A 70,807-nucleotide genomic window follows, 5' to 3' on the forward strand; every position below is an offset into this window, starting at 1 on the left:
AAAAATAAAAATGAAAAGCGTAAGCGTACGTACAGACCCCAGGATAGAGACCATTTCTATGAACGAAGCACTGGTGCCTCTCCGCAGAGGGATTCAGAGTTTTTCGTTTCTGGAAAGAACCGCGAATCACAAGACCATGAGCCCACAGTTCAGGGTCAAGTAAGTTCACATCTACAGGTGGGTTGATCAGGTCAAGGCGATACGATTCGTAGCTGTCGAAGCGTGTCGGCAGCTTTTTGCCGTCACCGATTCCGCACCTGACTGCTGTTGGAGTAAGAGGTGACGGAATCCACGCCTGTGCCGGTGGCAGCCGAGACATAAACATGGAAGAAAGCGCCTAACGCTGCCACGGCCTTTATCGGTCCTGCCTTCTTTGCCCGATCACAGCAGGAGACTTACCAGGAAGGGAGGTCTTCACACTAGCCGTCACCTCAGGACCAGCGACGGCACACCTGTAGCGCCACCTGCTGGAGCAGAAGGCTGCGGTTTCCGAGCTGGGGGAGTACCTCTTTTCGAACGGTTCGCAACTGTCCATTCACCCCCCTGAGGGCGAGAGGCTGCACCTTGAGCGACTTCGGCATACGTCTTGTCACTCAACACGTGCGAAGAGTGCTCAGCCAGATCGCGAGCCTGTCCAGGAGAAGCAGATGCATGCATTGCAACCTCTTCAACGCGCTTAGACGTATCCGCTGTAGCTTTCAGTACATCTTGGATCATCTCTTTCATTGAAGACAGTTCGACCTCCATCAGCTGCTGTTTCCGCATCAGCGAGCTTACGTCGATGCAGTCCACAGCAATCGGAGGAAGCTTTGACAGATCCATGGCGACGAACTTGGGAAGACTAGCTCTGTCACATTCGAGCAGCATTTTAGCAATCCCATCAATGTACATCTTCTTCTTATTTTGTCCACGACGAATACCAATTCTCAGTCCTTCATCGACATGATCGCATAGTAGGCATTTAGCGGCCTCGACTTCGTCATCAGTAAAGCTGTCACTCACCAGCTTAGAGATCACATCCAGAGGTAATTAGATCGAGTAGGACTTTCATTGGGCTGTGGCACATCGATGTCCTCTGATTTTGTGTCTACCAAGGCATTCTGTAAGAAACGGGGATTATTTACCTTCATTTAGTGGAATAAAAAACGTGGATTTTCATGTCTAAGTCAATTAAAAAATCCATCATGACGGGGCATGGAAGACGATGATGTAGGCCGAGGATAGCGTTCAATGATTTAGGAAGTGACGTTTTATGACGTTTTATTACGTCATACTACAGCGTGAGTAGCTACGTAGCCCACTCCCAGCTGAAGAAAAGTTGTTACACGAGTTTGCATTATAAATTGGTGAAGTGTCTTCACTTGTTATTTATTACACTATGGTAAAGCTTCATTTGGGCTAGGTATGCCAATACGTGCCAGTCAGTCATCGCTATCCCCACCTCTCACCGCTGAATGTTTTCCGACTGCGCCTGAAGCTAGTTTCCCGTCTTTCTTGGTGAATCTGAGCGAACTGTCATTCCCACAACTGTCACAGTCGCACACAAACACCCACCAGCAAGCTGGCCTAGACCTGTCAGCGGACCGTTGTCACGCTGGTGTCGGTGTCCCGGTCCCCCCCCCCCCGCTGCACAGTTGGTCGGCCGCCCGGTCACCCCCGAGGCGGTGGTCGCTGGCAGTGTGTGTCGGGCGGCGGCCGGTGGGACACGCCACCGGGACTACGGGACGGGGCGCCATGCCGCTGCGCCAGCTGCTCGTGACCGGCGCGGTGCCCGTGAGCGACGAGCTGGAGGGAGACGCGCTGCGCTGGCCGTTCGTCCACCAGCTACTCCGCTGGGACAACATTGTCAGCACCGTGTTCGGACACCTGCGGACGGCGGCTGATGATGCCACCGACAGCAGGACCGGCGGCAAGGCTGGCGGTGAGTGGTGGACAGCGCCAGCCCGCGTTCAACGATCGGCTGATTTTGTGTTCATTCCTGGTTCAGGATGAGTTGAACGTTACATATCCGGAGTTTTGATTTTCAAGACCGGAGATAAATCAGGACATTTTTGCCTCTTCCTTACATCAAGGAACAAAATCAACTGCCTCATTTAAACGAATGAGGCATTTTTTTAATGATAGGTATCGAATTTACTGCATCGGTGTGGAAGTGTATTTAAACGTTTTTTGCCCGTATACGAGATACGAGGCAAAGTTTTACTTTTTATAATTGCGAAAATTATGTGTGTGATGACCTATGTTGACCCAGATGTGACCTATAGTGACCTGACCTAGACGGAGGGATAAAAACGTGCTGTAGGTATCTCGATTGGTTATACGATTAAACGGCCACCACAGCTTTGGATAAATCCATTTGATTAAAATAGTCGCTTTAAAGCCAAATTTGATAGCTTTTATGTTTTGAAAGAACTTGTGCTTTAGTAAAACAGTAACAATAATTGACAGTGACTATGTTAAACAGTATAAAACAGTGACCATATTAAAGGTAAACCATTCAAATTGAGGCAATCGTTTCCATTGCTCAATGTGTCGCCTAAGGCATGTAACAATTTGAATCTGCAATCAACATCACCACACACACACAGACTTCTCAAGCCTCAATACAAATAGAGAAATATCTGCCTTTTTTAGCGAAGTGTGTGCCTCACGATTCACATTACGGTTCTATTTTCAGATCCCGCCGTGAAGATTTCGGAGGATGCTCCCCGACCGATGTCGCGTCCCGTCAGGAAGTTCTCCGAGCCCCCGATCCTCCGGGCTCAGAACAGCAGTACTGACACCGAGGACGGGAAGCTGGGGTCCGTCTCCGCACACCCAGCGCTGTTCTCCAGTCTGCAGCTGCGTCTTAGTTACCTCCAGCACGTGAGGCGGCTGAGCCGGAGGGAGAACAGGGCGGCGGCGAGCGCTCCTCCGCCGGCGCCGGTGCCGAGCCGGCGGGTCAGCGCCCCGTGCCGGCCCAGCGCGCTGGCAGCCCGCCTCAGGAAGATATCCGTGACCGACACGCTGCGCCAGGTCGGCAAGGACCTGCGCCGCATCGCAGACCACCTCCAGCTCAGCAAACTTGTGGTGAGTTGCACCGCAAACTGGCGCTGGCCTGCCGAAATGTTACCCTCATACATCCTGGGTCTATGTTCAGTAGTTTTGACTGCGAAATTATATCAAATATATTTTGTTCAGTTTACATTAGACTTCTGTGGCGATGTCATTTTTGTATTTCCGCACGATCCAATTGACCAAAACACCGTTTTGGTCGAAATCTGTGTTGCCGCACTGCAAAAAGTCAGCCCGCGAGCCAATCATTTTCACACAGTGTCGATGCCAATAGCGAGCTTTATGTGTCATCGGGACAACAGGCGACCTTGTTCCTCGCCCTGTCCCGTCCCCATGCTCCTTGGTGCCAACCAACGTGACAGCACGGGTCGCCCAGTAAAAACGCCACCGACAGCTCGGTCACAGGGCCACGCGGCTCTCGTGACGACGCTGTGTTCTGGTTCATGCACTTGTCCTCGGGGGTGCTGGGGAGGGGCAGCGGACGGGCGAATCGATGGATTACGATCGAAATTCCCTGTTACGTGTGTTATGCAAAGCATCAAGCTTGTCATTGTCTCATTCAAGATACAAAAATAATACTTTAACCTAATGATATGTTGACCAGACGTTTCCTACACTGTACTTAATACCTACACTGTACTTAATGAACCACTCGTCTGACACGTAATTATCTGTGACGGCAGGGCGGACGGTCCGTGTCCGGGGCGAGCCGTGACATCAGCTGGATGTATCCTGTCGTCACCATGGGCTGTGTCCTCGTCTGTGGCATCACAGCCGTGCTGGGACGCGCCTGCCGCCACTGAGGATCTTCTCGGTGGATCGAGTGGGAAGACTTGGCTGAGCGGGACTTCTTCGACGCATCGCAGTGTCGCGAATCGTGATTTTGGCTACGCTGTGTCGCTCCCAAGACCGGTACTCGTTCAGTTACAGGGTCGTGGGAAGGTATCGCTGAAATGAAGAGGCAATGTTGGTCAGCAGGTATATGATCCACGGGCCCACGGTTTTGGTGTGGGCGATTTAGTGACTCGGGTTCGATGCCCGGTACAGTTGTGAATAACTTGTGATGGTAAAGTAGAATTCCTATTTTGTCTATATTTCCATTGAAAACATTTTTTTTTGTGCTGTAACATAACTCCACGATGTCGATGTCTGGTAAGTGGTACTGGAATATCTACTACATCCTAAGCGACTACTGCATGTGCCGGGCGACAAGCTCGCACATTCTGTTCGCATTTGTAAACGGCGCGAATATACATACATGAATACTTTCACTGATAACTCGTTTTGCATGAAATCGATAGCACAGGTCTGTTGTCCGATAAATATTCCGATGCTGAATACAGCGATTGAAGCGTTCAGTTCAATGGTCACCAGCCAGAAAAGATCTAGTGACCAATGTGCGAGCGCGCCCATCCATGCATCACCGCGTCGATGCTAAATCTAAAATCATTTCTGCTACAGGTCTCAGTTAACCCGCGCCCCGCTGGGCTATTCAGCCATACGCGCCCTGCTGGGGGGGGGGGGGGCAGATTCTGCCCCCCCCTGTCTAACTTCCGAACCGATGGTCGTAGAAAGACGGGGAAAACGGCAATCGAAAGCTCTCAACAAGGCGGATCTTAAGAGCCCAAATTTTTTTGCTTAAGTAGGTCAGAGGTCAGGTCAAGGTCAGGTCAAGGGTACAAAATGCAAGTTTCTACAGTATCGGCCTTGCACCGTAGTTGCCGAAGAATGGACTGAGACTGATTGCCCAAAACGTGTTCTTAGACTACCAAGACAATATTCGTTGCACACAATGTCATTCAAAGGTCAAGGTCAGGTCAGGTCAGGTCAGGTCACCAAAAACAAAATATAGAAAAGGGCATGTGCGACACATGTTTTATGGGTCATTTTACTCATGGAATTCAATAGGCACACTCAATAAGTGATATGGACCACCTCTGGATGAATTTCAGGTCGAGGTCAGGTCAAGGTCAGGTCAAGTGAGGTCAAATTTTGAAATTGGTTGTTAAGGCCTAAAAAGGTGTCTATCCGATGCAGTTTTTCACGGCGAATCGAATGGTGCTATTTTTGTTTCTGTACGAGGTCTAGAACGTCCAAAAAAATCATTTTTCAAATTTTTTGTGTGTCGTGACGTCATAAAATTTTGAATAACTTCCACATTTTTGAACCGATTCTTCTAAAAATTGGTATGTAGGTGCACATACACCACTTCTTTGACATATATTCCGGTTTTTTCGATAAACTCAAAATTTTGGATTTTATAAATATTTTCCCAAAAAAGTCATTTTTTTGGAAAAATTTTGGCCAAAATCCAAAATTTTCAAAAAACTGAGATAGCCATTTGATAGACAAAGTAGAATCACGTATAACCTTTTTTGTTACGTCTTGATTCCTTTAAAAATGAAGATGTTAGCGGCGTTTGAAATTTTGCCGTTTTTGAGGCGAAAATGGCGAACATGACGTCACTAAAACGTCAATTTCTCAAAAAAATTTCCGACGGATTTCGCTCAAATTTTCAGGGAACGTGTCAAATTGATGTATGATAAGGTACTGAAAGTTTGACGTCGCTGGCGTAACGCGTTTAGAAGTTATTGGCGAAAAACGGGAGGGGGGGCAGATTCTGCCCCCCCCCCCAGCGGGGCGCGGGTTAATTGTCCAGCCCACTGGTGTCGTTTCATACAGACCTGGGGCCATATTCACGTCGACTTCGTAAGAGGATTTTCTTTCGAAGCATAATATGATATTCACGTCGACACTTTGTAAGTTTTTGTCGACGAAGTTCACGTGTTAAAAAAATCTTAAGAAATAGGTCATGCGTAAGAAAATTCTCACTAAAATGATCGACGTGAATACGGCCCCTGGTGGGCCCAAACCCGACCAATAATTTTGAAAGCTCAATATCAGCACAAGGACGTTGCGTGGCAAAATAATTGGGAGTCTTTCTGCGTTTTTTAGTCAACAGAGGCCACATTAAATCGGTCTTTTCCGAATATGATCACCTGATTTTTTTTTTTAGATTCATGCACATGTGATAAATGGTATACTCAGTGCCATAGTGGTTTTTGTTTCACTTTTCAAATTATGTGCACTGCTAACAAACATGCCTGCAATATGTGTAAAAAGGCTATATAACTCCTTATATAAAACACCGTAGAGGCTATGGAACTATAGGCTACATAAGTTCATGTAACAACACGGATAAGGAGTATCAACAATGTATAAGTGAGGTCAGACTGGTATTCGCGCGGCCGATAGGTAAGTATCTCGTTAACCAGCCGGACACCAGTCCGCTCCCGGTCCGGAACTAGCGCGAGCTGGACGCTGCTGTGACCGGACATGTCGCCGGGGTCACCGCACGACCCAGACCCGACCATCAGATCCAGGCCAGCGCTACTGATCCCGCTCCCATCCGGCACCGGTATCGGTCGATACACCGGCGAAGGACGCCCAACCCATCAGCGGCAGCCGCGCCGCCGAAACAGGTGCTTTTTGCCGTCATCCACTACCGGTAAGTCTTAGAATGACGGAAACGGTGTCAGTGGCAAAACAACTCGGCGGGGTTTTTGTGTCTTCGTCCAAAGCTGTTCCAGCCTTAGTTTGCCGTAGAACGACCCGCGAGAGAACACTGCTCTATGTTGACCTGCAGTCTGCAAGAAGCGTGTTCGAAATACCAATAATCGTTTATTACCTGCTGTAGCCTACCTATACATCATCATGTACATACCAAAAAAGGACGGGCACCCCCTTCCCCCTTGGCCCAAGGCCCTTTACCCTCGGAATGGACCCTCGGCCGAGGGGATTAAATATAATCAAATATCGTGCGCATTTTCGTCACTTTCCCGAACTTGTTGAGCATAAATATTTTGGTTAGGACCGTCATCGTTAAAGTGACCTTCAAAAATAAAAATAAAAATAATAATAATGATGATGAAAATAATAATAATAATAATAATAATAATAATAATAATAATAATGATAATAATAATGAATTGGCATAAAAGCGATGTCTTGTGGTTCAGAAAGATCCAAAATGAATATCTACCAAATTTCACTGAAAAAATATTCACTTATTTTCAAGATATTTTAATTTGAGTTTTACTTTTATTCGCTTTTGGGACCTCCGCTGTTCCTGCGACGTCATTTGAAAGCAATAAATTGGCATCCTAAAAGTGCGGCAGACGTTGCACGCAAAGCAGTATAAACCACGTTTTAACGATGGTTAAAAAGATTTAAAAATCATTAGATTTCCGCTGGCGTCACAAATTCTAAAGGGGCACTCAAATGCATTAGCCCCTTACAATCTGAAAACTGCAAGTTTGAAATTAAATATCTCCGAATTAAAGCAATTATCGATGTTGTCGAGCGCCCAAACTGGTAAGTGCAAGCCAGGGACCCAAATTTGGCTATCTCAACTCAAAACTATTGTTAAGGTCACTTTAATTTTTAAAGTGACCATCCCACCTTAACATTAGTTTTGAGCTGAGATAGCCAGATTGGTGGCCATGACCTGAATATACCGGTTTGGGCACTCACAACTTCGAAAAATGCTTTAATTCGAAGTTATGGAATTTCAAACTTGCAGTTTTCGGATTCTAAGGGGCTAATGCATTGGAATGGAATGCCCCCTTAGAATTTGTGACGTCTGCGGAGATCTAACTATTTTTAAATCTTTTACTAAAACGTTTGGTAGCACGCGGTGGTAGGTGCTATATGCTGCTTTGCGCGCAACAAATGCCGCACTTTCAAATAAAGTCGCTAGGAACAGCGGAGATCCCAAAAAGTAAACAAAAGTGAAAGTCTAATAGTAATATCTTGAAAACCGGTGAATATTTTTCGATGAAATTTGGCAGATATTCGTTTTCGCTCTTTCCGAACCGAGCGACATCACTTTCATGCCAATTCATTAACTTTTTTGAAGGTGGGAGGGTCCCTTTAACAACATCGCCTTTCACAGGTGAGAGTCTCGGATACTAATTATAGATATCTCACTTTTTTCTTGGGAGTGACCTACCTGGGTATAGGTATACAGGATGTCGCCTTGCCGGTAGCTATAAAAAATACAATATCAAAATAACGTGTCACGAGCACGATCACTGCATAACGTGTACCTGCTATCATAGTTTTAACCCGCGCCCCGTGGGGGGGGGGGGCGAAACGGCTCCCCCTGTCCTTTTCCGTAGATGTCTTCTAAACCACTGCAGATATCGTCACCAAACTTTCAGGACCTTCCCGGTATCGACTTTACACATTATGATCAACATTTTCCAAAGCTTATGATAGGTTGGCTGCTAATGACGCCAGAATGACGTCATGCTCTGTCATTTTCAACCTATTAAGAAAGGTTTCGCGGGAAGAAGTGTCAGGCCTGCAGCTTTAAAGATACAGAAAAAAATGTTTGAAACATAATAGCTGTGGATTTACCAGGGCTAGAAAACTACTATCTCGATTTTTTTAATATTTGGTATTCGCCCCAAAAATCCGAGTTTCAGAAAATTGGATATGTGTATTAGTCCTCACCGTTTTCCATCGGCATACCAAATTTGAGATCGATACCTACCTCTTTTTTGGCTAAGTTATGGCGAAAAAAACTCCAAAATTGATTACGTCAAACCTGATGAGCTACGAACGTGAAACTTGGCATAGCTTCAAATGAATACCTAGGCAAAGTTTGAGGAAAGTTTGGTGGTTGTAGCACTAAATTAAGATGACGTCACAGTGCGTTATAAAGTTTTGTCGTTTTCCGATATCGATCGTTCCTGATGTCGCTGAGCATGTAACTCAACTGTAAATGAACAGGAACTAGACACTAGACAGCACCTGCTGTAAGCCTAAAACATCTAAGTATACTTCCAGTTAGAGTCTGACCAACAACCGGTCCTTTATATTCGGTCTCATATCGGATATCAATCGTGAGGAAACTGAGTCTCAAATCTATAATTTGACTTCTGACGTCACTGTCATAGGCGGCGGAACGGGGAGGGCACCGGGGCACCGCGCCCCCCCCCCTTTGCTTTTGGCATTTTAACATTAGCCCTATGGGCGTTGCATGGTCCCTGGAAAGAATGGTACCAAAAAAAGTCGGCATTGCCCCCCCCCCCTTAATTGAAGGTGTTCCGCCGCTACTGGTCACTGTGACGTCACGGTCATTTCAAATGAGATCGACACCAAATTTGGACACAACCTTGGTTAGGTATTCAGGAAGGCGTGTGCAAAGTTTCGCTTCTCTATCTCTTCGCGTTGCGACGATATCGTCGCTGAAGTAAGGGGGCAACTATATGCCCCGGCCCCCCCCCCCCCCCCCCCCCCCAGCGGCCGGCGGGTGGCGCGGAGGACCAGCGGCCACCGGGTTAGCTAAAGGTTTGCTGGTTCACGTTTATAACGTATATGCAGATTGCAATGCAGATACACCGCAACTGTTCAGCGTTCAGGATGACCCACTGCAGAGATGTGGAGATCGAGCGGCGCCGCATGGCCACCTAGCGGTAGTTCTGGCAGCTTTATTTCACAGTTGTGGTCATGGGTGTCGTCCTATGCGGGTCTGGTATGGCCTGAGCTCCATCAATAATTTTGACATCGGAGCCCCAACAATAATTTCGAAATTTTAACCCCCCCCCCCGTCAGCCGAGGGGGAGAACCGGTTTTTCGCGGTCGCTTAGAACGTACTGGTGATAAAAGCTGAATTTCGAAATTTTAGACCCCCCCCCCCGTCAGCCGAGGGGGAGAACCGGTTTTTCGCGGTCGCTCAGAACGCACTGGTGATAAAAGCTGAAGAAGGCAAACATTGCCTTTGATTCCAGCCCGTTGTTGACACCAATCTAATTTTCATGTCAGGTCGGGTCACTGACCTACGACGTTATAAGTGAATCTCTATACGGTTCCAGGGCTGCCTTATCCCTATCTCCGTAACGTGTCAAGTATACGTCTAGTGACGTCACCGCATTGCGGCGTGCAGCCGTGCTGATTGGACGGCGGTTCCGAAACGCCCGACTGGTGGTTCAGAATCGACAAGCGCTTATTCGTGCGCCGACTAGGGATTCGTAATGGCATCAATGACAGAAAAGTTAGCTAGTACGGTGCTCTGATTATACTTTAAGTGTTTAGGCCGTTAAAAATACCCAAACGTCAATAAAGTTCCATGTTTGGATTTCTTGAGACATTTAATTCATTGACGGATTTGGCAGCTAGGTATTTGGGAGAGCCCTTAACCCTATTCCTGGCGGGGGGGGGGGCCTCAGGAGCCTCCCCTGAGGTTTTTTGGTTATTTCTCCCAAACGCGTTGAGCTAGGAAGCTCAAATTTTCTGACTTTTCCTATAAGGCTTCTACGCAACATGTCTGAAAATTTTGAGTTGATCTGACCTCAGGTCAGGTCACCAGAGGCGGTTTGGTGACCCTACCTCAGAAAAGTTTGCAATCACGCCAGAGCTAGAGTTTTTGACCGATCAATTTCTTCTCTTCCGGCTTTAGTTAGGGTACCAGTATGTGCAATTTGTATATCTCGGAATTTTGATATCGGTGACCTAAGGTCAGGTCAGTTTCGCGACCTCCCCATTATAAGTCAATGGGGGAAAAATCAACTCCCTGTTTTTACCACTAAAACAAGTCGGAATGGCCCCATATACCATACATGACTTCATATACGATCAACCTTCACTACCTTGAGGTCTGTTTTGCTGTTGGGCAGCTGTGAGGTCATGTGACGTCATCAAAGGTCACCAAAGGTTTTTGGCCAATAACTCCGTACAGGAACAAGATACAGACGCGTGGATGGTCTCATTGTGTTCAGCTCGTCAAGACGCATCGAATGATATACATGATGACCTCGAGGTCACGTGACCTGAGGTCAACCTTTGACCTTGACCTTTCGAGGTCAACATATATATCATTTGATGCGGATTGACGAGAGGATCACGATGATGCCCTTAGTTTGTTCCTATCTTGACTAATTCGAAAGTTATTCGAGAAAAACTCTCTCCATATCTAGCGCCGCCATTTTGACTTTTTTGACCCCTGTGACGTCATCTTTGACCTGACCTGAAAATGACCTTTGTAAAAATTGTAGACCTTGTCCATGCGTATCCGATGCCGTTTACCGCTTGTCGCTATCTTGCTTCGTTCTCGAGATCTCAGGGGGGGGCCGAATCGGCCCCCCCCCGCCAGTTTCTTGTCCCGGCGGAGCCCGCCAGGAATAGGGTTAAACTGGTCATTTTCCATAGGAATTAGGATTGCATTACAGCCGTCAGCAGGCCCTTCGTACTAGTAACTTTACGATAAACCCTGCTTGGGCCTAATGAGTATGCCTCCTTTGTAGAGCCTGGCGCGGTCCTAAAAAGTCGTAACTTCGCAACTCCCTCCGCTTGGCCCCGGTTCAAAAGGATCTTTTACTGGGAAATACAACTTACAGAATGAATGACATGAGAATTCTCATGTATGTTCAACCAATCTTGACGTGACCTAGAAACCTTACAATGTCGCGGATTTTTAGAAGCCCTACCAATAAAGTTCAGAAAATGACGGTCGTGGCGCGTCGCCCGTTCCAGCAGTGTAGCTTGCAGTAGGCCATGCATAGGTTGCATCCCGTCCGAGACATGCGAGACAGCAAATGAAAAAAAGCTTCTGAAAACAATGTAACAAGTGCCTGTTTAACGAGATCCCGCACCACACCTACGTTCAATGAACAGATAGTACCACAGCACGATACCATTCACCCTTGCCACTCCAAGCGTATAGATGCGTTTCCCTGCAGTCTGCAGTGACTCTGCAGTCTGCACACTGTGGCTGTGAAAGTGTCTACTCTTCGTTTCGCGACGACTATTGTTGCTTTGCTATTGCTCAAGTTTATCATCGTATGTGTGCGGAGCTAGGTATGGAACCAGCTCCGCGCAGACGTCCTCGACCCTGTCTCGATCCACGGTCATAGATACTAGTCTCGATCGAGGCTGTGGGACTGGGAGAGCGACCCCAGTTGGATAATTAACACGGAAGGCCGAATTCAAAAGTTTGTGGCCGTCCAGCTCGGATCGAAGGCAGCCGTTTTCGTGAGGACCTTGGAACCTCACCCGGTTCTCGCTCCACTCTGATATACTTCACTTCAATGTCGTCAGATAAGGGCGTTAACCGTCGTCTGCCAGGATTTTAAGGGCGTGTCGGCTCACTCCATCCTCCGTTGCCACCATGTTGACGCCTGGCTGCATCAGGATCGCTTTTGTGCCATATACTTATACATGGCCTCGCAAGTCGCAGCTGCGGTTATTGCTTCATAATAGTATGTTCTGTATATACCGTGGTTGTAACTATCATAGTCTTCGAATTTCTCAACCCGGCCAGCTCGAAGTTTTTTTTGGTTTTTTTATGTATGGCGCCCGCTGACATTGACATGTGGCCCGACTCTATAATAGGTTGATGGTCTGGGTGATGTACCGACTGTGTGGAGTCCTCAAAAGAATGGAGAGGACCAACCACTTATTTTGGCCGGCACAGTTGTCCAACCACATCACGTGACTGATGTCCCAGCACACCGACGTTAAGTACGGGTGCCTTGGAGATTCTCCAGTTTCGCTTGACCGGAAACGTCTGTCGTTTCAATTATCTCTCCAGGCCTGAGAGTGACAGACTTGACGGCTGAACAGCGAACAGCTCCCCACGTGGTCCACGTAGTTAGCTAAGCCCTCGACGTTGTTGGCGGCCTTCAGCCTCTTCTAAATTGTCTGATGGATTGAGTCGGTGCTCATGCCGGTATACCCGCGCGTCAGGTACGCGACAGTGGTGGTTTCAGCCGCCAAGGCGTCGCTGTTGGCTGCTCTCAGTAGAAATCTAAATAAAGTCCAGCACTTGTTCTGCGAGCTACAGTTGTCGGCGATGTCTGTTATTTTTTGTCATATTCCTGTTAACTGTAGAGTGTCCATAAGCCGACACGAAACCGAGCGCCTTTAGCTGGTGGTGTCGGGTCAGCGTCCGGTGCACCGTGACGGCGTGCTGTTCAACAGGACCCGGGATGCTGAGCTGATAATGAGCTGGTTGTTTGAAAGGTCATGCGAGCTCATGGGGCAAGTAATAAACTGTTGTTCAGTAGTTTTGGTAGTAAAAGTCAGCATCTCGCGGGGCTGATGTATTTGTCTCGCTGTGACGCATCGACTGATAAGGCAACGTGACCCTTTTGGGTCAGGTGATGATTCTGACGTGAAGTGAAGTCCGTGGAGTTTTGTATAAGGAGATAACAGATATCACGCGTTTTTGTTTAGATTTTGGAGTGAATGAGTACTGACGGATCGCCTTTCGTAAGGTATCACGCGTTTTTGTTTAGATTTTGGAGTGAATGAGTACTAAGTGATAGCCTTCGAGTAAAGTCCCGGATTCGTCGAACTGAGAATGACATCAGGCAGCTGGGCGAAGATTAAGTACTTGTGGGACTGGGTACGCTAAAAGGCGAGCGAGTCGCCGGTCGCGCTTCCAAGGAAGTTCAAGTAAAAAAGGGCGCTTCTCCATCCATGAATCTCATGGACCTCTTAACCTCCAACACCTTCGTCATTAACGTGAGAAGACGTGACTGAGTGCGATGTGGCCCATGTCCAGAGATCAAATGATTAAAGGTCACATCACAGGGCCCCGTGTCATCAATCCACTTCAAAGCTGAAGGCGTCCGGCATGCCCGAAAGGTCACGCCAGCTGACGATTCTCATCCAGTGTTGATAGACCCGCAGTGCACAAAATTGTTGCTCTTTGTACCAACAAATGCATCACTGTCACATCCAGCGGTATCCTTTCAACAGGTCTCTCCAGAAATCTACGCTGTTGAGATGGACTGTAAATGTACAGTATCGTGCTCTCCACTCTGCCTCAGAGTTGTACCAGAGAACCAGCCCGAACAACTGGAGGAGCTGATTAATGACTTGGAAGCAATGAAAGGGCGTTCCAGAAACGACGCGATAGGGGTGCAGCGCTAGAACCATTGTGTTACGGAGCTTAGACTGGTGCTTGATAATGCCCATGCCTAGTTTATCAAGATGGCTGGCGACTTCAGCGAACACTAGATCGATTACTGTTCTACCGTAACGTTTATTTCCCGTAGGAACACAAGATCGAAGATCGCCATTTTCTCGGGTGTCAGTGGGATGAGGCGGTTACCTTGACCTGACTGCCTACGTCTGGGCGCCGCCGGCCGGCCCGTGAGATCAATAGATGACACTGTTGCTGGATCGGGCGGCCGACGGCGCGGCGGTCAGTACTGCGCTCCGCCCGCCACCGACCAGAGCGGACATCTCCGCCGGCCGCAGCGGACATCTCCGCCGGGGTACCGCAGCAGCGCGCTGCCGGTGCGGGCACCACTGCGGACTCCAGGGCGGAATTTCAGCCTGGCTGCCGAACTGATCCTGCATCTTGCCTCAGACTGCCGAGAAGTTTTGTCTCCAGCGAAAGAGACAACCCACTCTCCGTCTCTCCGGCCGGCTGCGGATCTATCGCGGGTCGAGACTGCTCCGCACCATCCGCTCGGCTGCCGCGGGCAATTTAGACAAGAGCCGGTGTCGCTGAGCTGGGATGGCGCCCGAAACGGACAAAATGAAGTCCTGCCAGTGTTTTACAGGTCAGTTATCCACTGCTCTATCTCAGCCGGGCCGTAAATGGAACTCCAAAAGAGCAGCGATTGGAGTTGAGCTGCCGTTTGGATAACACTATGATGAAAGGTATCTTGTATCCAGTGCTTCGTTTTCCGTTCGTGACATTTCAGTGATAGTGGTTCACTGCAGTGATGTGCTTGATTATATTTGAAAAACCTTATATGGGCTTCCGTAGCATGTGTCCTGTGGCAAGGGAAGGGGGGAGCGTAATTTATGCCCTTTCCTATATTGCTAGGATAACGCCATAACCGTGTCATAGCTTGTCATTGTCATGAGCTTTTGCATGCATTATGCCGCCTTATTTTAAAAATCGAGTAATTCGAACTTTAAAAAAAAAACTGACAACAATCTTCTAGTAACTTGGATCGTTGATGTTACCTTTATCGCATTTATTAAAAAGGCGCCTTGCTCAGGGCTTATGTTTGTCATCCATCCGTCTCTACGAGCATCTGTCAAAGTTTAACATGAGGAACATTATTTACCTCCTTCCCTTTTGAGGATCGCAAAGGGATGATCAATGTAAATTTTAACTACCTACATAGACGCTTTTTGGGGCAGGAAATAAGCAAGCGCGAGGGGAGCCCTGCACATGCGGAAATGCGAGGGGGTAGCGCCAACTAAATTGTGCACGGCACCCTACTAACCGGCCCTTACGTTCCAAAATTGAGCACAATCGGCTCAGCCGTTAAGATAAGGAAGAGACGTCCTGCACGTGCGCGCGAACAAACTGGGTCTCAACTGACTTTTGCCCGGCATTCTCATAACCAACCCCTATCATGTGCCAAATTTGAGCGCAATCGGCCCAGCCGTTCTCGAGATTTGGAGCTTGAAAGTGACCCATGCATGTGCACTTGCAGTTGCACCCTACCGGAGACACATGCAAATGCATTGCCTAATACACACAATAATTATGCTAAGTTCGGCGCAATCGACCCAGCGATTACCCAGTTACTGTAATTGTTACAAAACAGATGACTTCATTTTGAACGTTGCACGTGCAGTGGGGGTCACCCACATGCATTCCAAATAGTCTAGTATGGTACTTGGTAGAAAGGATGAAGCTACCTTATAAAAAGACCGCAAGCGAATCGGTCCAGAGCAGTGGTTGCTGGGATATACCTAAACGTGACATGATGAGTAAACTTCGGATAAAGCGTGACCACAGCTGACCCCGTATGCTCAGATTTTTTCGAAAGGCCAATTCGCCCGCTTACTCGAAATAAAATAAAATAAAATAAAATAAAATAAAATAAAATAAAATAAAATAAAAGTAAACATTTCGAAGCATTTTTAAGCTTTCTCGTTAACCCAACGTGACATCTGAATTTAAGTTATAATTTACGTTTCCACTTGAAGACGTTTTGCTGTTTTCTGTTATAATTTTGTCTTTTGTAATTTTCAAGTCGCAACGTTGGCTACAGCATCCAGGCCCTTTTGCGTCATGTAGTTCTACAACCTTGGTCATGCCTGCCAAAAAACAGACTAGGGGAGAGTGGGGCAAAGCGGCCACCCCACCTCAACCAGGTCGGGTCAGGTCAGGTCAGGTCAACCGGTAGGGGTCGTGACGGGTATTTGTAGTACCTGTCATCCGCCTCTGACAGCTTCGTAGCATGTAACGAAGGCACCAAAACTACTTCGTAAATGATCAAATGGTTGCTAAATTCGAATTCAGCTCCAAAAACTAGCCTAGAAACATGTAAAACTCGAAAAAGTGAACCGAGGTCACCAAAGGTCAATGACCTGACCTGACCTTCAGGTGACCTTGACACCCACCGTAATGCATGGGAGCAACATCAAATCACATGTTTGAACGTTTGAAACCACGAAAAGCTTGCAAACGCGCAGTGGCGGCGGAAGGTATTCTAGGATAGGGGTGCAAACGATATTGAAGCGCCCCTTCCCGCTGGGCGCCCCTTACCATATACACGGTTGTAGTATCACAAACAGTGAAGAGACGTTTGACAATGTGTTGTACCTGTTAGCACGTTCAGAATTACAGTTTTTATGTAACGAGAAATAGTTAGGTACATTCCATAGCGTAAACTTTAGTAAAAGACATAAAACCGCGTTCATGAGGTTGTGATCATTATTCAAGTCAGACCGGTTTCGTTCCACAGTGAGAACATCTTCAGTGACAATATAAACAGATATGTAAGTTACATGTTTTGATGGGATGATTACCCTGACACAATATCGAAATTATTTGCACACACATATGCACACATGCAAAACTCAGTAAGTACACTTCTTCCAGGTGGAGAATTGTTACGGAGCGAGCGAAGCGAGCGTAGTCTTTCCTTAGATTAACGGAAATTTCTGAGTATGAGCGGCCGGCCGGCCGGCCGGCCGGCCGTGGTCACGCTTTTGCGAGGCTTATATCTCAGCAACCACTTGACCGATTTACACGCGGTAATTTTTGTAGGGTAGCATCATTCCTTCTACCAAGTATTGGACTATTCCCGATGCATGTGGGTGACCCCTTATGCACGTGCCACGTGCAAAACGAAGAGGTGTCACTTTTGTAATTGTTGCAATATCTCGGTAACTACTTGGCCGATTGCGCTGAAAGTTGGCATGTAGGTAGGCACCCACTAGGCACTGCATATACATGTGCCAGAGTTGGGGTGCTGCTGCACGTGCGCACGTGCAGGGGTCGTTTCCAGATCTCGGGAACGGCTGGACCGATTGCGCTCAAATTTGGTACACCGTTGGGGACCGGTTAGTAGGGTGCCGTGCACAAGTCAGTTGGGACCCATTTTGCACGTGCGCACGTGCAGGGTGCCGCTTCCAGATCTCGAGAACGGCTGGGCCGATTGTGCCCAAATTTGGCACATCGCTAGAGACCAGTTAGTAGGGTGCCGTGCACAAGTCAGCTGGAGGTACCCCCTCGCAATTTCGCACGTGCAAGGCCTACCCTCTCGCTCGCTCCGTTAGTCGCCCCAAAAGGCGTTATACTGGTTCTACTTAATGATGACGACGCGCGACGGTGATACAAATGCACATTGCACATGAGAGCAGTTGCACACCATTGGGTACACACATCATAGAGCTAAGCGGTGACATTGAGAGGATATGCCGATGAAATGTCGTTTATTTTTGGTCGCAACCGAAAGATGTATAGTGATTCTAAAATTCTTAAATCAGGGAACGAGCTGTTCGTACCAAGAATTTCAAAATTATCAATCGTAAACGGAGCGTCACATGATAACACATGATCTCTAATGGACGAGACTGCTGGGGTTGATGACATCAGTCCGGTACGAGGAGATCTGCCTTGGTGTTGAGCCACTCTGGTGAATAAACGTTGATACGTGGAACCAACGTATGACGCCTGGCATGAGGCGCAACTAAATTTGTAAATGACACCAGAGCGACTCGGCTTGGGCAGTTTGTCCTTGTAACGGAAAAAATGTTCCAATCGTGAACTGGTTACGCAAAACTACTTTAGGGTTCAGATATGGATAATATTTCGTTAATAGGGACACGACTTCACGATGCATCTTAAGCGATTGATCACCATAGAAAGGTAATACAAAGTATTTTTCCAGCCTTTTAACTGAAGCTACGGTTGGGGCTGGACTGAACTGCTTCTGTAGGAAGTTCCGAACTGAAAAATCTACAAGTCGTTTTGGGAACCCATTATTGCAAAAGAATGACGTTAAAAACTTCACTTCTAAATCGAACAATCTGTAGGTCGAACTGATCCGAAAGGCACGAAATATGGCTGATTTCACAATTGCCCTCTTTATGAGCATTGGAATAGAGCTAAAGAAGCTAGTTCCAAGGCCAGTGAAAGTTTTCTTTCTGTAAACTGAGGTTTCAAAGCCACTAGCTGTTCGTTTTACATATACATCAAGAAAAGAGATCATGCTGTTAGTCTCCGTTTCTTTCGTAAATTTCATTCTTGGGTGCTGAATATTTAAGTAGTTGAGAAACTTGTCAACATGTGAATGATGCTCGAAAATCATAAAACAATCATCGACATATCTTCTAAAGTAGACGGGACGGTATTCTCGAGGACAGTTATCAAGCCAGTTCTTCTCATGATGACACAAGAATGCGTTAGCAAACGTAGGGCCTAACGGTAGACCCATTCCCACCCCATCAACCTGTTTGTATAACTTCTGGTCAAAAATAAAGTACGAATTTAGTACTGAAATCTCAAGCAAAGACCTAAAACAGTTCTTAGCTATCCCTGCTACCGTTGAGCAGTTCCGAAATAATGACTCTGTGCAGATATCTATGGTTTCTGTAACTGGTATGTTCGTGAATAAACTTTCAACGTCGAAACTAGCCATAAACATGCCCTCTTTAACCTCAAGTTGCTGAATGTCATTTACGAATTGGTAACTATTTTGCACAGTATACGCGTTCACGGTGAGGGGAGCCAAAATCGAAACCAAATATTTGGCAAGTTTAAACGTAGGCGTCCCACATGCTGAAAAAATGGGTCGCAATGGAACAAGCATCTTATGTACCTTAGGGAGCCCGTAGAGAACTCCTGGGACGGAGCCGGACGCGAATAAGTCGCTGTACAGTTCCTTCGAGATCATACCCAATTTCTTCATTTTACCCAACAGCCTATTAACTTTATCTTCAACCTGTAACATGATTTTGTGTATGGAGCCTGACTGAAGCGATGGCTTATCAACAGAGTCGCTTATCAAGCAAAATTTCGAGTCATCAGCTAAAACAGTGGACATCTTTTCAACGTACTCACTCCTATCGAGAATCACGACACCCCTACCTTTGTCCGGCTTGGTGACAACAATAGACGGATCGGAAGCCCACTCTCGAAGTGAGGCGACATCTTCTTTCGAGAAAATTGAAGAGAAGACTTTGGAAGACTTGAAGCCATGAAAGTGTTTATGACAAATATTTCGTATCTTGGTCTTGACATCTTGGAAGGTGAAACGTTGTGGAAGCGGTAGCTTGGATACGGACAGAACTAGCTTTTCGAAATGTAAAAAATAGTTATAGAAGTTCAACTTCCACTTCTACTTCAACTTCTATAACTATTTTTTACATTTCGAAAAGCTAGTTCTGTCCGTATCCAAGCTACCGCTTCCACAACGTTTCACCTTCCAAGATGTCAAGACCAAGATACGAAATATTTGTCATAAACACTTTCATGGCTTCAAGTCTTCCAAAGTCTTCTCTTCAATTTTCTCGAAAGAAGATGTCGCCTCACTTCGAGAGTGGGCTTCCGATCCGTCTATTGTTGTCACCAAGCCGGACAAAGGTAGGGGTGTCGTGATTCTCGATAGGAGTGAGTACGTTGAAAAGATGTCCACTGTTTTAGCTGATGACTCGAAATTTTGCTTGATAAGCGACTCTGTTGATAAGCCATCGCTTCAGTCAGGCTCCATACACAAAATCATGTTACAGGTTGAAGATAAAGTTAATAGGCTGTTGGGTAAAATGAAGAAATTGGGTATGATCTCGAAGGAACTGTACAGCGACTTATTCGCGTCCGGCTCCGTCCCAGGAGTTCTCTACGGGCTCCCTAAGGTACATAAGATGCTTGTTCCATTGCGACCCATTTTTTCAGCATGTGGGACGCCTACGTTTAAACTTGCCAAATATTTGGTTTCGATTTTGGCTCCCCTCACCGTGAACGCGTATACTGTGCAAAATAGTTACCAATTCGTAAATGACATTCAGCAACTTGAGGTTAAAGAGGGCATGTTTATGGCTAGTTTCGACGTTGAAAGTTTATTCACGAACATACCAGTTACAGAAACCATAGATATCTGCACAGAGTCATTATTTCGGAACTGCTCAACGGTAGCAGGGATAGCTAAGAACTGTTTTAGGTCTTTGCTTGAGATTTCAGTACTAAATTCGTACTTTATTTTTGACCAGAAGTTATACAAACAGGTTGATGGGGTGGGAATGGGTCTACCGTTAGGCCCTACGTTTGCTAACGCATTCTTGTGTCATCATGAGAAGAACTGGCTTGATAACTGTCCTCGAGAATACCGTCCCGTCTACTTTAGAAGATATGTCGATGATTGTTTTATGATTTTCGAGCATCATTCACATGTTGACAAGTTTCTCAACTACTTAAATATTCAGCACCCAAGAATGAAATTTACGAAAGAAACGGAGACTAACAGCATGATCTCTTTTCTTGATGTATATGTAAAACGAACAGCTAGTGGCTTTGAAACCTCAGTTTACAGAAAGAAAACTTTCACTGGCCTTGGAACTAGCTTCTTTAGCTCTATTCCAATGCTCATAAAGAGGGCAATTGTGAAATCAGCCATATTTCGTGCCTTTCGGATCAGTTCGACCTACAGATTGTTCGATTTAGAAGTGAAGTTTTTAACGTCATTCTTTTGCAATAATGGGTTCCCAAAACGACTTGTAGATTTTTCAGTTCGGAACTTCCTACAGAAGCAGTTCAGTCCAGCCCCAACCGTAGCTTCAGTTAAAAGGCTGGAAAAATACTTTGTATTACCTTTCTATGGTGATCAATCGCTTAAGATGCATCGTGAAGTCGTGTCCCTATTAACGAAATATTATCCATATCTGAACCCTAAAGTAGTTTTGTGTAACCAGTTCACGATTGGAACATTTTTCCGTTACAAGGACAAACTGCCCAAGCCGAGTCGCTCTGGTGTCATTTACAAATTTAGTTGCGCCTCATGCCAGGCGTCATACGTTGGTTCCACGTATCAACGTTTATTCACCAGAGTGGCTCAACACCAAGGCAGATCTCCTCGTACCGGACTGATGTCATCAACCCCAGCAGTCTCGTCCATTAGAGATCATGCGTTATCATGTGACGCTCCGTTTACGATTGATAATTTTGAAATTCTTGGTACGAACAGCTCGTTCCCTGATTTAAGAATTTTAGAATCACTATACATCTTTCGGTTGCGACCAAAAATAAACGACATTTCATCGGCATATCCTCTCAATGTCACCGCTTAGCTCTATGATGTGTGTACCCAATGGTGTGCAACTGCTCTCATGTGCAATGTGCATTTGTATCACCGTCGCGCGTCGTCATCATTAAGTAGAACAATTCTCCACCTGGAAGAAGTGTACTTACTGAGTTTTGCATGTGTGCATATGTGTGTGCAAATAATTTCGATATTGTGTCAGGGTAATCATCCCATCAAAACATGTAACTTACATATCTGTTTATATTGTCACTGAAGATGTTCTCACTGTGGAACGAAACCGGTCTGACTTGAATAATGATCACAACCTCATGAACGCGGTTTTATGTCTTTTACTAAAGTTTATTCTACTTCTAAAATCCATAGCGTAAATGTAACCTTCATAATGTTCGTTTAGAAACAACCTCATCACCATATCATAAGATTCTCCGAATAAGGCGTATCGAAAAGAGTTCCACGGTTCCAATACCTTCGTGTGGACTAATGAATAAGGCGCCGAATCCATAACACTAACTCGGTGACAGAGAATTGCAGGCCGGTAAGCAGCATGCCGCCTGGGCTGCACTGCACTATTGCATTCAGTGGTGTCATCAGTATCACGTCAGCCCTTCGGAACGGACATCCTGGCTCAATGTCATTCAAGCATTTGTAAAAAAAAATCCATTCCAACCAAACACTTCTGTTTGGTTCATTCATTTAACATTAGAGACGAAACAATTCCAACTTTGACCTCGTGAAAAGCACCGTTCCGAGATTCATACGGCGCACACTAGCGTGTACCCAAAAGTGTTTGCCATAAAATTCTAGGAAGAAAACCACCTCCTTCTTGGCTCGTTTTCCCGCCAATCGCGAATGAACCAAACACCGATAGGAGCCCGAAATGAATGAATACAGGCAATCAACGCTGGTAGATGTCCCAGCGAAATGAATGCATCTATTACCACCCAGAGGTGCCCCCATTTCAAACTAATACGACGGCGACGCCTCCACACCGATAGGGGCCCATCCCAGGGGAACGGAATAAATGCCGCCCCCTCATTGCCGGACGCCCCAGGAGAATGAATGATACACATCAACACCAATATGCTTCCCAGTGAAATTAATTATGAATGTCGCCTTTCGACGCCGGTAGGCGCCCCATACACCAGTGGATTTACTGCCGCCTTAACCCTCGCCCTGGCAGGGGGGTGTCGATGCGACCCCCCCTAAGGTTTTTCGTAGATAGCGTAAAAACGGCGGCGCGCAGCGCCGCCAAATTTGGCACAGCCTATGGGGCAACCTTTTTACATATGACCTGAAAATTTCAGGCCCGGTTGACCTTGGGTCAGGTCACCTGGTCAGAAAAACCGGTACAAGGTCATGGTCAAATTTCAATTTTCTTTTTGCACCTGTCCAACTCACAGTTTTTGACTGATTTCCTTCAAACTTTCAGGATGTGCTAAGTTCACCGAGTTGTGTAACATATAGTTCGGGTTTTTTGAGGTCACTGACCTGAGATCAGTTAGAGGTCATTACGTCGTAATGTTCAGTCTATGGGAAAATACTAAATTCGGAAAATACTGGAGATATCCGCTTCGTTCTATCACTTTTGTGCTTTGAAACCACAGTACTTAACAGCAGGTCACTTGGTGCTTCTTTGTTTGGTGTAGTTATCCATGGGTCAGGTCAAATGAGGTCAACTGAGGTCAAATGACGTTTTTGCCAATAATTTGGCACATAATGACGCTAGAGCTTAAAAAATGGTATCATTGTGTTCCTGGTGATCAGCCGAATCGAATGATATGCGATATGATGCAATTTGGTTAACTTGAACTTAATTTATTAATTTAAGTTTACTTAAAATTTAAGAAAAACTTTAAGTACACTTAAGCAAGCTAAAAAGTATATCATTCGACGCGCCTTGACGTGCTGAGTTCACTGGTGCCTTTCCTTTTGCTCTATCTTAATTAGATCAAAAGTTATAGCGAAAAACTTTTGACCTGTTTTTAGCGAAATTTTTACATTTATACCCCCCAAAACCCCCCTAAATATTGACCTAGAGCAGCCAAATTTGCACAGGGGCGAGAACTCCTGGGGGCCCACATACCTACCAAATTTGGTGTTTCTAGGTGCCATAGGAGCCAATCGCGAGGGGGGTCGCATCGACCCCCCCCCTCCCTGCCAGGCCGTGTTATGAAAAATGCCCTGCCAGGGCGAGGGTTAAAACACCGATAGGCACCTCAGTGAAGCGAATGCCGACCTATACCACCGATAAGCGCCCCGGATGAATAAATACCACCCGTCAACGCCGATAGGCGCCTCAGTGAAATTAATGCCGCCCCAATCTCCGATAGGCGCCCCAGGTGATACATGTCGCGCATCAACACCAACGGGCCATTTCAACACCATTGAAATGAATACCGCCCTTCAACACTGGCAGACGCCCCAGTGGAATGAATGCCGCCCCACAATGCCGATGGCCGTCCCTGCACTGGAAAATCAGTTTCGCCCCTATACAGGCGCCCATAGAAGTTTGCAGAGTGCTATTCCTGGTCATAATCATCTCCCCAGTAAAAAAAAAAAAAACGCAAAATACGCCCTAGCACTAGGGGTGTAACCGCCCATACGGACAGTGCAATTTTACAGGCCCCAATCTCGGACCTCCCTTAACATTCATATGTTGTAAACGGCAAACCGCCCCCGATAAATGTTACACAAACTAATTTCCTCTCGCATATCGGCCATCAGGCGCCCCTTTTTGTCGCATGGAGCCTGCAACGCTATAAGCCCTCATATGTTCGTGTTGGCGTTCGGAGGCTATCGCCTTCAAAGACGTCTCCATAAATGTTTCTTTTTCGTCCCACACACAAGCGCCCCTCTTTCGCATGCAGGCGCCCCTCTTCCGCATGGCGCGCTTCTCGAGTGGCTGCGCCCTCCAGGAGGGCGCAGCCATTCAACCTCCTATAGCCTTTATCGCCTGGCAAGATTATATTCGACAGGGTCGGCAGCATCTGGGGCATTCCACGATAGATCGTACCAGGCCCGTCACCCTCATCTCTCAGATTTTAATGAAAATCGGTCCTAGGGGTAATCATAGGCCCCAAAGACGCCTGGCAAAATATCAGACTTCTCAGATCAAAACTTTTTGAGTTATATTGCATTACATTTTTTTAACTTCGGTATGTAACGGTGAGTTTGATGGCCTATAACTCAAAAACGGGTTAAGCAACCAACAAAAAGTAAACAACACTAAGCTTGCGATGAATCAAAAATTAATACTACTATTTAAAAATTCCAAAGAAAAAATTTCATTGTTGAGCAAAAGCCTTAATCTTTTTCATTTGCCTCTAATGACTTTTGGGACCAAAATTTTTCACATTTTTATTTTTTTTAAATAATCTTCATGTCATTGCAAATCGACATGCAAAAAATTAGAAAGGTGTTCTTTCTATAAGTTCCTCATTTTTCCGCAAACAAAATGGGTTTCGGAGGGGTTGATACGACCCCAGCACGCCGTTTCGCTTCTAATAGAGCTAGAGCCTCGCGGAAAAAACGAGCGTGTGTGCCGTTACAAGTCACAGCGATTGGTACCCGATTTTAAGGTCTCAGGTTAACCGGTAGCATCTGAGGTCAGGTCACGTGACTGAAGTTACGGGTTCGGTTTTTAGTAAATAACTTCGCAAAAAATGGCCGCAGAGCCGCGATTTTGGCATCATTGTATTCGCCTAGCTCAGGTGCATTGAATGGTATACTTTTTGCTATGGTGAGGTCAACTTAAGTAGTTGACCTCGGGTCAAGGTCAGGTCAGAGCCCCTCAGGTCACGAAGCTGGGCAAGGGTATCATATGGCATATCATTCGATTCGGAAGGTCTTCCCGAGTCCATTGGTGGCTTTCCCGACTCTCTAGCTCGATTTGATCGGGAGTTATTGACGAAAAACTCGTACGACCCTAGTGACGTCATAAATGACGTCACGCAAGGTTAACAATGCAAAAGTAAAGCATTGGACTTTGCAAGGAGTGCATGAAATCACGATACCATGTACGTGGGATAGTTTTAGATCATTCTCGGCGCCAAAATAACAGTTTTTATATATTCCCCATTGATTTCTAACAGTGATGTCACGTGACCGACCTGACCTCATGTAACCTTGAAAAATTCCCAGATATACAAGTTGTGAGACCTCTGGAGGACACCATGTATGCGTCCTGTAACTTTCATCTCGGACAGCTATGGTCATTGTCGTCCAAAACAATGTCAGAACCAAACAGCCTTTTTCACCCTCGCGCTTATAGGAAAGAGGGTTGAATGAACCCTCTTTTCACTTTTTTTCAGATGACTCAGACTTGAATTGAAATTTCAGTAACCCGTGATGTCACTAGGCAGCTTTAGCACGCCATTTGTAAGCTCCCCTCCCGAAATCACTATTCGAAACCGTTATCGTGACGTAAAATAAATACATTTATAGAAAGAACACCTTCCTAATTTTTTGCATACTTCTTAACAATGAGCCAAATATTTTTTTTAAAGAAATAAAAATTCAAAAAAATTTGGTCCCAAAGTCCAAAAAATACAAATGAAAGAAAACTCGATATTTCATATATCAAAAATAGCGTATTTTTCGAAATTTTAAAAATACATATTAATCTCTGTTTCTTTGCAAGTTCAATGTTATATAACATTTGGCATATGAATAATCCGTCTTAGAGTTACAGCCCGCCAAACTTAGCGCTGCAAAGCAAGATCCAAAAAATGTTATACACCATAACTAAAAAAATACTTATCTGATAAGCCTGAAATTGTTACAGGTGGATTCAGAACCCCTGAGTACCCCTGAGACCAATTCTCGTCAAATTCCGAGAGATGAGGGTGTCAAATCGGAAAAAAGTGGTACGATCTATCGTGGAATGCCCCATCTGCCTTTGTTTCAGATAAGGATGCCCTCCACTCTTCAGCATATCAAAAGATACTTTTCCCACGTCATTGCCACCCTCTTCGTGTCACAAGTGCCTTTATCAGTTGCGGTGTCGCACTGCTCAGCTTTATGGCTGCTGCACCTCTTAACTTCCTGCCTCCTCTACAGATTTTCGAGGCGCCCCTTTCCATAGCTTTAGGGTGCAGCTGCCCCCCTTGCCCCCCTGCTTCCGCCGCCACTGCAAACGCGCGGCTAAGGCTAGCCGACATACGCCGAATCGCGATTCCGGCCAAACATTGTCTCGGAAAAGAGGTCACAGGTCAAAGGTCATTTAGGTCAGGGTCATGGAATTTCCAGGGTAGGTGTCAAATTGATCAATGCGAGGGTACTGAAAGTTTCGTTGCGATCGGCCGCTTTTTACGCGAGTTATTCGCAAAAAACCTAAGGGGGGGGGGTGCATCAACCCCCTGTGCCGGCGAGGGTTAACCCTCGCCCGCACATGGGGGGGGGGGGGGGTGCCACCCCCCCCCCAGGTAGTCTTTCTGCTCTGCACTCAACATTTTTAGAGCTAGAAGGCTGATTTTTCGTATTGCTGCTCCTCTATCCTTTCTTGATGTCCACTGAAAACTTCAAGTTTCTGTGGTTTTTGGTTTCGGAGATATCACCTTGTTTTTCAGGTCATGTCATGACCCAAATGGCCAATTCGCAACATCTTGCGTTGGCTATGGGACTTGTGAGCTTTTGATACCTTGATTTCGGCCTTTTTTGCCAGTCTTACCTCCCACCTATCATGGAACATGTTGTTCGACGATGTACGGATGTCAAGGTCAGGGTCAAGGTCAACCTAGGTCATCTAAGATAATTGCGTTTTAGGCAAGCTGAATTTACTTTTTGTGAAGTTTTTTGACTGCATTTTTGGTAAAAGCTTCTCAGATCATGATTTCATGTAATATGGACACATAAACAATCGGTTCACACATCAGTATACACACAGACACACACAGACATACAAACACATATCATTGACCTTGACCTAACTTGACCTGGAATGACCTCAGCAGCAAAAACCTGGTCGGATAGTGTGACAAAGAGGTTCTAGCTGGCTTGGCACCAGAAAACGGCATCGTCATTGCCCATTGGTATATGATAAGCAGCGCACTTGATATCCAACGGTGACCCAAAACAGCAACATTTTTTAGTCTGACCTGACCTGGAAGGTCAGGTCAAATGACTGACCTGAGAAGGTAAAACTGGGTATCATTGGATTTGTCTCTTCCCAAAGAATCTTTTTCGTCCTTACCGCTGAGCTCTATCTCCAACAGGAACGAAATGGCGCGGGGTGGTGGCACCCCCCCATGTGCGTTCTAGGATGGGAAAATGGCATGTGCGGGCGAGGGTTAAGGTGGGATGGTCACTTTAGCCTACCTAAATGCAGCCTGACTATTTTTGATCTTTTTGTATGACCATGATTTTAATATAATTTAAGTCAGACCAAAAGAGGTGTCCTATAAAATGACAGCCTGTGCATTTTTTAGCGAAAGAAATTAGATTTTACCGTGCATTTAATCTTGCTTCTCCATTCGACGGCCTTGCATTCGACAGTTATGCCTTGGCTCTTGAATATTGAGTCCGCTCATTTTTTACTTGCTTTTTTCCTTTTCAGCGGTGTCAAAACCGGTGAAAGAAGGCTACTTATTCAGGTATAAAAGTAAGTATATGTTTTTCATTGTTCGGTTACGTGCTTTTTCAAGTGTGCACGCTGGATTGGTCTGTATTTGGCAGTCATATTCATCTGGGCTGTGTTACCCCGATGCAGTCTTTACGTCCACGCATATCCTGCAATTGTCAACATGAAAGCAAACATGTATAGTCGGTCAAATATGTATCTTTCCCGGCCGCCAAGTGGCGCTACGGTCTGGATTCGATAGTTGGCTGAGCCCACACCCCAGCTGCCCTGGCGGCTCTGGCGGCCCTGTGACGTCACGCGCGGGGGGCGGAGCTACACAGCGGCCGGCTGGAGAGTGACCGCAGACCAGCACTGGACGGCCTCGCCGCCGGGTGCTCCGGCGGGTCTGGCCGGGAGAGGCGAGCAAGCGGATGCGTTAGGAATCTAACGAATGTGAGGGCAGCGCGATGGTCTAATGATGGCTGTGCTTTCATGCGCCGTGTAAATTGTAGACTGAGTGCTATGAGCTATCAAAGGATTATCTGGTGTTTCAACAGGGGTCGCTGACCTAAAAATTAAGATGGTTGCTCTTGATACGATTGAATGCTTGGTGATATGATGATTAGCGCAAGAGAAATATTTAATCGAATTATGACCGGTTATTTTTTGATAAAGCAAAAACTTTTTTCATTTTTTTTTTTTGGCATTAACGGGAAAGCGTTAAGCCATATCTACTGAAAATCTTAACCTGCGCCGGGCCGGGGGGGGGGGGCGATTTGCGCCCCCCCCCCCAGGTTTTTCGCAGATAGCCGAAAAACGGCGGCGTGCAGCGCCACCAAATTTTGCATACCTGTTTTTCCATCTATTGCGCATACTGTGTGCGAATTTTGACCTATGACTTAAGGTCAGGTCAACAGGTCGGTTTGAGTGACCTAACGTCACAAAAAGTTTGAACTTGCACCAAAGCTACAACTGTTGACCGATCGATATCAAACTTTCAGGAGTTAGTAAGGGTGACAATATCCACAAAATGTATGTCTCGGATTTTTTATCTATGACCTGAGGTCAGGTCAATCTCACAACCTCCCCATTATAAGTCAATGGGATAAATTTCAACTTCATCTGAATGCCACCCGATCCACACAATATATTCAGGATCATGGTGTTGCAGGTCCCTGGTGGTCATTCTACCGAAGGATGTCACCGGTGACCTTTGGAAGGTGTCGCTAGGTCATCCGAGGTCACCTGAGGTCACCAGCGGGGGTTTTCTGCAATAACTTTTGAGTGAATAGAAATAGAGACTCCGTTCGACGTTTATCATGTTTGTCTGATCAATGCGGATCGAATGATATGCAACATGACCTATTTCAGTCAGGTCATGACCTTGACCTTAGGTCAAATTTTCAACTTGACCTTTCGAGGTCACATGATATAGCTTTCGATGCGCTTTGACAAGCTAAGAACGATGACGTTCGAATCGATCCTTTATCTTGTCTGGATCAAAAGCTATTTAAGAAAAAGTATCAGAATTTATCGCTCTTTCGAACGCCGCCTACCGCTTGTCTCTACGACGCTCAGGAGTCGAGTTAGACGGGTGGGGGGGGGGGGGGGGGCGTAAAACCGCCCCCTCCTAAAACAACCTCCTAAACCTACCCTCCTAAAGATTTCTGCAACCGTTCTACCCTCATCACTCAACTGAATAATTCTCCCCTTTTCAAAAACGGTGCAGTGATACGGCATCTCAAACCTAGAGCGACTACACTCAAGTTCAAGCTAACGGTCTCCACTCTCCAATTCAGATACCTATCGAAACCTTTCCGCGACCCGGTGCTGTGGCTCAATCAGTGGGCCAGCTGGCCGCAGACCATACCCGCAGGGCATGAACCTTTGACCATATTAGGTCAACACGCCGTGGCCCCAGCCCGCTCGCCAGGTCCGCGCTCATTGGCCGACGCGGCAACCGCACAACCTGTCCCCTCCCCTCCGTAGTACTCGCAGCGGCCGGCGGATTCAGCCAAGTTACCGACCTGCCCAGCTTGGGGAGGGCCGGCCGGGAAAGATACATATTTGACCGACTATACCCATCTCTCGAAGATACATTACATATTGGCATAAGGCGAACATTGATCACCCCATGCCCCAGGAGCGCTGCTGTTCAGCGGTCTATGGGGTCATCTTTGGTGGCGGGTCGGCTGGTGAGCGGACGGGAGGCGCGTTAGATGAGCCGTGCCCGACCTCAACAGCCTGTTTATGACCGCGCTGCAGGAACTGGGCGCTCGGGGTCACCGGGGCCGCCTCGGGGCACATCACCCCCGGGCCTGCGCCGCATCACTGCACACAGTCGATTCGGCTGCAGGCCTGAGTGTCTGCAGAGTCTTGAGACTGTTTCAGACAGAAAGGCTGTTTTGCGAGGAATTTGTAGGTGAAGTTGTGGGTTTACTAGGCTCACCAAAGCGACGCAATTTGCTTGGCCAGTGAACTTCTACTCAGTACTCTGCTGGGAGCTGCTTGATTACTTGATAATTTACCTTTGCTATTATAGTGCCATTGAAACGTAGTGACAGTGGCACATTACGCTTGAGCGCTGTCATAGAACTTGCGATTTGTAATCTATTAGTCTTTCAGCCAATGGCTTACCACTATGAGGCATATTTTATTCTTCTTATGCATAATGTGTTTTATAGGAAAAAATATGTTGTTTTGATATAAGGTGGGGAATAGGGATGAATAAGCTTTATCCAACGGAAAAGAACGTTGGTAATGATGTGTAAAAATGTGCGTTCTTTCTAAATATCGTTTCAACCGCATCTCCTAGCGATTTTCGATGGAAACTCATTGCAGCAAAAATTATGCCCGAAAAAGGCGTCTCGCAGCCGACCTGGCGCTGCCGATTGTACCTTTGTCCTGTGAGGGTGCTGACAGCGGCATACGGACATCGCAAGTATACCGGCCCGACAGTGGCTCGCGATTATGACAAAAGGACGAGTGTAGAGAAGAGGGAGGCGTCGGTTGTCGAGCGAGCAGCCACAAAGGGTGGGGGTGGGGGTGAGGGGGAGCTGACGAAGCAGCGGTGAAAAAAATGATACGATGGGCAAGAGCTTTTTTTTTTGCTCAGATGGAAAGGCTTTACCTGCTAGGCATTTTTAATTGAGCTCCTTCACCCAAACAATTATTACGATAAATGGGTCGAGTACCAATATTGAATTTTTCATTCAAACATGGAGTTTGTTTCTCTTTTTGCCCGTAATGCTTTTAGGGTTCTTTTGACGCTAAAAGGTGCTACGAATAGCAGCCGTTAGTACCCCAAATGCTAAACTTTTTTTACAGTGTATAGGTACAATACAACAATGAACACAATATACATATAAATTAGGTACTAATGTCAGCAGATTGTTCCGCTAATAGGTACGTTCAGCATGCGCTGTGCTTAGATGCTTATATTCCAAACAACACGCGCAGAATTATAAGCAAGGACTGAACCGCGAGAAATGATCTTTTGAGGCCGTTTGGCGTTTATTTTGTCGGAATGTTCAGTGAGAATAATCGTTTTTTTTTTTTGCAAAACGGTCATGGTTGACCTTCACTTACATAGAGCACAACGTCGAGACATTGATTTCGTTTTTGCACAGAGGAGTGTGAATTGACTGACGTTCGACTCGATCTGTACCTTTCCCAGAGCGGTTTTTCGGCGCCAACTGGCGCGAGGAGTACGCCGTGCTGTACGAGGACAGCTCGCTGCTCTGGTACAAGTCTCGCGAGCGCCGGCAGCCGGAGGGCGCGCTGATGCTGCGCTGCGCCCCGGAGCTGATGGCTGTCGGCGTGTTCACGCGCGCCGTGCCGCGCCAGCCCGAGTTCCCCTGCGGCACGGACATCCGGCGGGTGATCGCGCTGGGCAGCAGCGCCACGCGCCGCGTTCAGTGGTTCATCTGCCACTCGGAGGACGACGCCAAGTGAGTAACGTGACAGACCTGGCCAGGTCGGCCGCGTCCTGACCGGGGCACAGCTTACTGTAAAATTGGTACTTTGTAGTTATTGAATTGATGCCGGCTGCTCACGCTAGCATAGGTAGGCATTTGTAATTCCTAGTGATGTATTGGTGAAGTTACTGATGCATTGAACACATGAACAGTGACCCCCCGGCGCGGTGGTGACATTGGTTGGTGACACCATGGCTGATGGTGACACTAATGACACCGGTGGCGGTGCCCGTCGGCGGCCCATGGTGACACCAATGGCCGTGTCCGGCGGCGGCGGAGCCCGCGCGTCTGCTCGTCGGCCGCCGACGCGTCGGCAGAGCGGCGGTGCTCCAATCGATAGCCGGGCCACTCGGGCCGCGCCGACCGGCGAGCAGCTGGCACGGCGCCCTGCCTGGCGGTCGGCGGCACGGCGCGGCAATCAGCCGAGCCGGCCGCGGCGCCGCGAGCGGTCCGCCGCCGGCCGCTGAGCAGCGCGCCGGAAACCCACCAGCTCGGCAGATGAGCGGCCAAGGAAACCACCCGCTCAGCAGATAACGGCGCCGGAAACCGCACAGCGCCGCAGCCACGGCCGCCGACAAAAACCACCGATGAATGAACAAACAATACATGGCAGCCGCATGGCGACGAGCAGACGGATCTCGCCATGGACATTTCACGCCTGAGTGCTCTTCAGCAGCGGAACGTGATGTAAGACGCGGATCGGCGCCCGATGGATATTTGATTATTTCATGCAATGATTTCCCGGGACCCGGAGTCCTTATTATATTTTATTCAATGATGTCCCGGGGCCCGGTCCTTATTATTGAATCAAACTCTCTCTCTCTCTCTCTCTCTCTCTCTCTCTCTCTCTCTCTCTCTCTCTCTCTCTCTCTCTCTCTCTCTCTCTCTCTCTCTCTCTCTCTCTCTCTCTCTCTCTCTCTCTCTCTCTCTCTCTCTCTCTCTCTCTCTCTCTCTCGCTCTCGCTCTCGCTCTCGCTCTCGCTCTCGCTCTCTCTCTCTCTCTCTCTCTCTCTCTCTCTCTCTCTCTCTCTCTCTCTCTCTCTCTCTCTCTCTTTCTTCTCCCTCCCCCTCTCTCTATCTCTTCACCCTCCCCTCCCTCTCACTCTCTCTCATAAATCATGCAGACTAGTGCTGTAATTTTTGTTTCTACAAAGCAAACTTAATTTTTGACCAAATTGATTGGAAGGAAAACCGGCCCAGTGCTGATGGCGCCCTGGAGCTGATGTGGCAGATTCGCTTCTCGTGGATGCGTCATCGCTCGACAATCTACTGGGATATCGCCGATTCGCAGAGCTAAGGAAAAAGTGGGAAGAATACTCGTCGAAAAAAATCGCTCCACTAACTCGTCGCCAGGGATAGCAGAGGAGGTAGCCGGAGCCGCGTGCTCGGTCCGAAAACAATTCAACCAACATCGACACAGAACCATACAAGATACTGACGCTAGAATGAATGGGTATATGTGTAACGCTAAGATGTGAATGGAAGAAATATCAAAACTAATTTTCGAAGAATATGACGTAGATATTCACTATCTTGGGTTGCAAATAACACAAAAGACGACCACATGACCCTGCCGGCGACCTATTCACCGGTGATAATTTAAACAGAATGGTAATCGCTTAGAAGGCACACATAGTTAGGGTCGTGTCAATCCAGTTTTCAGCTGTTTGATAAAGCTTATACGTTTAGTTAGTCACGCGACACATGTAGGTTTCGACTCCAGCCCCAAACCTCTTCTTTAATCTCCTTATTCTATATGGCGTTATCGATAAATATGGTGTAGCTAAATATTGTGCATATTGTTTTGCTTTTGTCTTACAAAATGATAGTGACGTCCATCGTGCTCGATGCGTTTTGTAGCAACTAGCATCAATCTTGCTAGATCTTTGGGGGACATATCCGGCATTTTGATGCACTGGATCGATTAGGGTCAATTGAGATAATCGTGGTAATGGCGTTGAGGCAGTTGCTTTTGAGGTCAATTTAGGAACGGATTTCAGTTTATTTTTGCTGAAAACACAGGCTCCAGAACTACGAGCTGGTATACCCGGACGTAACATATGATTGTCTGTTTGTTTCCAGAGCGTGGATGACAGCCATCAGCAACACGGTAAGCCATCCGGATAGCATAGCGGAGTTTGTGTAGGATATAACCGAATGGGTAGTTGTAAGCCCGCGTGTGATGCTGGGTATGGACTGCTGCGAATGACGTAACCGACCCTCCGACCGATCTTTACCGTACGGAGGACCCATTTGATCAATCTAAGTGTAAGCACTTAGCACACCGTAAATGATATAAACGCCATTTTACGGTCTCAATCATCACCTAAATGCTTGTGTTCAGCTTCATCAGGCGGGATTGGTACATTGCTTGTAAAATTGCTAACCGTCGGTGAACGCAACCAAATTCGTTCGGTTTCAAAATGCGTCCGTGCCTCAGGTGTGAAATATGTTTCAGTTACGCGTGGATGTGTTACCATGAATTTCCCTGCATATCGTGCTCGCAAAGTGTTCGGAGTACGCCCCGATAAAGCAGTCTGCTGTTGTAGCTAGCTGCCGTCAGTGTTTGGGTGCGTGATAATCTGACGGAGCATTGTGGTCTGTTGCAGCTGCCGGCGCCGCCCAGTCCAGTAGCGGCCGAGGTCTGCTGCCCACGAGCGTTCTCCCTGCCCGGTCACGTCACCAACAGCCTCGACGCACAGTGCGCCGACAAACGAGGTGCGTTCACGCCCTTTCGCAGTCTCATTGAAAATGAACGCTCAATGAGATGGCACTTTTAATGGAGCCCGTTGATGAATTTTGTGAGGCTAGGACCTTTCGGTCTATTGAGAGATTAACTGGACCGATGGATGGGAGGATAAGGGAAATACATTATGTCTGAGTCGAACACCGGCCGGTGCGTCGCAGCGGCTGAGCTCGGCACTTTCCATTTGGACGGGAGACGAGAGTGTCCGGTTGGACAGACCCGACAGCCACTCATCGCTTACCCCAGAGGGACGTGCTCCAATGCGCAGTTGCCTGGGCCGTGTGACTGCTAGTTCGTAACAGCAAATCGTGATCATTTGATCAGGGAGCGGCGGAACACCTTCAATTAAGGGGAGGCACTGCCGACTTTTGGTTCCATTCTTTCCATGCAACGCCCATAGGGCTAATGTTAAAATGCCAAAATCAAAGGGGGGCACGGTGCCCCGGTGCCCTCCCCGTTCCGCCGCCTATGGACGGATGAAGGGAGTCTGGGACAGTCTGCGTGCCCTGCGATGTTACGTCTTAACATACCTACTTGCGACTTCGTTATATAGATATTAGAATATATGCTACGCATAGGAATTTCTGTCCTCGGTTTTTTTCAGCCAGTAGTGTAGTGCAGCCATTTTTTTTTTACATGCCATTACGGAGCGTAGTTTGGTCGGGCTGTTGGGCTCATCCTCTGAGGTCCGTCGTCGGCGACGCTACCGCCGCGTCGGTCTCGACGACCAACGTCGGCTGCTCAGCTTCGGCGCTCACAACACAGATGGCGTTCTCGGCCGGCGAGTCGTTATTGAGCACGGCGAGCTGGCTATCCAGCCGTCGCCTGCACTTAGCTCTGAGCTGCACACCTGGCCCCGAATCAGGATTAGCAAAACGTTGGAGAGAATCAGGCTTTTGGCCTCTGATGGAGAGAAGCTGTCAACACGTAGGGTTTACTGTCAGCAAAACACGCTCCACATTAGTGTACTTACCTGTTACGTGCCGGATGGATGATCCTATAACTTCCACGCCTTGCTTTTCTCGCTGCAGGGACTGGCGAGGGCCGGCGCAGTCTGGACGACCTGTGCTCAGGCCTAATGCTGGCCGGGGCCGTCAACGAATGGTGTCACGGGCTGGGCTGGGGCTGCGCCCAGGGCTGGGGAGGGCCGGCCTCCGCCTTCGACACCGGCTACTACTACAGCGACGCCGTCGGAGCAGACGCAGACTACGACTACGAGGCAGACTTTGGCGACTTTGGTGGCGACTTTGGCGGGTTCTAGGCGGACTTTGGAGAAGTCACTGATGTAACACTGGGACTCGGTCCCCAACTGTAGCTTTAAATTAGATTGTTGTTGGATACCTTACGTGTCATCCTCGAGTTGTGTGGATGCACAAGTCGGTGTTACTAATGCGTGTTGACTGATACTATGTGTCGCCTCCAAGAGAGGCTGATATGTGTTGTGAAGCGGCTTTGTGCCGCTAATGTGCTCAGCTTGTGATCCATAGGACCGCACCTTACATTGTCTATGCACGAGTGTGCTCATTGTCAAACATTTGACAATCGGGGAAAACGGCGGATGACACAAATAACCCCTGCTCTCTCGGCTTTCTCTTCTCTCCCTCTCCTATTCCAACTTTCTCGTTCTTCATAGGATGAGCTCAGGAGATGATTCTCAGTAATCCCAAACCCACTCTTGCTTTCTATCTCTAGCTCTTCTCATGCTGAGCTCCCTCAGTGTCCCCTGAGTAAGGCATGGCCCTCGTTTATCCCAAACCCACATCAACGGAGGGTGTGCGGCCTCCTGCTGAGTCGATCAGAGTCCCTTTGTTACTGCCCCGGCAGGAAGCTGCCATATAGATGTGATGTTGCATCTCCCAGCGGGAAGAGCGCGCCTCGAAAAACGACGGCACTGAATTGTCTCAATTCGGTGACACGATGCAGTGCAGTCGCTGTTTTACGGCATGGCACAATACGTGCACGATGTTACATATATGTTTTACTAGAAAGCCGGGATGGGCTTAGGCAGAGCACCAGAAGTTGGTTAGCATCAGCAGTGGCTTTGCTAGGCATTGTGACGCTATCTTTGAAAGGTGTTGACGCATAAGCGAATCATGATCAAGATGGGACAGTGTATGTTACTTTTGAGGATTATATTTCGGTAGTCCTCGCACAACGAAAGCTTAGCATGTCATGCAACGCGTCCACCAAGAGCGGGTCTACGCACGTTCGTATGTAAATACGTGTGATGCGCGATCGTAGTTGGCGACAGGGGTGTAAAATTAAGGGTATTGTGCATGAGCACCCCTACACTGCCAAAGCGCCCTTTTAAGTAAACCAAAATCCATATGAAAAGCTCACATCAAGATATTGTACTTCATGCCTGTTACCTTGAGCACAATGTAACGCTGTCCAATGTTTTCATTACTTTCCACCCGTGGTTGGCGATAGGATTGTTGTGACACTACTACAGGCAGTTATGCACTGGTGTGCCCTTTGTGGGGCACGGCTCAGCTCTGCGGTAGCGCCTGGCCCTGCGCGGCTCCGCACTCCGCCACTGTGTGGCCCGGCGTCGCGAGACCGTCGGTGACCCGACACCCGACTTCTGCTGTAACCGACTGCGGCGTGGCAGCTCTGCGGCCGTGCCGAGAGCGGCGGCCCTGAGCTTAGTGTGCTGCTCCCCGAGCGATACGTCAGCAACTCCTGGTCCCTGGTCGGCATCCGACCATGCTGTAGACTTCCGTGAATGTCTTAGAGGTTATGGGCGTGATGCTATGCCTGCTCGACGCGGACTTGGTAGGGTGTTTGCCGCTGCTCAGCTCTGACGCTGAATGTTTTGCTTTCTATTCGAACTTTTGGACTGAAATAGCAGTACCGCTGATGGCTGATGCATAAATTAAGCATTCAGTAAGCTGCTTTACTTCACAAGCTGCGCATAATTTTTGACCCGTGCAATTTTAGTGTACCTGTGCCACTTGTACCCTTACCTCCGTAGATCAGGTAAATGATGATTGCGGCTTTTTAGTTGCCTTTTTAGTTGCCTGGGTTTGTGTGGTTTCTGTGTGTGGATGGTCAGGGTCAGGGACATAGTGGACCTTTTACATCCCGAAAAAGGGCGGTAGGTTACCTGCTCTTGATGCACTGACGATGTAACTTGTACTTGTAAGTTAAATGCCAAAGAAGATGCGCGTGCAAAAGGCAGTTGTCCTGCAATGGATGTATTGTGCTGGTAAGACGCATATGCGTAGTTGCATTAAAATAAAGTTTAGATATGTGTGACTTTCGCGAGTTTTGTCAAGTGTGGTCCAGTGCTTTAACTTCTCGGGCACTGTCATGGAGACGTAACATGCAAGGCAAGAGCTCGTCCTTTGTGGGTACCAGTTTGCTAAGTCCCACACCTGGTCCCACATTTCGGGGGATAAAAAAACATTACCCAATACCCGGTCTTGAAAATTGGATATCGGTTTGTGTATTTGCGCTATTGCTGGATCGCTTACGCTACACTGGTCATTACGAGCGAGCGAGCGCAGCGAGCGAAGCGAAGTCTTTTCAATATAACTGAAAAATCTCAGTATGAGCGGCCCGGCCCGGCCTGTAACGCTTTTGAGAGGCTTATATCTCAGCAACCGCTGGACCGATTGGCCTGCGGTCTTTTTTGCTGGGTAGCCCCATCCCTTCTACCCCGTAATTGACTACTTCTGATACATCTCAGTGACCGTCGTGGCACGTGCCACGTGAAAAGTCAAAGGTGTACAAGCAGTTTTGCAAAAGTAGTGATTTTGAGAGGCCCATCTCAGCAGCGGCTTGAGCGATTGTCTAGCGGTAATTTTTATAGGGTAGCTGCATCCCTTCTATCAAAGGTCGGATACTCTTGATCTATGTGAGTGACCCCCACTGCACGTGCAAAATACAAAAAAAAAGAGGTGCCAAATTTGTTTTCATTTCAGTAACTCGGTAATAACTGGGGCGATTTCGCTGAAACTTGGCTGGCATACAGGTAGGCACCCACCAGGCAATGCATTCCCATGTGTTGTGGTTAGGGTGCTACTGCACGTGTGCACGTGCAGGGGGCGTTTCCAGATCTCGAGAACGGCTGGGCCGATTGCGCTCAAATTTGGTACACGGTTGGGGACCGGTTAGTAGGGTGCCGTGCAAAAGTCATTTTGGACCCCGTTTGCACGTGCGTACGTGCAGAATGCCGCTTACAGATCTCAGGAACGGCTGGGCTGATTGCGTTCAAATTTTGCACACCTCTAGCGACCGGTTAGAAGGGTGCTTTGTACAAGCCCGTTGGAAGTACCCTCTCGCCCTTCCGCATGTGCAGGGTCTATCTCGCTCGCTCGTTCTTCGCCCAAAAGGCGTTTTACTGGTATTATCAACAGCGTATAGCGTCCTGCCATTCTATAGCAATCAGGATATAACAATCAGGCAACATAACAATCAGGCACTTCTGTAGCGTTTATGCATATCATTATCACCGTGATAATAATATGCATAAACGCTATAGAAGTGCCTAATTGTTCCAGACACATCCTGTCATCCATTGTAATTGTTACTTTTGTCAGTTTCGATTGCTCAGCACACTTTGTTAACAATCGGGCAAAGTGTCGGGACTAGCAAATCTTATGCTCTATCTAGAAATGGTAGCATAGCACTTGCGGTAGGCCGTAATGCGCGCATGTGACGTTTAAACAAATATGTAAATAGCTGGCGTGAGATCGACAGGCTGCTTAATACGTTAGATATTATAATGAACACGTTTACATAGTCACTTCATTTGAAACTAAACGGCGCTTCCGGGATTCGAACCCTCGATACACCAATCAGAGTCAGAGTCTACCGCTTGCGCCAATCAAGGCCGGGCGCCGTCTCTCCGGAGAACCAGGATGCGGCTAGTAAGTGCCAAGGCCATATAACCGTAAGTGCTGTCTCGAATAGCTCCACTGGGTGCCCCACCCAGTGGAGCTATTCGAGACAGCACTTACGGTTATATGGCATATTTTTTGTCCAGGGGTATGTCTTCCGGCCAACCAGGCTATTTGAGAAGTCGCGAATAAATTGAAGCAAATCCATCACGCTAGGCATTTTTTAATGCGATGTGGTTCGAAATGAGCTTTCGATCCTTCCGGCAAAAATTGTTGTTACGGAGCGAGCGAAGCGAGCGTAGTCTTTCCTTAGATTAACGGAAATTTCTGAGTATGAGCGCGGCCGGCCGTGGTCACGCTTTTGCGACGCTTATATCTCAGCAACCACTTGACCGATTTACATGTGGTAATTTTTGTAGGGTAGCTTCATTCCTTCTACCAAGTATTGGACTATTCCCGATGCATGTGGGTGACCCCTTATGCACGTGCCACGTGCAAAGCGAAGAGGTGTCACTTTTGTAATTGTTGCAATATCTCGATAACTACTTGGCCGATTGTGCAATGCATATCCATGTGCCAGAGTTGGAGTGCTGCTGCACGTGCGCACGTGCAGGGGTCGTTTCCAGATCTCGAGAATGGCTGGACCGATTGCGCTCAAATGTGGTACACGGTTAGGGACCAGCTAGTAGGGTGCCGTGCAAAAGTCAGTTGGGACCCATTTTGCACGTGCGCACGTGCAGGGTGCCGCTTCCAGATCTCGAGAACGGCTGGGCTGATTGTGCTAAAATTTGGCACATCGCTAGAGACCGGTTAGTAGAGTGCCGTGCACAAGTCAACTGGAGGTACCCCCTCGAAATTTCGCACGTGCAAGGCTCACCCTCTCGCTCGCTCCGTTAGTCGCCCCAAAAGGCGTTATACTGGTTTTTAATACTGATATATTAGGTAGGCCTTTACCCATGATCAAACTTTTCCTTTTCCGTAGGACACAGCCTTTCGGTCAGTTATAACTTATAAAATTGCACCACTTTATGCCAGGGCTGTAATAATATGACGAGAGCTTATTTTTTTAAACGCCAGGATGATTAGCAATGCCTATTTCTAAGTCAATGACAGTGAAGTTTTCGAATTAAAACCCTCGCCCATGTAGGGGGGGGTTGGTGCAACCCCCCCCCCCCTGAGGTTTTTCGGAAATAGTGCAAGAACGGCGGCGCGGAGCGCCGCCAAATTTTGGGTACCTTATGGGGCAAACCTTGCGCATCTTTTGATAAAAAAAAATTTGACCGGGTCATGTCAGGTCACGGAGTTATGACGTCACAAAGGGAACAGCCTCCGGCCGGATTTTCACAAACTGAGTGCCAACGCCCGAGGTTTCCTGCCGGTGGTACGGACATCGGTTGATGGATCGTGATGAAACTTCCCATGCATGTTAAGGCAAGTATTGGCTATCATATGGTATAAGAAACTTGACCGGGTCAGGTCAGGTCACGGAGCTATGACGTCACAAGAGGAACAGCGTCCGGTACTATTTTTGAAAAGCGCCCGAACCACTATTTTGCTAATTCTTGTCACCTCAATGGGAATATGCAGCAATATTAGCTTCTATAGGGAGCAAATGGACATCCCAAATCCAAAAATACAATCAGATTTCAAAAATTTAAATTTTGATTTTTCGAATTTCTGCCGCCGACTGTGACCTTGCCGACTTCCGGCGCTCCCAACGCGCCATTTTTAGAGCTAGGGAAACGAAATACATACCAAACGATAGAGAATTGATCAAGGAACACGATAGTGAAGGTTTCAAGTCGATATCTCCCACCGTTTTGCCGCAATCGCCGCGGAAAATTTGAAAAAGTCTATTTTTCCGAAAATTTGACCTTTGACCGGTCAAAAGTAGGTCAAATGTTGACCTAGGACCAAAAAATATACCACCAATCGCGAGATCTCGGCGAGAGCAATCCGTTGGTCTTTTCCGCTAAGCTCTACGACGCTCCGTTTTCAAACGCCAAGGGGGGGGTCGCACCAACCCCCCCCCCCCTGCATGGGCGAAGGTGGCAGATCGCCGTTTACGGGCGAGGGTTAACATGGGATTTGAGTTGAGATAGCCAAGTTTGCGGCGAGGTTCAGAAACCACTATCTATCTAGGTTGCAACCCCCGCGGCCTCTTGGCGTTAAAGAAATTCGTTCCCTTCATTTGAAAATGGGCCTTGTACAAGGCCCTATCTTCAACATGGAGCGACCGTTAGTGTGACGTCACCTCGTTTAGTATATAAGATCTCTATGGGCAGATCGCCGTTTACGGGCGAGGGTTAAGTTGTTGTAGGTAAATGACTCTCGGGGCCTAAAAACAGATATATCGAAAGTTGGTGGGGCTATTGCGACAAGCTGACTGCGGCACAACCTATGAATCAAACAAGACAAAAGAAAAATCTTAAAAATATTAAATTATTATTAGAAAAAAATATTAAATTAATGGTCTGCATAATCAATTGTTGCGTTACACATCACCCTGCGAAGAAACAACAGAAAAATGTTAAACGGTTTTGTTTTTAAAACCGATTTTCCTAGACCGCAGCATGTCGTATTAAAGGGATCCTCCCACCTTCAAAAAGTTATGAATTGACATAAAAGTGATGTCCCTTGGTTCAAAAAGATCAAAAATGAATGTCTACCGAATTTCACCGAAAAATATTCTCTGGTTTTCAGGATATTATGTTTTTACTTTTATTAACTTTTCGGGACATCCGCTGTTCCTACAACGGCATATGAATTTTAAAAGCAATAATTTGACATCCCTTAAGTGCGGCCACTGGCGGATCCAGGCTTGCGTTTTGGGGGGGCCAACTCATGCAGGAGCCAAACCTAGGGTACCCCCAAATCCTGTTTTCTCATCGGATTTAGGCCACTTATTTTTCGTCACAGCCCTGACACTATGAATATTATTTTTTTTTAACTAAAAGTAAAAATATATAAATGGTAGCCCATCCGACCCATGCCTTTATATTACTTTGTAAACACTTACCATTGCTTTTGTCGACCAGTAAACCCGCTTCGAGTCAGTGCTTGGGTCCCTTTGCGGGCCGGGAGGTGGTAAAACACCCCCTGTCTAACTCGGCTCCTGGGCCAGGCACTGATGGAACTATGTTTCATTATCGCTTGGGGGAGGGGGCAAACGGGCCACTTTAGGCCTCTGGGAAGGGGGCATGGCCGTAAATGCCCCCTCCCTGGATCCGCCAGTATAAGAGACCATTGGAGCTGCAGTTGGGTACCTCAGACGTCAGGGTACGCCCTCAGATGTATAGGACTCGCATGGAGACCTCTTATGCTATAGTGGACTGAAAGGACCCAAAGGAGCCTGTCTAGGGCTCCCTTGGTGCCCGGGGGCACCACAGGCCTGTCAGGGGCACCACCGGTCTAGCAGGGGCACCACCAGCCCGCCAGGGGCACCACAGACCTAGCAAGGGCACCACGGGCCTGTGAGGGGCATCCCAGGTCTGTCAGGGACACCAGAGACCTGCCAGGGGCGCCGCCAGCCTCGCAGGGGCACCATGGGCCTGTCAGGGGCACCAGAGGCCTAGCAGGGGTACCAGTACCACAGGCCTTACAGGGGCACCACCGGCCTTGCAGGGGCACCTTGGGCCTGTCAGGGGCACCACAGTCCTGTCAGGGCCCAGGGGCACCAGCGGCCTAGCAGGGGCACCACAGGCCTGCCAGGGGCACCACCGGTCTAGCAGGGGCACCACCGGCCTCGCAGGGGCACCACCGGCCTCGCAGACAACACGGCATCACGCAGGGGCACCTTGGGCCTGTCGGGGGCATCACGGGTCTGTTAGGGGCACTTTAGGCTTGTTAGGGGCACCACAGTCCTGTCAGGTCCCAGGGGCATCAGCAGCCTAGCAGGGGCACCCTAGGCCCGCCAGAGGCACCACAGGCCTGCCAGGGTCCAGGGGCACCACAGACCTAGCAAGGGCACCACGCGCCTGTCAGGGGCACCTCAGGCTCCCGTGCCCCCCCCCCCCCCGGATCCGCCAGTGATGCCTCACCACGCGAAACACCGCCAACTCCCAGCTACCGCGCCATAAACACGTGCCAACAACAGTCTTTTTTGAAGGTCGACTCCACCCGCGCAACTTTTGACTGACCCCCACTGCTACCATATTGCTTCCATATTATGCTGTGGAAAGCTTTACTTCACCAAGTGTGCTAAAAACCTCCATCAAGGTATATTTTCTTAGCAATTTTTCTGACGTTTTGGGGGGGGGCCAAACAGGCCACTTTAGGCCTTTGGGGGGGGCCATGGCCCCCGTGGCCCCCCCCCCTGGATCCGCCAGTGAGTGCGGCAAATGTTGCGCACAATGCAGCATATAGCACCACGTGTTACCAAACGTTCTGGAAGAAGATTTAAAAATCGTTAGATCTGCCTGACGTCACGAATTCTAAGGGGGCATTCAAATGCATTAGCCCCTTAGAATCTGAAAACTGCAAGATTCAAACTAAATATCTCCGAATTAAAGCCATTCTCGATGTTGTGAGTGCCCAGACCGGTAAGGCGGAAAGTGCAGGCCAGGGACCTCAATTTGGCTATCCCAACTCAAAACTAAAAGGTGAGATGGCCACTTTAAATGGCCGATTACAGTACCACAACGAATTGGCTCATCCAACGGTACGTCCGAATGTCAGCCTCCAACGGTATGTCCAGGGGTATGTCTTCCGGCCAACCAGAATTGACATGAACAGATTGTCGGTCAATTTAGTAACTAGTCCATCATATTTTATGCATGCTTTGTCATATACCTACAACAAGGTTTGTCAGAAGTTAGTGGCTGGTTAGTGGCTTGTGAAGTCACGCTTAGCATTACCTGTTGGTATTTAGGTACACCAGTCATCCAGCACAACGGTTATCATGACAAAAAAAAAAATATGCCTAAGCTCGGCAAGCCCTAGGGGCTGCGAAATTCAGGGTAAAAGTTCAAGGTCATTCAGGGTGGACCCGTTTAAATTACCTCAAAATTTGCACACAGATAAGTAACTACAAGCTGATATGTAAGCAATACGCATGGTGAGCAGCCATACAATCGTCCGGCAAGCATTGGCCTGTGTAAGAGCAGGTCAAAAGTTACAGGTGGTCACGTGACCCTTTCACGGTTGCATGCAGGCTCTCTCTCTCTCTCTCTCTCTCTCTCTCTCTCTCTCTCTCTCTCTCTCTCTCTCTCTCTCTCTCTCTCTCTCTCTCTCTCTCTCTCTCTTTCTCTTTCTTTTTTCCCTCTCTCTCTCTCTCTCTCTCTCTCTCTCTCTCTCTCTCTCTCTCTCTCTCTCTCTCTCTCTCTCTCTCTCCATGCTGAACAAGCCAATTACTCGTCTCTGTTTCACCTAATGCATAAACGGGCAGGACACGGCTCCCAATGGATTAGTCTTCCCCAGCTTTCAGGGCAGGGGAAATAGGTAACTGGTGGGAAAACCCGGGCAGATGTGAGCTTTTGACTTGAGATGGCTCTTATCCATCGCCATACCACGTGCGGAGATGATACAGAGTCATGTTCAGTGTCAGTGTCGGTGTTATATAAACATAGCGATGGTCATTTGCGGTAATCACCAAATCTGAAAAAATTCCAGCCACTTGTTTTTAGGGCCTTGCCCCTGCCAATGTCTTGTTTGATGTGATACGGCGACACGTATTTTCAATATGCATGCATCGCATACCTACACGAACACACGAACCCACATCTACGTGCACGCCGCACGCATGCACAGCATGGTGCGTCAATATGTAGAATAAATATGCACACCACACACCAGTTCCACGCAGTTTTGATAATGGGAAACTTCATAAGTTACACTCTTTGGCGTAACTAGTAACTAGTTATAGCCAAAGGGCGACCAATTCGTAACTTCATCTTCGATGACACTGGTTAGTGGTTAACCTGAATGCTAATTAATCGGATAAATACAGATGTCTCTCTACGGCATCAGTACGGTAGGTATGCTTTTCTGCGGCATGGAGATGAAGTTGGGTTTCAAAGGTAAAACTCGCCATTAACTCAATAGGCCTTCAGTGGGTGAGCATTGAGCAATGGGCAGCGCATCAATCTAACAGCCTTTTGTCTTCGAGAAATATGATTTGTCGACAATGCAGAACCACTGCATAATGTCAACAGAATATACATGTTTTAACCCGCGCCCCGTAGGGCTATCGGCGGACCCCACTGCACCCGTAGGGGAAGGGGCCGTTTAGCCCCCCCCCTAAGATTTTGGAACTTTACCGGCCGATTTTCACAATTCAAACGGCATTTACCCCCGCCCCGCTGGGGGCAGAATCTGCCCCCTCCCGTTTTTCGCCAATAGCTTCTAAACGCGTTACGCCAGCGACGTCAAACTTTCAGTACCTTATCATATATCAATTTGACACGTTCCCTGAAAATTTGAGCGAAATCCGTCGGAAAATTTTGAGAAATTGACGTTTTAGTGACGTCATGTTCGCCATTTTCGCCTTGAAAACGGCAAAATTTCAAACGCCGCTAACATCTTCATTTTTAAAGGAATCAAGACGTAACAAAAAAAGGTTATACGTGATTATACTTTGTCTCAAATGGCTATCTCGTTTTTTTGGAAATTTTGGATTTTTGGCCAACTTTAGAAAACCCGACTTTTTTGGGAAAATAATTATGAAATCCAAAATTGTGAGTGTATCGAAAAAACCGGAATATATGTCAGTGAAGTGGTCTATGTGCACCTACATACTAATTTTTAGAAGAATCGGTTCAAAAATGTGGGAGTTATTCAAAATTTTATGACGTCACGACGTACAAATTTTTTGAAAAAAATGATTTTTTTTGGAAGGTCTAAACCTCGTACGGAAACAAAAATAGCACCATTCGATTCGCCGTGAAAAACTGCATCAGATAGACACCTTTTTAGGCCTTAACAACCAACTTCAAAATTTGACCTCACTTGACCTGACCTTGACCTGACCTTGACCTGACCTCGACCTGAAATTCATCCAGAGGTGGTCCATATCACTTATTGAGTGTGCCTATTGAATTTATGAGTAAAATGACCCATAAAACATATGTCGCACATGCCCTTTTCTATATTTTGTTTTTGGTGACCTGACCTGACCTGACCTTGACCTTGACCTTTGAATGACATTGTATGCAAGGAATATTGTCTTGGTAGTCTAAGAACATGTTTTGGGCAATCAGTCTCAGTCCATTCTTCGGCAACTACGGTGCAAGGCCGATACTGTAGAAACTTGCATTTTGTACCCTTGACCTGACCTTGACCTGACCTCTGACCTACTTGAGCAAAAAAATTTGGGCTCTTAAGATCCGCCTTGTTGAGAGCTTTCGATTGCCGTTTTCCCCGTCTTTCTACGACCATCGGTTCGGAAGTTAGACAGGGGGGGGGGGCAGAATCTGCCCCCCCCCCCCAGCAGGGCGCGTATGGCTGAATAGCCCAGCGGGGCGCGGGTTAATAGCCCCACCGGGGCTATTAAACCTTGTATTACCTTGCGACCAAATTTCATTGACCTCGGTCCAACCGATGATGTCACAGGTCAGGTCAAAGGTCGGATTTTCACCGTTCACAAGCATTTCAAGAAATGTGTTGTGAAGTCGAGTAAATTGGTAAGTTATTGAAAATCATCGATGGTAGATTGTTCGTCAAACACATACATTGCTATCTGAGGTCACTGATGCCAGGTCAGGTCATAGAGGTCAGGTCACTGAGGGTCACAATATGAAAGCGTCGTGTGCTACATGTTTTATGGGCCATTTTACATGACAAATGCGATTATGTGGGTCAGGCAGCCTTTGGGGCCAGTTAAGGTTAATTTCTGGCGAAGGTCAGGTCAAGGTCAGGTCAAATTAGGTCAAATTTCAAAATTGATATTTTTGTATAAAACGGGTATAGATTTGATGCAACTCGTCACGGGGAGTCTAATGATGGTCTTTGTTTTGCGCTACGTGGTCTAGAATTGCCAAAAATTGAGTTTGAAAATTTGACGTCATCATTTTTGAACAGTTTTTTCGCTATAACTTGGCCAAAAAACGAGATATCGATCTGAAATTTGGTATGTAGATAGAAGACGGTAGGTATATTTCCGGTTATTTCGAAATTCAAGAGCTTTTTGGATTTTCTGGCTAATATATCCAAAAAATTACTTTTTCATTTTGAGGAGTCAAAATACCCAAATTTCAAAAATCCGAGATAGTCGTTTTGTAGCCCTGTCAATTCTACACCTTTAATGTATGACATTTTTTTCTGTATCTTCAAAGCTGTAGGCCTGACAGCTCTTCTCGCAAAACCTTTTTTGGGGTCGAAAATTGCAGAACATGACGTCATTCTGACGTCATTTGTGGCCAACCTATCATAGCCTCTGGAACTTGTTCTTTGTACTCAATGTGTAAAATTGATGCCCGGAGGGTTCCTGAAAGTTTAGTGGCGATATCTGCAGCCGTTTAGAAGATATCCACGGAAAAGGACACGGGGGCCGAAACGGCTCCCCTGTCCTTTTCCGTGGATATCTCCTAAACGGCTGTAGATATCGCCAACTTTCAGAACCCCTCCGGGCATCAACTTTACGGGGCGCGGGTTAATCACAATCTTACTTTTCAAATCCGTTAACGCATGCACCTGGTATTTTTCTTGAAGGATGACGTATGTATTTACAAGAAATCTGATCAGAAAGGTCATGACTCACTGACTTATGGTGAAATCAGTTATTCTACCGCGGCGTATCCAGTTCCCGGTAAGTGGCGCAGAATAGTACACAGCGGAGAATCGATCGGCCCGCCCATGTCGTCTGTCGGCGGGGCTGCAGTTCCAGCAGGTAACGATCGGCCGGTTCCGGGGACCGATCGACGCTGTGTACCGTGTCACCCGCCAGTGTCGACCGACGGCCACCGCGTGCGCCCCCGTTGTCGGCCGGCGGCACCTGTCCGATCGATAATGGTGCATTCCGGACCGGCGGACCGCCGCGGCATCCAGTCGGGTGACGGGGCCGGCAGGGGATCGGCGATCAGCGGGAGGGCCAGGACCTGCGGTGAGACGACACCTGGAGACGCGGGCACGTCGGAGGAAGCAACTTCAGCAGTGGCCCTGTTGCTTTATAACTGCAGTGGTTCATCCAGCTACAGGTCGAGGGGTTTCGTCGACCGGACGATCGATTAGCTGAGAAGTCCTCTCTTCCGTCGATAATCATCGACGACAATCAAAGAATTCAGGGGCTTTGATCTGATCCTTGTCATACAAGATAGCTCTCAGTGTTCTTCAAGAGTGAAGCGCTTCCATGGTGCCGTCTCGGTGACGGCGGTGGTGTCGGGTCCTCAGCGGCACGTGGTGTGTAGGTTTTTGCGATCGACGTCTTGAGCAGGAGCTCGGCACAGCTGATATGGGCTGTGGCGGGTCCAAGGCGGTCGCCGCCGTACAGCCGCTCACCGATGAAGTTCTTGAGGTCACAAAGTTCGACCAGCATAAAGGTACGATGTGACGAGCAATGATGAGTTATGCCTTTCCAAAGTATGTGTTAGTGAATTCATAATTCGTCTCTAGGAGGCCCGATTTTACAGTTACTGCGTCGCCAAACTTTGGAAAGCATGCATGCAAAAGCTGTGGAAAGCATGCAAGGCTCACACACACTCCCAGCCTTTAACCCGGCCGGGCCCGGAGATCCCAGCCACAGCAGCCCGGGGGGGGACGTTTTTCGCCTCCCCCTGTCAACTCCGTAAATAAGGCAGCTACGTAAACAAAAGCGGTGCCAAATGAAAGGTCTCTACGAGGTGATTCTACAGCACCTAACATTTTTGACCTCAGGTCGACGTTCAAGGTCAGAGGTCGAGGTCAAAGGCAAAAACCGGCAAATGTGTAGTGATCTCAAAGTGAGCGTTCTAGAGGACGGCAGGATGCATACAACCCACTAAAAATGGGTATTAAACGAAAGAAGAGAAATGGAGGATTCCGAAAAATATGCTACAAATCAAAGTTCAAGGTCAAGGTCGTGCTTGAAATTGACCTCAAACTTTTCAATTTTTCGAACATCTTGTGTACTAAATTTCAAGATGTTTTGAAAAGTTTTGAGGCTTACAAGGTCCCTATCTGTGGTTCATCTTGCGGGACAAGGCTGCTCCAAAGTCATGGTCACGAAAGAGTATCCTTGATAGAAGGCTATTTCACTGATTCAAGCTAGTAATAATAATTAAGATAATTTTGCCATCCGGAGGCTCTAAATTAACGCTTAGAGGAAAATGGATGCCAGATTCGTGATCAGTGGCTACGAATCCATTATAATAGACCTTTTATGTGTCAAGGTCAACCAAAGGTCATTCGAGGTCACATGAGGTCAACAAAACCTTTTCCAAACAAAACATCTATCATTCGACGCGGCTTGTCAAGGCGAATGCGTTGTTACCACGGGCGTTGCTCTAAAAGCATTTTGTTGAAGTTATTTGCGAAAAACCCAAATCCCAGGCTCGGAGTCATTAACCTGACCTCTGACCTCAGGTCGCCAAAACTATTTTTCTATTTTTTGCTAGGTCAAACGCTACACAACCGTGCTCGTAATTCGTCTTTATCTCTAAAACGCTAATTTTAGCAGCTATTTGAGGTTCACGTCAATTGATTGATAGGAAATTGATTGACCGTAGTTACCCCATTCGCCGCCAGAGGTGAATGGAGTACATATAATAGGATAAAAGGCTCTGAAAGTTTCGTTTTCCTATTCCACCAGTATAGCGCCTTTTGGGGCGACTAACGGAGCGAGCGAGAGGGTGAGCCTTGCACGTGCGAAATGTCGAGGGGGTACCTCCAACTGACTTGTGCACTGCACCCTACTAACCGGTCTCTAGCGATGTGCCAAATTTGAGCACAATCGGCCCAGCCGTTCTCGAGATCTGGAAGCGGCACCCTGCACGTGCGCACGTGCAGAATGGGTCCCAACTGACTTGTGCACGGCACCCTACTAACTGGTCCCTAACCGTGTACCAAATTTGAGCGCCACCGGTCCAGCCGTTCTCGAGATCTGGAAACGACCCCTGCACGTGAGCACGTGCAGCAGCACCCCAACTCTGGCACATGTATATGCAGTGCCTAGTGGGTGCCTACCTACATGCCAACTTTCAGCGCAATCGGCCAAGTAGTTACCGAGATATTGCAACAATTACAAAAGTGACACCTCTTCGTTTTGCACGTGGCACGTGCATAAGGGGTCACCCACATGCATCGGGAATAGTCCAATACTTGGTAGAAGGAATGAAGCTACTCTACAAAAATTACCGCGTGTAAATCGGTCAAGTGGTTGCTGAGATATAAGCCTCGCAAAAGCGTCCGCACGGCCGGCCGCTCATACTCAGAAATTTCCGTTAATCTAAGGAAAGACTACGCTCGCTTCGCTCGCTCCGTAATAAGCGTTCGGGAGCTACCACCAATATTCTCCGGGGGGGGGGGGGGGATTAAACGTCCGCGAGGATTAAAGCGGAGGTCCGTCATTTTTCATGATCTAAGGCAACTGCCAACTTCATTGGACATAGATAACCTACCTAGTACTTACCTGGTTGGCTGATTTCCCTAGGAGCATGATGAACTAAGTTGACAGACATCCAAAGCACCGGGTAGGTGTTATTTGATTTTTAGAAATAAAAACCACCAATGAATTCAGTGAACATACATTCACTATAGGAATAGATAACATAAAAAGTCGGCGTTAAAGTTTGGTGTTAGAGGTACAAATACATATGATATACGATGTATGATACGTTCAACTGTTCATGAAGCTTTAAAAAATGGCATCACTTCAATGATTTTCCGACATTGCCTGATACTGATAATTCCCAGCCGAGTGATTAAGAATCGACCATCCAACTAATTTGACAACACGAACGTTTCCAGTCAAAGGTAACAATGACACATAATTTGATAGTGATGTTTCCCCGTTACAACCGCGCAATCTATAGTGAACATTCGGAATGACGCACCACTCTGGCTCGTGACAAACTGTCAGCCGCATGTAAATTAAACTCAAACGGTAATGGCTTGACCTGCACGCGACATCCTTCTGTTCGATGCAGTCAACATTGCACCTACTTACGAGTACACCATGAGGATGGTTATAATTGATGTGTCCCCAAAAGTTACACGTAGTCTAGGCTAGGGTGACAGGTAGGATAAGGGTGACAGGTAGGACGGGTATATAATGCATTAACCCTCGCCGGCCGAGGGGGGGGGGGCGGGTGCCGCCCCCCCCCATAGGGTTTTTTCGCGATAGCTCCGAACACGCTGGCGATAGAGAGCTGAAACTTGGCATACCTGACCTTTGATCCAAGCCGCATCTTTTGACACCAACCGCATTTTTGGGTCAGGTCAGGTCACTGACCTATGACGTCATAAGTGAACCTCTGCACGGTCTTCAGATGTCGCAACTTCGCAACGCCCTCACTGCCAGAGGAGATGTCACAGGGAAATGAAACTTGCAGGATCTAGTATCCATTATGAGTCTCACAACTTGTATATCTCGGATTTTTCCTAAAGGTCATATGAGGTCAGGTCATTTTCGTGACCTCACCATTATAAGTCAATGGGGAAAAATTCAAACTGCTATTCTGGCGCCGGGAACGATCTCCAACTATCTCAAGCACACAGAATCGTGATTTGATGCACTCCTTGCAAGGTTAGATGCGTCACTTTTGCAATGTTGACCTTCCGTGACGTCATTTATGACGTCATCAAGGTCATATTAGTTTTTCGTCAATAACTCCCGATCAAATTGAGCTAGCGAGTCGGGAAAGCCACCAATGGACTCAGGAAGACCTGCCGAATCGAATGATATGCGACATGACCTCTTTCGACCAACTTCGTGACCTGGGGGTGCTGACCTGACCTTGACCTGAGGTCAACACCCTAAGTTGACCTGACCCGAACAAAAAGTATATCATTCGACGCGCCTGAGCAAGGCGAACACGATGCTGCCAAAATCGCGGCTCTGCGGCCGTTTTTTGCGAAGTTATTCACCAAAAACTGAACCGTACTCTGGGGCACTTGACCTGACCTCAGAGGTCACCGGTTGACCTAGGACCTTAAAATCGGGTACCAATCTCTGCGTCTCGTAACGGCGCACACGCTCGTTTTTTCCGCGACGCGCTAGCTCCACCAGGGGCGAAGCGGCGAGGGGGGTCGTACCCGCCCCGCCCCCCCCTCGGCCGGCGCGTATGTAGAAAACCATTAGGTCCGGCGAGGGTTAAGATGAGATACAATTACAGAATAAGCTACGCATACTCGTACCTATAGATAGGCAGTTGCATGTAACAGCGTTGTTGACCTTTTTCCATCTGACGGAGCGATTGAAAGTGATTGTACCTGACGGAGCGACTGAGAGCGATTTCCCTGACGGAGTGTCCTCACCCTTCTGTTGCAGAAAACGGTCACACGCCGGGGGAGAATGGCACCGTGGAGAACGGGTTTGCGGACGGCTCGGGCCGCGTGCCGGCCAGCGGCCAGTCGGCCGACCAGCCGGACTCCTCGAGCACGGTGGTGAAGCCGGAGAGCCCGGCCGTGCCGCTGGTCCAGGCGCCGGCCGAACTGCAGCCCGTCAAACTGCAGGGTGAGGGGGCAGATAACGTTAGATCGTCCAAGGGCTTCCTCACGCTTCAAGCGGTTCCGTATCTGCATCTTGTTCTGATTAAGGAAGTTATTGGCGAAAGACTGTCTTCCTGATCTGTTATGAGGTCACATAATGTCACTATAAGTAGGGTAAGGTGCCTAATTAGCGACCCTTTCCGATTTGCGACCTACCTCCCTACAGAAAAAACTGGCAGAAGAAAACGGGGTAAAAACATCGTCAAAAGGTCAGCCATACTTTGGTTATCAAATTAAATTATTTTCCGGTCGTCGATGTTTCTGGTGGGACGTTTCAGGCGAGTTTAAATAAAAATGATGAGTTTCTTATCCAAAACGTGTGTGTTTGGGCCCTCTCTGATGAAAAGCGATGCACATTAGGATGATGCACCTTTTTATTCTGAATGGACATTCCTTTTTCAATTGATTGCCGTTTTTCCATAGTGAATCGCTTAACTGTGCACAGCATGGCGGTTAAAAATGTGTCGCAAGTCGCAACTCATATAACTATTCTATTTGCGTCGGTTTGCGGGTTTTTTGAAGTGCTCAGTTTTTTTACTTTTGCAAATACCAAGCAAGTACCAAGTACTTATGCAAATACCAAGCAAGTACCAAGTACTTTGGCAAGTACCAAGTACTTTTGCAAGTACCAAGCAAGTACCAAGTACTTTTGCAAGTTCAGCAAGTTTTTCGCGAATATCGAAGCTTTTAGACGTCCGATCATCACGGGACGAACACCAATCGTTCCCAAATTTTCTCCTTAATTATTTTATGGCCAACGCGACGCGTAGCGAGCCAAGATATCTTGTATTTCCTATTTGTGCCTGACATGGTCGCAAATAGCTCAAGAAGGGAAAGAAAGGGGAAAAGAGAGAAATGAAAATGAGGTGTTGCTGAAGCTTGCAATGTGCGGCAGGGGATGCCAAATGTCGTCACCGACTGCAAGGGTGCCGAATTTAGCGCGGACCTCGAATATCATACGAGATAGCCCGCAAAATTTACACGGGTTTCCGCCTTCTTTCCGCCTTCGGTGCATAACGTGATCAGTTTTTACATTCGTAAATGTGTTGGATAAATGTTCTTGTTCAAGTGATTGAGTGCTTTGCGTATAGGTTACCTTTTTGAGATCATATTTCATCTTTTCAGGCGTCGCATTTTTTGCCATTTTTAATATGGGGAAACCCATAGACTTATTAGCGACCCTCCCCGGTCGCTAATCGGGAAGAGTTCCCTATTAGCGTTTTTTGCAATGGTTTGCCAAAATGCTCACTACAAATAAGTTAGTGAACATTGGGGCAGAAAATGACTATATTTTAATAGAAAAATGAACGATCATTCCGAAAATCAAGCCAGTAATACAGTGGCACCCTTAGAGCGTGAGCAATGACTGTTCAAATGAAGGTGGTCGCTAATTAGGCACCTTACCCTACGACCATATCTGCATGTCATTTACCGCCTTTTTAAAATCCCGATCTAAACAAAAATGTAAAAGAATATCTAACAGTTTTCATTTAACGCTGCATTTTGCATCAAGTAGCCCCCACCGATAGCAAATAAACCTTACCGTGTTGAAATCTCTTTAAAAACAAATTTGACCGTGTTCGATATTTTCTGCAGCCAATGGTTCGTCAGCAGTGGCATTTGAAATACCGTTGGAGCCGGGCGAGAGTCTCATACAGCGACACCCACCGAAGCGGTTCACGCGGCTGGAGGACAATCAGCTGACGCTGGAGACCTTCCAAGGAAAACACGCCGGCGCCGCCGAACGACGAAACCAGGTTGGGAAGTCCATAAATGGTGCACGCTTCGGTAGACCCGAATTATTTCTGAGTCAGCGTGTTTATTGTACTAGTGTGTTAGCATTTTTAAGCTGGGCTTGGGTGTTTTCGCTCTAAGATGTTTACATGAGAGGCGGCACTTACCACTCACAATGGAAAAACCGGCATATGTAGAAATCTTTCATGGCTGGTTGCGGTAAACTTTACCATAATAACCTTGCGCACGAAATACTAGAGGAAGTTTTTATTCCAGCTAGCATATGCTGCTTATCCTGCATTTGTATAAAGACTCGATTCCGATTTATCCTTGTATGGGCGTCAGGCGACGCAATCTGGTTGTGGTCGATCGGATCTCTTGTGTCCAGATTCATTACATTACATATACGTTGTATAATGTACACTGTACAGAGTAATACAGTGCGCAGGGCGTCCTGAGTGGACAGAAGCCCCAGCAGACAGCAAGTCACACATTTAGGCAATCATTTGGACTCAATTGCAGAGTCTGATTATCATATAGTTGAGCGAATCATCGAACAAAAAAAACATGCTGTTTACAGCACGCTATCCAAAGCAGTAACATGAATGCAATTTTAAGAGGCAACAATAACATTGCAACTGCCGTTTGGCTCACATATCCAGAGCCTTTAAAATGCTCACAAAAATGGGTGGATCGTGCCTCTTGACAAAATTTCATGAGTCAGCCTCATCCGATATGAGTAAAAGGCGTACCATACTTAATGAAGTAGTGTGAAACAATTTAAAGTTTGGAAATAGCCGAGTTTGACCGATAATTGACCGATGCCCTTGAACTAGACTGTCTATGATCGGATGGGTCGATCGCAATGGCGCCATCTCATTGGCTGTTGGGTTAGTGACGTAACAAGACCGTCGATATCGCGCGCCAGCACCAGTGTTTTGCCAGGCTGTCCGATGTCGTTCGCCTCCGCGCCCACCGCGTTTTAAGTGCTCGTCGTGTTCACCTGGCCCAATTTGTGCCGCTTCGTCGGCGGCACCGCCATCGCCCCAAACGGCGCTGACAACGAGCGCCCGTCACGCCAGCCACCCGCTGATCTGTCCCGTCCCCTGTGTGCTCGACAGCTGCTCAACAAGCGCGTGCAGAGCGCGCGCGTGCGAAACCTGCGCAGCGCCGGCCGCGCCAAGTCCAGGACCACCATGCGGTCGGATGACGAGCCGGTGAGAGACGATGAGAAGGTAACTGGCGTACCACAGTACTGGGATAGGCGGTACGACGTGGTATGGAATAGGGAGGAATGATGGAAAGAGAAGTGTATTAAATGGAAAAGGATGAAAAGAAGGGGGAGTGATGAATCTGCGTAGTGTAAGTGGAGGGCACTATGGCAACATCGAACACTCATCGCTTTGTGTTTCTTTAGACAAATGTCTTACTTCACCTCTCATTCTTATGAAGTAAGACTTAAACCGAACATCTCTCCTCCATAGTTCCAACTCATCTCACTTTATTCAATTATTCACCAGTATAACGCCTTTTGTGGCGACTAACGGAGCGAGCGAGAGGGTGGGCCTTGCACGTGCGAAATTGCGAGGGGGTACCTCCAGCTGACTTGTGCACGGCACCTTACTAACCGGTCTCTAGCGATGTGCCAAATTTGAGCACAATCGGCCCAGCCGTTCTCGAGATCTGGAAGCGGCACCCTGCACGTGCGCACGTGCAAAATGGGTCCCAACTGACTTGTGCACGGCACCCTACTAACTGGTCCCTAACCGTGTACCAAATTTGAGCGCAATCGGTCCAGCCGTTCTCGAGATCTGGAATCGACCCCTGCACGTGCGCACGTGCAGCAGCACCCCAACTCTGGCACATGGATATGCATTGCCTAGTGGGTGCCTACCTACATGCCAACTTTCAGCGCAATCGGCCCAGTAGTTACCGAGATATTGCAACAATTACAAAAGTGACACCTCTTCGTTTTGCACGTGGCACGTGCATAAGGGGTCACCCACATGCATCGGGAATAGTTCAATACTTGGTAGAAGGAATGAAGCTACCCTACAAAAATTACCGCATGTAAATCGGTCAAGTGGTTGCTGAGATATAAGCTTCGCAAAAGCGTGACCACGGCCGGCCGGCCGGCCGGCCGGCCGCTCATACTCAGAAATTTCCGTTAATCTAAGGAAAGACTACGCTCGCTTCGCTCGCTCCGTAATCATTGCAAATGCTAATATTTTTTTTTTTTTTGCTATCGGGTGAAAAGGTACCTACTTGAAAAGTTTGCAAATCGTAAGGAAACTCTTCACCGCCAATGAACTGCTTACCACCACATGACGCCTGTGGTTGGTTGGACTATTTCAGATCGAGGGCGGTGTGGAAGACCGCGAACAGAGCTCCGAAATGGTGGCATAAATCGCCCTCCACACAGACAATTGTATGGAGGGCTGCTCCACACCAAACGGAGGGCTGCTGTCCACTCCGTCGCTGAAAGCCATCAGGCGCGCTCTAATAGCGAAGAAATACTCCGTACAGCATACGTACTGCTCCCGCACAAGCGATGAACTCATCCGTCCCTATGGCCAGACTGGGCCGCATCACTCCAGTGGCGTCGCTCGGGGTCGCGTGCAGTGCTGAACTGCTACTGAACTGACATCGAGACTGAGCAGCTTGCGTGACCTCCACCGCTCCCCTGTCCAATGTAGTAATACTGGACACGGGACATCTGGACAAATCACACGGGATGTGAGAATTTCGTGATTACAAGAAGTGAACGATAACGAACTTGCTGATCCTGGAAGCGGAACGGCAACTGAGGTACTGTGTGTACGGACATCGATGTGAAGATAATCTGCAGCAGCACAATCGGTATCCGCTGTTTGGTGGGACGACTGTTTGTTAGTAAGAATGTGGTTCCTTCCGTGGTTTATGCAGGGTTCATGTCTGTGGAGGTTTTGGGCACTGCTGCAAGGTGTGAGAAACACGGTGAAGCTATCAACATGATCGTTAATGGCGAGATTTGTATTATATTTTTTCTTTCCTCCCATGTCTTGCAATTTTGCGTAGCTGTTACAATCACTAACTAATGCAATATGCATCGATGCGCCTTTAAGCTTCCCCGGTATCGTCGCGAATAGTTTCAAAACGGTGCATAGCGATAGCCAGAACATCAACAAGTTTAGCTGAAGAAGAGGGAGGAGCGCAGGCCTAAAACAATTAAACGCCAAACGGCGATGACACGTAGTAAACAAGGGCATTCTGCAAGAGCCGGCTACACCAACTGAATTTTTGCAATTGATCACGTGTATACTAACATTGCACTCAGGATGCAGGTCATTGTTCATCGAATGTATATTTTCCAATACACTGGTTGGTCCATGATTGTCGACAATGACAGACATCATAGATGTTGGAAGACGCGCGTAATGTCGACCTTCGTAAATGTTTGTTGAATTTCATCATGAACATCTCAGATATCAACCATTTCCACACAAATACTGAAACGCATTCTATTTCAGTCGTCTGAAATCAGAAGCGGGCGCCATTGGACGGCTGATCTGGTGATTGACGTGGCCGGCCAGTGTATATCCTCTATCGGACGCCCGTTGTATACACAGCTGGGAGGCCTGTGCCCGTCCAGCGTTCCCCGGAGGTCACGGAACCAGCCGGTCGGTGGCGCAACAGTTCCGCATTCGGCGCCGGTCGGAGCGCACGTGTCGTCTGTGCGTGGTGGTGGAGGCGTCTAAAGGGACATCAGGGCTCTGCCTTCCACCTGTGTGATACTTGACTTCTTCGACTCCGAGGACTGCATATTCAAACGCTGGTTCAGAACTTCAAACATGCGGAGGTTGTTAGTGATCTACTTGGCGGCTTTCCTTGACTGTAGTCGAGCGCGGCCATCGTCAGATTTTGTTTCCTGGCGAGCTTCCTACTTCAATAAATCTGCCTGGCGGGGTTCAGGTGTCCCCGGTGAAGTTCCACATTCATCTGGAGTCGCAATCAAGGTTACGAGGAATGACCTTGGATGAGATACAACCACCAGAAAGTGATGAAGACCCGGAAGGACACTCAAGTAGCGAAACAAGCGCACTGGTGTTTAGTCCATCTTCTGACGAAGCATCCGACCATTCAGAAGAAGAACAAGACGACCGTTTTCGACCAGAGACCCACAGTTCTAGCCTTGACCTAGTGGAAACATCTCTACCTGATCATGGTGATTGGTCTTCAGTTCACCCGACTGAGCAGCATGAAGAGACACTCCACAACGTGCCCGATGCTGACAGAACTGTTGAACCAGGCCTTCCGCGTGTTGTCCCATCGGATCGCCATAGGCATTCAGACAGTCGCCTGCCCACTCACCCAGCGAGCCTTGCAGCGGGAGTGGCTGTCCGGACGGGGGCGGGCCGGGCTCTCACCGCCGGCAGTGTCATCTTCCCGGACTCGTTCGGCGCGGACACCAGAGCGGTGCAGCCGCTGCCCTCCTGTGACGGGAGGACGGTGTCTGCCACCGACCCCGTGACCGGTCGGTGTCGGATGCTGGCGCTGGCCGGGGACTGCCCCGACGGACACCTGTTCCTGCTCTCGCCGGAGGGCACAGACGCCGGCTGTCGGCCGCTGCCCTGTCCCGAGGACCAGCTGATGGTCGGAGACGAGTGTCTGTCCGCGGAGGACCCCACCGCCTGTCCGCCCGGCAGGGTTCTTGTGCGGGACGAGCGCGGCCGGGGTCGGTGCGACTGTGGCGCGGGCCGGGTGCTCTGGCCGGCGGACGGCCGCTGCTACCCGGCGCTCAGCCAGGGGCCGTGCCCGGTGGGCCAGTACCTGACGGCGCCGCTGGACGAGTCCCGGCCGCGCTGCGCCGACAACCCGTGCGTGCTGGACGGCAGCTGGCTGCTGCTGCAGCCGCCGGCCGTCGGCTGCTTCCAGCTGCTCAGTCCCGCGGACGGCTGCGAGTCGCAGCAGATGCTGACGCTCCGCGACGGACAGCTGGTCTGCGACCCGGGCTCGCTCACACTGCGGAGCATCTTCGACCTGCCCAGTGTCCGGTGCGGCGAAAACGAACTGATGGATTACGGCGGCCGGTGCAGGGACCCGCTCAGGCACGGGTTCAGACAATAGTGGCGTCCGCATATCGGATTGCGGTGCGAACCACATGCAGTACCTGCTTCGTGGAGTGCGGTGATGTGTTTGCGGTGCAGGGATCAGATGAGAATCGATACACTGCATGATGGTATGAACTGTAAAATGTACGCTGATCTGTACATAATCCTCTGCCACGCAAGCTGACATGAATTTAGATATCTGTTTTGCCTCTCCGTCTCTAGCCGGCAACATTCTCAATGCCTGGGAAGTCCAACGTAGAAGGCATGCCGGGGAAGTATCGCCACAGCTCATCTGATAAAAATAACTCATCACTTTGCTGTCAGCTGTGCAATCAGTCGAAGAGCCTGCCTACAGTCCGCACACCTCACTAGGATTAGCCACACAGGCTTAAAAATACACGCGAGCTGTAGGCATAATGTATATGACCGAGACTGGGGAAAATCCTGTGGCTAAGAAAGCATCTTTATTCTTTTCGTTTATTATTTTCCACCAAGTGGAGGCGTTAAATATGGTCTGATCAGATTACACGACCCGCTCGGCGCTGATGATGAAGTGAATTTAATTTCATTCATTTTCTCGGCTCAGCTCAGCGCCTTCATCATCTCTAATATCTTCGTATAATAGGGCTGCAGCTCGGTGTAGATGCCGGGCTTCCCGACGGCGCCGCAGACGTCACTGCCGGTGGCCACGATGCCCACCACCTGCCACGAGCCGTCTGCTGCCGGGCACACCAGGCCGCCGCCCGAGTCGCCGCTGCACGAGTCCACGCCGCCGGCCACGAACCCGGCGCACACCATCTTCTCGGGCACGAACTGCGGCCCGTACACCTCCAGCGCGCTGCAGTAGTCGTCCGAGACGATGGGCACCTGGGCGCCGCGCAGCCGGGACGGCGTGGTCCGTGTGCCTGGCACCGTGATGCCCCAGCCGGAGATGACACAGGGGGTGCCGGACGCCGGCGGCCGGTCCTCGGGCCGGATCAGACACGCCGGACGCACCTGAGGGAGGGGTGGGGTGTCAATGACCGACGTCAGTGCGTGCATTTGATGGCTCTAAGGTGAAAGCTAAGGGTCGGTGGTCGACCAGGCAGGGATGGGATAGAGTTCTAACGGTAACGTCGGCGGAAGCCGGTAAAGCTAAAAGTCGGTAAATATAAATTTAGGTACCTATGAATAGCTTGGTGAGACAGCATACTTAAAATCTTTGGGGCCGTGCTTACTGCTCAGCAAAGGAAAAGCCTCATTGAAATTTTATGAGACACCAATCTGTCTGGTCCACGTGAACTGGTAATTAGCTATCGAATATGTGGCTACGGCTTACATCCATGTGGACAACAGTTCACCCGTTGTTATCACAACTGATTTGATGAATCGCACGTTCGCGAACCCGCAGACCCATCGTTTTCCGTCGGCGACGCCCTCGGCTGTCTGACCTCTGCGGAGAAGGAGATGGCAGGCCGATTGGAGAGGTCCAGCAGCACCACGGCCAGGTCGCCGACCTTGGTGCCGTTCGACAGGTAGTCCGGCACGTTCAGCTTCTCCCTCACGCCGAACACCCGCTCGGTGTTCTCCTTTACGCGCAGGTCGTACTCTCCGACCACCACCTGACGAAAAACAGAATAATGTGACAACGTCCTAACCTAAGAAATAATCCATTCCATGCATAAAACGTTGTCACAAACTGCTGACATAAATACGATGCAATAAAGTGTCTTAGCCTCGCGTTATCGTGACATCCAAGCTAATGACCTTTATATAAGAAGACACTTGTAAAACGATTCAGTCCGCAGATGGCCGTCTAGGGCAAATTCATCCACTATAAGACAAAAATAATGATAATGAAGCATTATCCATGCTAATATGTGAGCAGTGGGCACTGGGCACCCATGCTAACCAGAGACCAGGGCCTCGTTTCATAAAGCAAGTCCGTAACTTACGTCGGTTTTTGGTCTTGTATTGCAAGTGCATTTGAAGCGATTAAGTTATTTCCCCCTCGCCTTTCTGTTCTTGCTTAAAATATAAAAAAAAAAATTCAACAATTCAAACTATCGTCATCGCTTCACATGCACTTGCAATTCAAGACCAAAAACCGACGTAAGTTACGGACTTGCTTTATGAAACGAGGCCCAGGGTACATACTGCGATCAGTTTCCACCACACTGAAAACAATTTTACCCGAAGCTGGCGAATTAAGTGTTGCTCTGCGGGTGGTATATGTGTATTAACTCGCCATGTCCAGATTCTAGCTAGAGGGTAAGCAGACTTGCCTGCCTTATTACCCGTAAATATGCACCGTACCCACAGTCTGCAGTAAAGGAGCTACTCAGCACCGGATATTGTCCCCGCGGGTGTCGAGTCATTGGCATAGCCCTCACTGAAAGAGTTGGAACTACTCGAGATATCGTAAACGCGTATCCGTGGATGGCGAACCTTTACATAACCTGCCCTGAAGGAGTTGGATCTACTGGCACAACTAGGTGGCGTTGTCTCATACAGTTTTGAATTACAACAATTTTTTAACTTTTTTTTTTGCACCAATGATATATTGGACATTGTTTGGCGGTTTCAAGTGGGGGCGAAAGTACAATTGTTAGGGTGCATCTTTAAAACCTCTGCAATATTCATCACGGGGCGATTGGCAACACCTTTTCTTCCGAAACTACCAAGTGAGACCATTTTGATTCTTATATAGGTCACGAAAGCTGTCGCGACCGCGAGACATCTTCTTGATCTCGGGGTGTCTGTACGACTACCGGTGACTGGATCATGTCGAATTTTCTATGGGAATTCGCTTTGACCGTTCCCACCGACGTGAAACTTTCTCACTGATGTTTTCTAGGTGTGAGATTGTCGTAATATAGATAATTTCCCTTAAATATGGTCAAGCGTGGAAGTTTTTTTGGCCCTCGTGATTTGGTCGGCGAAGGGTAGGCGTGGAGGGTAACCCCTTTTAGTCATACCTGCTCTGAGCGGATATAACCGCTGAGGCAGATACGGCCACACTGCAATGGGACCTTACTGTACTCCTGGGAGGGTGGTTAAAAATGGTTGCGGATAGGGGTACCCGCGAAACACCGGTTTACTCGCCGGCCCTGGGTTAAACTGTTTTCAGTGCACTGACTGCATGCGTGCCACTGCCGACCCACCTCATACTCGGAGTTGGCCTTGGTCATACAGTGAGCAGCCGTGAGCACGAACCGCTCGCTGACGATGACCCCACCGCAGTAGTGCACCCAGGAGTCCAGCTTCCTGTCGAAGGTGCGGATCTGCGCCTGCCAGGGGAACTCGCCGCGCAGCGCCGACTCGCCGCCGAAGAGCCGGTCGACCAGGGCGACCTCGGTGCGCTGCGCCTGTCGGCGGCCGCAGGTGGGGTGGCGCGGCAGCAGCAGGCGCGCCGGGTCGCCGGCGGGCCGCGTCAGCTGCAGCTGCGTCCGCAGCTCCACGGTGGCCGCCGTGCTGCGGTACAGCACGAAGTCGGCGCGCCGCACCGTCGCCAGACCGCACGCCTGGCAGCCAATGCGGCAGCGGCTGCTGTACAGCGGCCGGCCCAGAGACTTCTGGTGGTCCTGCTGAAACACCAGGCCGCGGCGTGTTAGCATTGTGGCACTGGAGCACCCTAAAGACTGAGCGTATCGTGGCGCCATGAGAAGACACGTAACGACTGAGGTGCACTTAGCCATGGTCAATTTTTTTCTTGAGATGTTGAGCGTGACCAATACAATGGTCTAACTCTACCGTCTAGTGTGACAGCGAAAGGCCGTCGAGTACTTCGTTTTAAGCTTTAAAGGGACCCTCCCACCTTCAAAAAAGTTTATGAATTGGCATGAAAGTGATGTCGCTCGGTTCAGAAAGAGCGAAGACGAATATCTACCAAATTTCACCGAAAAATATTCACCGGTTTTCAAGATATTAGACTTTTACTTTTGTTTACTTTTTTGGGATCTCCGCTGTTTCTAGCGACTTTATTTTAGAAGTGCGGCGTTTGCGGCAGATGTTGCGCGCAAATAGCATATACCAACCGCGTGCTACAAAACGTTTTAGTCAAACATTTAAAAATCGTTAAATATCTGCGCTGACGTCACACATTCAGAGGGGTATTCCTAAGCATTAGCCCCTCTGAATCAAAATGCTGCAATTTTGAAATTCAATATTTCCGATTTAAGGCATTTCTCGATGTTGTGAGTGCCGAAACCGGTAATTGTGAGCCAGGGACCCCATTTTGGCTATCTCAACTCAAATCTAATGTTAAGGTGGGAGGGTCCCTTTAAGGGGTAGTTCGATGATGCTGCTCAAAATAAGTAAGGTGCTGTCTGACGGTTTACACCGACTTAGAGTGTCTATCCAGTTGACTTTCAGCAGCTATCACCCCACCACTCTCACTGGTGCCTACCGTGACGCCGGCGAAGGGGTCGGCATCACCGCTGGTGTTGGAGTAGCTGAACACCTGACACTGGTGCGGGTGGAAGAAGCAGTAGGCGGCGCACGTCTCCAGACTGACGCCGTGGATGACCAGCTCCCAGGCGGTGATGTCCGTGCCGGCGATCGGCTGGTAGGAGCGCGCGATGTCACCGCAGTGGCTCTCGTCGGCGCCGTCAAAGCAGTCATGCCGCTGGTCGCAGACGAAGCCGAACGGCTGGCAGCTGGTGTCCGGACAGCCGGGCAGCCGCTCGGTTAGCGGGTCGCAGTCGGCCTCGCCGCAGCGCAGACAGGTGGCCCGGCGCTCGGTGCAGTGGAACAGATCGCCGCAGCAGGTCGCCGAGAAGATGTCGTGCTCGTCTCGCGGCCACAGCTCCAGGAACAGGGAGCCGCCCTGCGTGCGCCGCAGGCTGCTGTCCCTGGGACAGGCCTGGGCGCCGGCGGCGTCTGGAACGGGGCGCGACCAGCGACCGTCAGCTGTAAGCTATGACCTGGGGCAATAGCGCAATCACCATCCGGCACAAGACGCTATAGCCTGTGAAGCTGTAAATTTCCCGTGCTCAGCCGAGACGCTTGTCTGTGACGTTTACCGCCCGCTAAACGAATCGTTCGTGACATATTTACCGACCGCCTCATGATATACAAACCTGCGACGTTTACTGACCCGACCCCAGACAAGACGCTATTCTGCGACATTCACTGTCCGCCATCTGTCCTCTAGCCTCAGCACCATTCCATGCTTATCTTTGATCACGTCACGATCACGATCACGTCGCCATGCCTGGGGCCTGGGCCGGCGGTCAACCCTCCAGGCAACCGGTGGAGGGTCATCTCCAGTAGCAGCATAGCCCTCCGGTCGTTTATATCGCTGGACGACGTGCGAGACACTTCCGTCCCGAGAAAATGGGCTCATGAGCCACCATGCGACATATCAGCTGGTGGCTGACCCAACAACCCAACATAACGCAACAAAACACAATCAACCGTCCACTAGACAGGATGCTGCTCCCTTGCCAACGACCTTACGACCTTGTTAGTGATATCGCGAATTCGCGTGACCTTTTGAGAGTAAATTGATTAGGAAGAAGAAACTCCAGGTCCAGTCCAGACTTTTGGTGCCATTTTCAGCGCTCTAGCTCCACTGGACGGGCCACAATCCAGGGCTGCGGAGTCGGAGTCGGAGTCGGAGTCGGAGTCGGAGTCGACAGTTGTGACCGGAGTCGGAGTCGGAGTCGGAGTCGATTTTGGAAACCCGAGCCGGAGTCGGAGTCGGAGTCACCGAAAATCCGTCGACTCCACAGCCCTGCCACAATCTGCTGTGCAAATTTGGGGCCAGTGTCCTTTGTAGGTACAACTCTTTTGTCTAATGTGCCGCCGAATAGTTTCGGTCACGTATTTTCAACCCTAATGGCTTTGCTTTATGCAAGTATCAAACTGCAATTAAAGTTGATCCGAATCTGGGCTGAATCTTCACTGAATATGGACTGTTCTGCCGGCTGTGTACATATTGGAGCAGTCATCATACCGGCTGCAGCATTCGACATATCTATAATAAAAACGCCACAACATGGGTGTCGTTTTGTATAGGCTTGGTAGGGCCCGAGCCCTAGCAATAATTTCAGAATTTTAACATTAAACCTATGGCGGTGCATGGTAAGAATGGCTTTGGTATTCCGAAATTAACCATTAGAGCCCTACCAATAAATTTCGTAAAGTGACGCCCGTGCGCCACAAAATAAATAATGCATCATATCGATCATGACGAAAGCATCGAATATTTCTGCGAATGTGTGTACATGTAGGCAGACAACACCTAAGTGGAAAAGGTAGGTACCTATAGAATATAGATAGATAATAATACAGCTGACAGTGACAACTAATAGGAAAGTACTCAAGTAACCTATATTCCCAGGTGCACACCGCCAGGTAAACGCACCTCGTCCTCTCACATTACGCACCTCGTCCACTTACATTACACACCTCGTCCTCTCACATTACGCACCTCCTCCTCTCACATTACGCACCTCGCCCTCTCACATTACGCACCTCGTCCTCTCACATTACACACCTCATCCTCTCACATTACGCACCTCGTCCACTAATATTACGCACCTCGTCCACTTACACTGGACCAGGCCGGCGGCGGTGTAGAGCAGCGCTACCCACCGAAGGCACACGCCATCCATCCTCCACGGCACTGGCATCGGTGGCCCACTGCGACCCGACTGCGGCGCCCCGCGCCGCTGACGCCTGCCGACGGCGCACTCTGCGCCAGAGCGACAGGTTTGTGGCCAAAAATGATGGACGTAGTGGGTAGTGGCGGATTCAGGGACAGCAGCCGTTGGATGCGTTATAGCTTACCCAAATCGTGATCGATGAAAATTTGTCGTTTCTTTTGCATTTCAAAAAGCAATTATATACGAAAAGCTTGCATTTAAGTTGATAAGAAGCTACTACTCACACCGAAGCCCCAGTGAGCTATTCCCAGGACAGGACTATGATTTCTTATTATGGAATATGAAGTTGGTATGTATAAAGGCCGCTCACACACTCCAAAGCTGCCTATCTGGATCGAACAACAGCGTTTATAGGAACGTTAATGTATCTTGTCTTCGCCAAACGTGAGTTGTCCGTTCTATCACGCGATAGGATTAAATACCAGCTGCTACGGGAAATTCCAGATATGATCCGTCCACCGGACCACGGCAATGACGTGCTATAGGCATGACGTAGTCGCTTCGGAGAATAAAGTAGGGAAATATTTGTAATGGGTGAATAGGGCTGGTAAAAAAGCAAATTGCGTCCCCAACCAAAAAATGAGAGCGAAAAATGACCCCGACCTTTTTACGATTCATGTATGCAGGCTGCATGCAACTACGATACGCGTTTCATTAGGTTTCATTTCTATATTATTTTTTTTACGAGCAGTCATATGTACTAAATTGCTTATCAGACTCGCGCTTCGAAATCTCCAGTTTGTTAATTAAATGTCACGGCATCACTCGGTCACCGGGTAGCGAACAGACGAAGAACCCGGAAAGGGTAGGGGGCGCTACGATCGTCGAATAGATGCAATAGGTGTCGCTATTGTATCGGTAGCTCACAACGACGACGGCTAGAAACTATCGACCCCGCATGTTATACCCCGGTTCCGAATCTAGTCGTTTGTCTAGTCGTATAGCTGGCTACAACTGGTCGTCAATCAACCCCGCTTGAAATAGCACAGCCGACAGCGGGGTCGGTGTCTAAGCGTCTGTTAGTATGTGTTTGATCATCTAGTTTGATCTAGTTTTCGTTAGCAACTGTCGACGGTAGTTTTGCTGTTAAGGAAGTGAGTTGTGGCTACTAATTGTTCATAACCACGTTGTAGGTATGTATTAGGTATAGGGGCTTTTTATGTCCTTGTTAAAGGGGATATACGTTGTGGATTCAATGATATCTTTTACTTGCGTTTAGTTTCTGCTTTATTTGAAAGTTATTTATTACTGTTACTAAATGTGGTAATTTTGACCCCGGGTACTTGAACTTTTACTGGTACTGTGTCCCCGACGACGTCAATAGGACATAACACTTTACCAGCCCTGATGGGTGATTGTGGTACTGACTCTTAAAGGAAATAGTTCACTTTTAACATGGGGTTTTGAGCTGGAATAGCAGTTTCGTAGCTTGAGCTGAGACTAGCACAAATCAAGAGCTTTTACGGCTCAACGATCACCCTAGACGAAGATATTCCATTTCTCGTTCCGAAAAGAGTGCCTTGTAGAGGAATGCGTGCCTTGCACAGGAATGCAGCCACGTCATCGTCAGCCAATCAGCGTGCTGCTTACAGCCAATGCAGTATGCGTAGGTTTGAGCTACGCAATATGATTGGTCAATGCGTAATAAGTTTCCGCGTCAAACATTATTTTACATAGAATATAGTTCGTCCTATATTAAAATATAGAAAATAATTGTTTTTACAAAAAGGTTTTATTTTATTTCATGATTATTTTGAGCATAAAAAATCATAAAACAATAGCAAAATACTGATTTCAGGAAAGTGGACTGTTTCCTTTAACTTCGGTTAAAGGTAGTGTGCCACCTTTGAAAGATTTCCCATTTTATTTTTCCTAGGATAAGAAGCTTCTGTTTTTAATGACGATCGGAAAGCAAAAACTTGGAGTTTCAACGGAAGCCGACATCATTTTTCTCCAAAAATATCACACTTTCGTGCCTGAAATATGATAACTTTTTTTGCTATTAAGCATTTTCCCGAAGAAGTGAAAGGGGGCATCTTACCCCACAGGGTGGGAAAGACGCCCCCTGGCGTTGGGGAAGATGCCCCCCTGCACCATAAGTGACATAAATGGGCACGTGAATCGCCTGAACGGATCAGTAGTCCCTTCGAGCCTGCAGTAGACACCAAACGTCATCGTAAGGGCCCTCAAAAGTAGTCGTAAGGGGCCTCAGAGGTCATCGTTAGGACCATCATAGTCCAACGCGGCCAAACAAGCCTCCGTGGTGGCGTTCGGAGACCACTGTGGGGCCCTTATAGGTCTTCATGATGTTTGAGGGCCCTCGAGCCCATCGTGGGGACCTCAGATGCCAGCGCGGACCGTGGAGCCAACGTGGGAGCCCTCAAAGGATGTCGTGAAGGGCTCTGGAGCCAATAATGGGGCCCACAGAGGCCGTCGTGAGGGCTCTCAGAGTCAGATGCCGCCCAAAAAGTCGCTGTGTGGGCCGAGAGACAGGCATGGGGAGCACCCGACCGTACTGGACTCTCAATAGTCCCAGATCGGCTTTTGTCTCTCATCACAAGTATGTAATAAATGATTTGACGGGCTGCTTGAAGGACAGCCTACGGATTTAGGGGGGCGTCTTTCCCCATCAGGACAGGGGGCATCTTACCCCAAGGTACAGAATTAACATTAAATCAGTACAATTTGTTAGCCATAAAACTACACCCTGAAACAAACTGTTTGGGACACAGTACACGCATGTTAATGTATCACGACCATAGCAAGGAACATAAAAATTATTTACATTCTTTGATATTCACAATGTTTTGACACCAAAATATTTTTCGAAATCAGCAAATAAAAAACATGCAATCACCAGTCAGCCGTTGCCAAACTGAGCTTCGCAAATTTTTGTGCAGTTAGCAAGGCAGGCTTCCGCTTTACGCTAAGAACATTAATTTCCAGGTTCGATTCTTTGTTTCGCCGCTAGAGGGGGTGGGCGTCTTTCCCACCCTGGGCATCTTACCCCACTCTCCCCTATGACACCATTTCACCACACGCAAGTGGCAGAAATGACAATGATCAGCTGACGCATTTTTCTTGGCCGAAGTCAGAGCGCGCGGCCCGACGCACCACCACCGCACCACAAAGTATGAGCAGAAGCCGCGCCCAAAGCCAGGGCCCCGGTAACGTGAGGTAGCCGAGTCGGGGCAGCGTGCGCTGACCCAAGCCGGGGCCGCAGCTTTGGGCGCGGTTTACCGCATCCCCGCAGGCAGCCCCGGGCTATCACATGACACCGGGAGGACGCGCGGCCCCGGCTTGGGTCAGCGCACGCTGCCCCGACTCGGCTACCTCACGTTACCGGGGCCCTGGCTTTGGGCGCGGTCTACCGCACCAACTAACAGGCGTGTTCGAAACCGCAGGAGATGATGATGAACGGGTTTATCGAAACTTGATTGGATGAGCATGTCGGTAATAGCGATGTCAGTGTGTGCATTTATTGTTCATAGTGGTGTGAAATGTGGTTGGGGTACGACCGACAACCCGTCGGGGCGAATTTCGCACTGGGGTACTCAAAATATGAAGAATTTAAGACGTTTCCATGAGTTTTGAAGGTATGGATAAGTTCTAAAAATCCGGTTCTCCTTATCTGGGCCATTAACTCCATACGGTCCAGGAAAGCTGGCACACTACCTTTAAAGCAGCCCAGGTCATGGCTATCTGGCAGCACGCCCGATATCCCCAGCAGGTATTGGGGGCTTTCACCGCTACTGCCATGGGCTCAAAAACTACTTTCCAAACACTTCAATGAATGTCAAATTCTGAATCAACACCGTAAGCTATCCTACGATGTTGTAAAACGTACAAAAGCCAACCGAGGGCACCAAAGCTCGATGACCTTGACACCCACCATAATCAATGGCACAAACATCATTTGACATATCGGCATGTGCCTCATCAAGCTCATTGCCTGCATCTCAGACGCAATTTATACTTTTAAACAAATCAATTATGACTGAACTTAATCG

General features: G+C 48.4%; 4 protein-coding genes across 6 annotated transcripts; 3 read left to right on the plus strand and 1 right to left on the minus strand.

Annotated features, from left to right (window-relative positions):
• The first annotated feature begins 477 nt into the window (after positions 1-477).
• LOC122375278 lies at positions 478-4,325 on the plus strand. Its single transcript, XM_043354572.1, has 3 exons — positions 478-1,921; positions 2,678-3,069; positions 3,738-4,325. Exons 1-3 carry the CDS (start codon positions 1,405-1,407, stop codon positions 3,855-3,857), a joined length of 1,029 nt encoding a protein of 342 aa, XP_043210507.1. The 5' UTR covers positions 478-1,404; the 3' UTR covers positions 3,858-4,325.
• Positions 4,326-14,303: 9,978 nt separating this feature from the next.
• LOC122375279 lies at positions 14,304-38,117 on the plus strand. The gene is made up of 6 exons (XM_043354573.1): positions 14,304-14,633; positions 28,135-28,179; positions 31,814-32,087; positions 34,196-34,223; positions 34,723-34,831; positions 35,891-38,117. Exons 1-6 carry the CDS (start codon positions 14,588-14,590, stop codon positions 36,118-36,120), a joined length of 732 nt encoding a protein of 243 aa, XP_043210508.1. The 5' UTR covers positions 14,304-14,587; the 3' UTR covers positions 36,121-38,117.
• A 10,558-nt stretch (positions 38,118-48,675) lies between these two features.
• On the plus strand, positions 48,676-58,429 carry LOC122375280. 2 transcript variants are annotated; one of them, XM_043354574.1, is made up of 5 exons: positions 48,676-49,176; positions 53,103-53,288; positions 54,920-55,080; positions 56,179-56,292; positions 57,413-58,429. In XM_043354574.1, exons 1-5 carry the CDS (start codon positions 49,089-49,091, stop codon positions 57,461-57,463), a joined length of 600 nt encoding a protein of 199 aa, XP_043210509.1. In that variant the 5' UTR covers positions 48,676-49,088; the 3' UTR covers positions 57,464-58,429. The 2 variants fall into 2 exon arrangements, with proteins under 2 accessions (XP_043210509.1, XP_043210510.1); XM_043354575.1 differs by having other exon boundaries at positions 56,179-56,274.
• A 2,178-nt stretch (positions 58,430-60,607) lies between these two features.
• LOC122375277 (serine protease svh-1-like) lies at positions 60,608-66,779 on the minus strand. 2 transcript variants are annotated; one of them, XM_043354571.1, is made up of 5 exons: positions 66,686-66,779; positions 64,535-65,007; positions 63,291-63,713; positions 61,578-61,748; positions 60,608-61,143 (listed from the first exon to the last, which is right to left on the minus strand). In XM_043354571.1, exons 1-5 carry the CDS (start codon positions 66,762-66,764, stop codon positions 60,730-60,732), a joined length of 1,560 nt encoding a protein of 519 aa, XP_043210506.1. In that variant the 5' UTR covers positions 66,765-66,779; the 3' UTR covers positions 60,608-60,729. The 2 variants fall into 2 exon arrangements, with proteins under 2 accessions (XP_043210506.1, XP_043210505.1); XM_043354570.1 differs by having other exon boundaries at positions 63,291-63,710; positions 66,686-66,772.
• Positions 66,780-70,807: the final 4,028 nt, after the last annotated feature.

Source organism: Amphibalanus amphitrite, unplaced genomic scaffold (genome assembly GCF_019059575.1).
Source record: "Amphibalanus amphitrite isolate SeventyFive unplaced genomic scaffold, NRLGWU_Aamphi_draft 001809F_arrow, whole genome shotgun sequence".
Taxonomy (NCBI): domain Eukaryota; kingdom Metazoa; phylum Arthropoda; class Thecostraca; order Balanomorpha; family Balanidae; genus Amphibalanus; species Amphibalanus amphitrite.

Coding starts and splice junctions, on each gene's coding strand:
- LOC122375280 (XM_043354574.1), top strand. CDS start 49,089: ATGGGCTGTGGCGGGTCCAAGGCGGTCGCCGCCGTACAGCCGCTCACC. Junction 55,081..56,178: donor CCGCCGAACGACGAAACCAG/GTTGGGAAGTCC, acceptor TGTGCTCGACAG/CTGCTCAACAAGCGCGTGCA. Junction 56,293..57,412: donor CGGTGAGAGACGATGAGAAG/GTAACTGGCGTA, acceptor GGACTATTTCAG/ATCGAGGGCGGTGTGGAAGA.
- LOC122375277 (XM_043354571.1), bottom strand. CDS start 66,764: ATGCCAGTGCCGTGGAGGATGGATGGCGTGTGCCTTCGGTGGGTAGCG. Junction 63,714..64,534: donor ACCCCTTCGCCGGCGTCACG/GTAGGCACCAGT, acceptor CTGGTGTTTCAG/CAGGACCACCAGAAGTCTCT. Junction 61,749..63,290: donor AGGCCAACTCCGAGTATGAG/GTGGGTCGGCAG, acceptor GTTTTTCGTCAG/GTGGTGGTCGGAGAGTACGA.
- LOC122375279 (XM_043354573.1), top strand. CDS start 14,588: ATGGCGCCCGAAACGGACAAAATGAAGTCCTGCCAGTGTTTTACAG. Junction 14,634..28,134: donor GTCCTGCCAGTGTTTTACAG/GTCAGTTATCCA, acceptor TTTCCTTTTCAG/CGGTGTCAAAACCGGTGAAA. Junction 34,832..35,890: donor ACAGTGCGCCGACAAACGAG/GTGCGTTCACGC, acceptor TTCTCGCTGCAG/GGACTGGCGAGGGCCGGCGC.
- LOC122375278 (XM_043354572.1), top strand. CDS start 1,405: ATGCCAATACGTGCCAGTCAGTCATCGCTATCCCCACCTCTCACCGCT. Junction 1,922..2,677: donor GACCGGCGGCAAGGCTGGCG/GTGAGTGGTGGA, acceptor TTCTATTTTCAG/ATCCCGCCGTGAAGATTTCG. Junction 3,070..3,737: donor TCCAGCTCAGCAAACTTGTG/GTGAGTTGCACC, acceptor CTGTGACGGCAG/GGCGGACGGTCCGTGTCCGG.